General features: G+C 44.2%; 1 protein-coding gene across 24 annotated transcripts; it reads right to left on the bottom strand.

Annotated features, from left to right (window-relative positions):
* Positions 1-19,366: 19,366 nt before the first annotated feature.
* LOC123044762 (uncharacterized) lies at positions 19,367-42,449 on the bottom strand. Of its 24 annotated transcripts, none has more exons than XR_006420318.1 (8): positions 41,833-42,449; positions 41,574-41,714; positions 41,405-41,490; positions 39,217-41,265; positions 26,939-27,076; positions 26,286-26,367; positions 23,908-25,457; positions 19,614-20,784 (listed from the first exon to the last, which is right to left on the bottom strand). XR_006420318.1 is itself a non-coding variant. In XM_044467652.1 (4 exons), exons 1-4 carry the CDS (start codon positions 42,058-42,060, stop codon positions 37,924-37,926), a joined length of 453 nt encoding a protein of 150 aa, XP_044323587.1. In that variant the 5' UTR covers positions 42,061-42,444; the 3' UTR covers positions 37,894-37,923. The 24 variants fall into 24 exon arrangements, 3 of the variants coding, with proteins under 3 accessions (XP_044323587.1, XP_044323586.1, XP_044323585.1); XR_006420320.1 differs by having other exon boundaries at positions 39,217-39,289; XR_006420321.1 differs by having other exon boundaries at positions 39,217-39,289; positions 41,405-41,485; positions 41,578-41,714.
* Between the last annotated feature and the right edge of the window lie 29,640 nt (positions 42,450-72,089).

Below are 72,089 nucleotides of genomic sequence, written 5' to 3'. Positions count from 1 at the left end.
CATTTCCACGATTCCAAAAAGTTTATGTGATGGGTTAGGTTTCCGTGAATTTGATGATTGTTCTTTATATTTGCATCTTGCAGATTCCACTATTAAGAAACCTATGGGAAGGATTAATGATTTTCTTATTGTTGCAAATAGGAATTATGTGCCCATAGATTTCATTTTTCTTGATATACATTGCAATCCTACATGTCCTATTATTCTTGGTAGACCATTCCTTAGAACGATTGGTGCAATTATTGATATGAAAGAAGGAAAATTAGATTCGAATTTCCTTTAAGGAAGGGCATGAAACACTTTCCTAGAAAGAAAATTAAATTTATATACGAATCTATTATGAGAGCCACTTATGGATTGCATACAAAAAATGACAATACCTAGATCTATTCATGTTTTATGCCTAGCTAAGGGCATTAAACAATAGCGCTTGTTAGGAGGCAACCCAATTTTATTTTTATTCTTTGCTTTTTGTCCTATTTAGTAATAAATAATTCATCTAGCCTCTAGTTATATGTTTTAATTAGTGTTTAGACCAAGTTAAACCTTTAGGATAGCTTACGTTGATAGTTGCTTTGATCCTGCTGAAAAACAAAAACTTTTGCGCCCAGTAAATAGTTTCCAGGATTTTATTGAAACGTGCTTTTGATCTGATTATTTTTGCTCTGGATTGGTGCTCAAATTGCTCAGGTTGTCCTAATTTTTCAGAATTTCTGGAGGTCCAGAAGTATTCGAGAGTTACAGATTGTTACAGACTGTGCTGTTTTTGACAAATTCTTGTTTTCTATGTGTTGTTTGCTTTTTTTGATGAATTTATGTGTAGTATCGGAGGTATGAACCATGGAAAAGTTGGAATACATTATATATTACACCAACATAAATAAAGAATGAGTTTTCAACAGTACCTTAAAGTGGTGATTTATTTTCTTATACTAACTGAGTTTATAAGATTTTCTGTTGAGTTTTGTGTTGTGAAGTTTTCAAGTTTTTGGTAAGGATTTGATGGACTATGGAATAAGGAGTGGTGATAGGTCTCTGACTATCTATAATTTTTTTTGAGACCTGGCTATCTATAATTTTTGATTGTTCCATGCTATTATATTATCTGTTTTGGATGTTTTATATGCATTAATATGCCATTTTATATTATTTTTGGGACTAGACTATTTAACAAGGAGCCAGTGCCAGTTTCTGTTTTTACCTGTTTTAGAGTTTCACAGAAAAGGAATACTAAACATAGTCCAAAGGAATAAAACATTCACGATGATCTTTCTCGGACCAGTAGCAAATCAGGAGACTTGGAGATGAAGTCGTAGACGCAACGAGGCGGCCACGAGGGTGGAGGGCATGCCCCCCTACCTCGTGGGCCCCTCGTAGGTCTCCTGACCTAATTCTTTCGCCCATATATACTCTTGTACCCCAAAACCACAGGGGATCCACGAAAACACTTTTCCACCACTGCAACCTTCTATACCCGTGAGATCCCATCTAGGGACCTTTTCCAGCGTCCTACCGAAGGGGGATTTGATCATGGAGGGCTTCTACATCAACACCATTGCCCTTCCGATGAAGCGTGAGTAGTTTACCATGGACCCACGGGTCCATAGATAGTAGCTAGATGGTTTTTCCTCTATCTTTGATTCTCAATACCATGTTCTACTCGATGTTCTTGGAGATCTATTCGATCTAATACTCTTTTACGGTGTGTTTGCCTAGATGCGATGAATTGTGGATTTAGGATCAGATTATCTATGAATATTATTTGAATCTTCTCTGAATTCTTATATGCATGATTTGATATCTTTGCAAGTCTCTTAGAATTACCGGTTTTGTTTAGCCTATTGATTGGTTTTTATTGCAATTGGATATGTGCTTAGCTTTGGGTTCAATCTTGCGGTGTCCTTTCCCAGTCACAGTAGGGGCAGCAAGGCACGTAATGTATTGTTGCCGTCGACGATAAAAAGATGGGGTTTTATCTTATTGCTTGAGTTAATTCCTCTACATCATGCCATCTTACTTGATGCGTTACTCCGTTCTTTATGAACTTAATACTCTAGATACATGCTGGATAGCGGTCGGTGTGTGGAGTAATAGTAGTAGATACATAATTGTTTTGTTCTACTTGACACAGACATGATGCCTATGTTCATGATCACTGCCTTAGATATCGTCATAATTATGTGCTCTTCTATCAATTGCTCGGCAGTAATTTGTTCACCCACTGTATTATTTGCTATCTTGAGAGAAGGCACTAGTGAAACCTATGGCCCCCAGGTCACTTTTCCATCGTAATAATTCTCTTTTCCATCATGTTAGTTTCTGATCTACTATTTTGCAATCTTTTACTTTCCGATCTATAAACAAAAAATACCAAAAATATTTACTTTACCGTTTATCTATCTCTATCAGATCTCACTTTTGCATGTAACTATGAAGGGATTGACAACCCCTTTATCGCGTTGGGTGCAAGTTTGTTTGATTGTTTGTGCAGGTATTCGGTTACTTGTGCGTTGTCTCCTACTAGATTGATACATTGGTTCTCAAACTGAGGGAAATACTTACTTTGCTGCATCACCCTTTCCTCTTCAAGGGAAAAACCAACACAAGCTCAACAGGTAGCAGGAAGAATTTCTGGCACCGTTGCGGGGGAGATCTACGCCAAGTCAAGCCATACCAAGTACCCATCATAGGCTCTCATCTCTTGCATTAGATTATTAGGCATTCGCCTCTTGTTTTCCTCTCCCCCACCTCTAAAATGATTTTTGAAAAGTTTTGCCTTTTCTTCGCCCCTCTTCCGTTTGTCTTTTTCATTTGCCTTCAGTTTGCTAGATTGTTAGTTTAGTTTGCTGTCCTCATGTTTGAATCTGAGGAGGTTATTGCTGAAAAAAGATAGTAGTAACAATGAGGGAAACTTTGATGCTTTTGCTAATACTAATCCTCATAAAGAATCTACTATTTTGCACACTAAAAAGCTTCACATTGGTAGCGACAATATTATTGGAAAAGGGGTTATTCAATACTTGTTTACTTGTGTCGGTGTGTTACCCACGATGGGTGGACCTATTCTCCATAAAACTAGTAGTCTTGCGGATGCTATATCTTTACTCGTAGTTGTCCTTGAAAGACAATTTGTTCACATGCATCCATCCATATAAAGGATTTTTCTAGAGTTTTCTAATATTGAGCATTGTTCTGTTAAGCGCACAACTACCATCTTTCTAGCACATGAGTTTATATTTATAATAAAAGAAGCTAGTGAAATTTTTGCGCATTATAGGGTAGACGGTGGTCGTCCTCCCATAGAGGCAATTCTCTTTTACCAAGAGGACATAATGTGTTTACAATCCCTAGATCATGTTGCTTATAATGAAAATTTAAGAAAGAGGGTCCCTACCAATGTTCTAGTTGATAGGATTTCTGAGCTTAATGATGATTTGGCTATTCAGAACAACGGGTTGGGTTTCTCACTTGAACAAAAGCTCATGATTTTTTTCCAAAAGAACGTTTACAACGATGAGTTGGTTATACAATATGAATGGCCAAAGGAGGAATCAATTCCTCCCGAGCTTGATCTTGGGGATTTTGATCCCATTAAATTTAGCCCTTCTGATTGCTTTTGCTTTCCACAAAGAAAACTTGCTGCTGAATGTAGAGAGTATGAGATGAGATTTCGACATTTCCCTTATCATTATTATGACCATACCTAGATCTATTCGTGTTTTATGCTTAGCTAAGGGCGTTAAACGATAGCGCTTGTTGGGAGGCAACCCAATTTTATTTTTGTTCTTTACTTTTTGTTCCTGTTTAGTAATAAATAATTCATCTAGCCTCTTGTTAGATATGGTTTTGTGCTTTAATTAGTGTTTGTGCCAAGTTAAACCTTTAGGATAGCTTACGGTGATAGTTGTGTTGATCCTGCTAAAAAACAGAAACTTCTGCACCCAGTAAATACTTTCCAGAATTTTATTGAAACATGCTTTTGATCTGATTCTTTTTGATCTCGATGGGTGCACAAATTTTTCAGGTTGTCCTAATGTTTCAGAATTTTTGAAGTTATAGAAGTATTCGAGAGTTACAGATTGCTACAGACTGTTCTGTTTTTGACAAATTCTGTTTTCTTTGTGTTGTTTGCTTATTTTGATGAATCTATGGGTAGTATCGGGGGGTATGAACCATGGAAAAGTTTGAATACAATATATATTATACCAATATAAATAAATAATGAGTTTTCAACAGTACCTTAAAGTGGTGTTTTGTTTTTTATACTAACGGAGCTTATAAGATTTTTTGTTGAGTTTTGTGTTGTGAAGTTTTCAAGTTTTGGGTAAGGATTTGATAGACTATGGAATAAGGAGTGTCAAGAGCCTAAGCTTGGGGGTGTCCAAGGCACCCCAAGGGAATATTCAAGGACAACCAAAGGCCTAAGCTTGGGGATGCCCCAAAAGGCATCCCCTCTTTCATCTTCGTCTATCGGTAACTTTACTTGAGGCTATATTTTTACTGACCACATGATATGTGTTTTCTTGGAGTGTCTTTTATGATTTGAGTCTTTGCTTTTTAGTTTACCACAATCATCCTTCCTGTACACACCTTTTGGGAGAGACACGCATGAATCGTGATTTATTAGAATACTCTATGTGCTTCACTTATATCTTTTGAGCTAGGCAATATTGCTCTAGTACTTCACTTATATCTTTTTAGAGCACGGCGGTGGCTTTATTTTATAGAAATTATTGAACTCTCATGCTTCAATTATTTTATTTTGAGAGTCTTTTAGAATAGCATGGTAATTTACTTTGGTTATAAATTTAGTCCTAATATGATAGGCATCCAAGCGGGATATAATAAAAACTTTCATATAAAGTGCATTGAATACTATGAGAAGTTTGATTCTTTATGATTGTTTTAAGATATGAAGATGATGATATTAGAGTTATGCTAGTGGAGTAATTGTGAATTTGAGAAATACTTGTGTTGAGGTTTGTGAGTCCCGTAGCATGGACGTATGGTGAATCGTTATGTAACGAAGTTGGAGCATGAGGTATTTTTTGATTGTCATCTTTGTGTGGAGGTCGGGATCATGTGATGGTTAACTCCTACCAACCCTTACCCTACGAGCATGCGCGTAGTGCTTTGTTTTGATGACTACTAGATTTTTGCAATAAGTATGTGAGTTCTTTATGACTAATGTTGAGTCCATGTATTATACGCACTCTCACCCTTCCACCATTGCTAGCCTCTCTTGTACCACGCAACTTTCGCCGATAGCATAAACCCACCATATACCTTCCTCAAAACAGCCACCATACCTACCTATTATGTCATTTCCATAGCAACTCCGAGATATATTGCGATGCAACTTTCTACCATTCCGTTTATTATGACTTGTTTCATCATTGTCATATTGCTTTGCATGATCATGTAGTTGACATTGCATTTGTGGCAAAGCCACCTTTCATAATTCTTTCATACATGTCACTCTTGATTCATTGCATATCCTGGTACACCGCCAGAGGAATTAACATAGAGTCATATTTTAGTTCTAAGCATCGAGTTGTAATTTTTTTGCGAGTTGTAAGTAAATAAGTGTGATGATCATCATTATTAGAGCATTGTCCCATGTGAGGAAATGAAAAAAGAGAAAAAAAGAGGCCAAAGAACCAAAATAAAAAAGAGGCCAAAGAAGCCAGGAAGAAAAAAAGGGGGAGAAAAGGAAAAAAAGATAAAAAAGAGAGAGAAAGAGAGAAGGGTCAATGTTACTATCCTTTTTCCAAAGTTGTGCTTCAAAGTAGCACCATGATCTTCATGATAGAGAGTCTCTTATTTTGTCACTTTCATATAATAGTGGGAATTTTTCATTATAAAACATGGCTTGTATATTCCAACGATGGGCTTCCTCAAATCACCCTAGGTCTTCATGAGCAAGCAAGTTGGAGCCACACCCACTTAGTTTCTTTTTGAGCTTTCATACACTTATAGCTCTAGTGCGTCCGTTGCATGGCAATCCCTACTCACTCACATTGATACCTATTGATGGGCATATCCATAGCCTGTAGATATGCCTAGTTGATGTGAGACTATCTCCCTCTTTGTCTTCTCCAGAACCTCCATATTCTCTTCCACCATAGTGCTATATCCATGGAAGTTGAAAAACTTTGAGAATACTAAAGTATGCAACAATTGCTTGACTGAAACCAGGGTTGTGCATGATTTGAGTATCTTGTGTGATGAAGATGGAGCATAGCCATACTATATGATTTTCTAGGGATAAGCTTTCTTTGGCCATGTTATTTTGAGAAGACACAATTGCCTTGTTAGTATGCTTGAAGTATTATTGTTTTTATGTCAATATTAAACTTTTGTTTTGAATCTTTCAGATCTGAACATTCATGCCATAATAAAGAGAATTACATGGATAAATATGTTAGGTAGCATTCCATATAATGTTTTTTGTTTTTATCATTTACCTACTCGAGGACGAGCATGAATTAAGCTTGGGGATGCTTGATACGTCTCCGACGCATCTATAATTTTTTATTGTTCCATGCTATTATGTTATCTGTTTTGGATGTTCTATATGCACTAGATGACCCGTTGCGCCAATGGCGCAAAGGGCGAGGGCAAACCATGCATGTTAGAATATTTAGATACCAATTCGATCATATGTGTGAGAACCCGGAATTAACTTCCAGACCCTCCTGTGTATATTCGTCAACCCCAGGATCATTGTTGACAACACAGCGAAATGATATCATTGCACAATACGTAGAAGTATTACAAGTAGTATATTTGTCACAGTACATACCTAGTGAAATGTCTCGTAACATTTATTACAATCAGAAAACAGCGGAAAGTACAATGCGTAGCGACTCCATCTCAGCCACAGGCAGTCGATGTAGTCCACATGACCTCACCCCTACAGATCGCCATAGTTGTCATAGTCATCACCTTCGTCTTCATGGAACTCTATTGTTCAACAAAAGTATTGCCATGAGTACATTACGTACTCAACATGCCCCCCACGGGGAAGGTCTTCAATTCTTCAATCTCGTCGAATCACCGTCTACTACCCCCCTTAAAAGAGGTTTTCCATAAGGTTCACTTTGATTATAAATCTCCAAGCGGTTGTTGTGGCTTCCTTGCTCTCAAAGTGTCTTCCAAGGTTTATAGAGAAGAGAGAAAAGCATAAAGATGAGTAAAAGAATCCTACAAAAGGCAGAGATACCACATAAGCTAAACAAAAGATAACTGAGATAGCCATGAAGATATCCAAATAGAACTCAAAGGCAACTCATTTTGGCAAATAGGGTTTTAGTATGACTGCATAGGAAAAGGCCAGAAGAAATATATGCAGACAATACTCGCACAAAAATATTTTTGCGTCTACTAGCTAGGAGTTCTATCACTACAAAGGTGTTAACCAACCTAATCCTATATGACTGGTCACAATAAATCTTGGGGCAAATCTTCGACGTTGACGATTGGAGCATGATCGATGGTTATTGCCTTCTTGAGGTCTCAAAGTGTCTTCTCTTGGAAAAATGTTGCTACTCAAAGCTTCAGGGGTCGAAGTTATCTTGAAATTCTTGGCACACCGTGTGAAGCTTTTGACTTGTCAACACCAAGGGCGGGGAAAAGGGTTTCACATACTACAAAGAAGATGGTAGGGAAGTAGAGTTTAAATTCAATTGAATAAGATGAGATTACAATAGCAATAGTGAAGGAGAAGAGTACGAGAATGATCCTTTTCAAAATAGTTTTTCTTATAACAATAGTCCCTAAGGCTTTCTATTTCTAACTAAGGCCACGCGACTAGGTCGACGTCGGCTCTGATACCACTTCTGTGAGAACCCGGAATTAACTTCCACACTACTAGGAAAAGGGCTATAGATAGGACTGATTCTAATGGCGCACCACGTAAGTAGTGTGCCACTACTATATACTAATGGCGCACCGGTTGCTCGTGCGCCATTAGTGTGGAAGACACTAATGGCGCACCGTGCTCACGGTGCGCCACTACTATTTATTTTTTTTCCATTTTTCCATACAAACTAATGACGCATGGACGGCAAAGTGCACATTACTAGTTAGAACTAGTAATGGCGCACGACCAAGACAGTGCGCCATTAGTATATATATATTTTTTACTTTTTTGCAAACCTACTAATGGCGCACTGTACCAAAGTGCGCCATTACTAGTTTAAACTAGTAATGGCGCACTTTTCCACAGTGCGCCATTGGTATACATATGTTTTTTTACTTTTCTGCAAAAAGTACTAATGGCGCACCACCTGCTGGTGCGCCATTAGTAACCAGGGTTACTAATGGCGCATTCTGTGGTGGTGCGCCATTAGTAACCTGGGACGAACAAGATATTTTGGACAGCCCACCTACCACTCACTTTCCCCACTTCATTCTCTCCACCTCCTCCTCCAAGCTTGTCTCGGCTGCCTCCTCCTCCTCACCTCATTTCCACCATAGATTCATCAAAATTAAGTGGTGAAATCACCTTTTTTTGATAGGTAAGTAAGGGGAAAGCTATCTTCATGATGTAGATCTACTTTTTTTCTCCCTAGCTCGCTCCAACAACGTGCACATGCACTTTTTGTGGTCTAGCTAGATCTATGTATGTTTGTGGTGTTGCTTGTGTTTGTGGTGTTGAATATATGTTTGTGTTTACCAATATTTTGCTGAAATGTTGATTCATTTCCGTTTCGGCGAGAATTTTGGCACTATGCATTCTTTTTTGTCCTATTTTTAGGGAAGGTCATGCCAAATTTTTTCTTGGTTCTAAAATATCGTTTTGCTCTACCCCGCAGGCGACCATGGTCCGCACGATGACCAAAGGCATCATGAATAGGTTTTTGAGCTCCGCGAAGGCCGAGATGCTTCAAAAGAACGAGACGGAGATAAGATGTCCGTGTCGAAGATGCAAGCTGAAGAGCCTTATTGCGGACCCGGATTCCGAGCAGGTGTGGGACCACCTGCTCTTGCGTGGTTTCATGGATGGCTATTGGTGGCAAGGTGATGAAGATGACTATGAAGTCGTCCATGGAGGCCGGGCAAGAAATGAGGAAGGGCAACAAGACAACCACCGCGGCGAGGGCGGGCGAGAAGACGAAGAATCTCCAGGACATGATCACGACGGTGATGATGTACACAATCATCATGTAGAAGATGTCGTACATGATGATGAGGAAGATCAAGACGAAGGGCATGATCATGAAGATGAAGATGCCGGAGCAGACGACGATGGAGGCTCGGTGCAGGACCCTCATATTCAAGAGCTGCTTCGCAAGCAGACGGATAACGCAAGAGCTGCCACCCGAGAGAAAGCCAAACTGGATCAACTGGAGATAGACGCGGTTACTCCATTGTATGAAGGATGCAGGCCCGAGGATACCCGCCTGAAAGTAACGCTCATGGCTCTGGAGATGAAGGTAAAACACAAAATGACCGATGCATGCTTCGACGAGAACATGTCATTCTGGCACGAACGTCTTCCCAAGGGGAACAAGTGCCCGACCAGTTTCGAGGAGGCGAAGAAAATCGTGTGTCCTTTGGATTTACCACACGTGAGATACCATGTGTGCATGAACAATTGCATCATTTATCGGGACGAGCACGCGGAGTCTACCATATGTCCGGTGTGCGGTGTCACTCGATACAAGAAGAGGGAGAAAGCTCCTCAAAAATCGGTGTGGTACTTTCCGATCACTCCTCGTCTGCAGCGGTATTTCGCGGACCCTAAGGTAGCAAAGCTCCTACGTTGGCACGCGGATAGGGAGGAGAAGAAGCGGGAAGATGATGGAAATGATCCGGAGATAAATAAAAAAGACAAGATGCTGAGTCACCCTAAGGATGCGAGCCAGTGGCAAGCGTTGAACTTTGAATACCCAGAATTTGGGAAGGATCCAAGGAACATCGTGCTGGGCGCGAGCACCGATGGAGTCAATCCGTTTGGCAGGCAGAGAAGCACAAATAGCACCTGGCCTGTGTTTGTGTGGATGTACAACCTTCCCCCCTGGTTGTGCATGAAGAGGAAGTACATTCACATGAGTATGCTAATTGAAGGGCCGAAACAACCAGGGAACGACATCAATCTGTATCTGGGGCTGCTGAAGGAGGAGCTAGACACGCTGTGGAAAACGCCGGCCAATACGTGGGACGCCGCAGAGAAAGAATATTTCCCTATGAGAGCCGCACTTCTCACGATGGTGCACGACTATATTGGTTACGGATATCTCGCGGGGCAGGTAGTCCACGGATTTTCTGGATGCGTAAGGTGCATGGATGACACAACGTATCGCCAGCTAGATAGAGATCCCGGGTCTTTGAAAACCGTGTTCATGGGACATCGAAGGTGGCTTCGCGACGATGACCCGTGGAGGAAACGCAAGGATCTGTTCGATGGTGAAACCAAACCCCGAAAACGCCCGTGTACGAGGAGCGGCGAGGAAATAGACGAGCTGTTGAAAAATTGGAAAGACTGCCCACTGCCGAGAAAGAAGCAAAAGGCGCCAGAGCCAGGAAAGAAGCAAAAGGCGCCAGAGCCGCTGCTGAAGGTATGGAAAACAAGGTCTGTTTTCTGGGACTTGCCGTACTGGAAGATCCACCGTGTGCCTCACAGCCTTGATGTCATGCATATCACGAAGAACGTGTGCGAGAGTCTGCTTGGTACCCTGCTCAACAAGCCAAAGAGGACCAAAGATGGGCCGAAAGCAAGGGCAGACTTGAAATCAATGGGCATCAGGCAGGAGCTTCACGCTAATGATGATGATGATGATGAGGCGAAGCAGGACACAGAAAGTCGTCGCAAAGGCAAAAAGGCCAAGAAGACCGGAAATGACTACCCTCCCGCGTGCTTCACTCTAAGTCAGGAGGAGATCGAGCAGTTTTTCACCTGCCTCCTAGGAGTAAAACTTCCTTACGGTTACGCAGGGAAGATAAGCAGATACCTAGACCCAGCGAAGCAGAAGTTCAGCGGGATGAAGTCTCACGACTGTCACGTGCTGATGATGCAGATACTTCCAGTTGCAATCCGTGGGATCATGGACGCGCACGTCCATGAAACGCTATTTGGCCTATGCAACTTTTTCGACGTCATCTCTCGGAAGTCGATTGGCGTGAGGCAACTCAGAAGGCTACAGGAAGAGATCGTGGTGATACTATGCGAGCTTGAGATGTACTTCCCGCCCGCATTCTTCGATGTTATGGTGCATCTGCTGGTCCATATCGTGGAGGATATCATCCAACTCGGGGCGACGTTCCTGCACAGCATGATGCCGTTCGAAAGGATGAATGGTGTCATCAATGGATACGTTCGGAACATGTCACGTCCAGAGGGAAGTATAGCCATGGGCTTTCTGACCGAAGAGTGCATCTCCTACTGCACGAATTATCTAGGCATCGAGAACCCCGTTGGTCTGCCCGTCAACAGGCACCTCGGCAGGCTCACTGGATGGGGTCACCGTGAGGGTCGCTGCGAAATGCATGTCGACTTCGAGGGTCGACTCGCCGACTTTGAAAGAGCAAACCTAGTCGTGCTACAACACATAGACGTGGTCGATCCTTGGGTGGTAGAGCACAAAACCTTTATTGAGAATACGTACAATGACCGAGGCCAACAGAGGACGGACGGAGATATACTGAAAGAGCACAACTCATGTTTCACGCGTTGGTTCAAGCAGAAGCTTCTGTCGTACCCTTTACATGAGGATTCTTCCGCGGAAGAACAACTCATATTCGCCTTGTCACAGGGCGCCGAGCACAACCTGATGACCTATGAGGCGTACGATATCAATGGCTACACATTCTACACCGAGGACAAGGACATGAAGAGCGATGGTTATCAGAACTCCGGGGTAACAATGGAATCCTACACCAGTAAGGACAAGGACAGATACTACGGAAGGATCGACCACCCTACCTAAAGGACGTCCGTTCCACAGAAGAACTCCATTTGCAAAAAAGAAGGGCAAGAAGATTGTGAACAGATAGCTAGCTAAGATCGATTGTATTAAATCGTAGTCTTCATTTCTCGATTGTATTTCATGGGCACTTTTTGATATCATGAATATTTTTAAATTTCATGGGCACTTTTTGAAATCATGAGGACACTTGATCTCGATCCCCCTCCATCTCGATCTCGATTCCAGGAGGACATATTTAAACACAAATAAATATAAAAAGCAGCATTTAAAATGCATAAAAAAATATTGGGGAGCCTGGGAATCGAACCCAGGACCTCCTGGTGTGTGTGCTGCGTGCTGACCAGTCGGGCTAGTGGGTGGGTTCTGTTGTAGATAGGGCTAGGTTGTAGATAGGGCTAGTGGGCTAGATTAAAACAAAATTATAATGGCGCACCGAGGGGTGGTGTGCCATTAGAATAGCCGTACTTATGGCGCACGAGGGGGTGGTGCGCCATTAGAAAGCTTCCCCCCACACTAAATCCCCAATCTCTCTAATCTCTCCCCTACCTCATCGATCTTACCCGCTGCCCCCCGTGTTCGCCGTCCCCCTCGCCGCCCCCCTCGCCTTCTTCGCTGTCCCCGAGCCCAGCGCCGCCTCCCTCGCCGTCCCCAAGCCGAGCGCCGCCTCCCTTGACGTCCTCCGGCCCAAGCGCCCCCTCCCCCCGTGGCCCCACCTGCGCCCTCGACATGCTCGACGTCCAACACCGCGCGACCTGCCCAGGAGGACCACCGTCGTCTTCCTCTTCGACTACGAGGACCCGGACGAGCTCGGACGCCCAAGAGGACTGCCACCGCTCGACTCCCTCGACCGTGCGGCCTGCCCAGGAGGAGCGCCACTGCTCGAGGCCGAATTCGCGCCGCCTCGACTAGCTCCGGCTGCCCCGAGTCGCCCTCGACCTCCCAAGTGAGCACCCGAGCCGCTTCCCCCTCTTCCCCCTCTTTATTTTCTTCTGATGTGTTCTAGGGTTGGGGGTTGGAGAAGTTTGGACAAGGAAAGGTGGTTGGAGAATTAAGTAGCTAGGGTTTTCCAAATGTTTAAATCTCTGAGCTTGCATTTAGATGCATTTTAGAGGATACTTGGTCCATATTCATTTGGTCCACATTCATTTGCAGTGAACATACATTTTCACTGTTCTTATAATATTTGCTTGATGTCAGATTATGCTATGAGGATATTAGTCTAAGCACAGTCTTGGATGCATTATTTTATCCTGCGGTGGTTAAACCGGTTCTGAAAATTATCTAGTTTGACCTGTACTTGTCCAGCTATCATAATCTATTCTTTGACCATGGCAGTAGCTGGCATTTTGTTATGATAATTTCAGTATATATCTTACTATCCTTTGCTGATCTCGTTGTATTTTCAATGCACAGGCAACTCTCCGACGAAGTCTCCTCCAGGTAATATATGTCTCATGCTTTCTAAAGAGTACTAGTATACTGACTAAACTATCCACTTGCTATGCTTAGCTGCTCTGTTGTCTGAATCATGACACTTTGCCAGCTGAAACTTGCCTATCACATTGTCGTTGTATTGCTCAACTAAAAACACAAATATTTGTAGTTTTTGTCTGTCACAATGCAACTAAGCATACTAGTCTCAACTAAGCATACTAGTTTTTTGTAGTGAGACAATAAGATAGTGAGACAGTAAGAAGGAAACTTCCCAGATTATGTAGAAAGAAAATACTTGGTTTGACAGCAAGTACCATGACATGAATCAAAAAACATATACGGTGGGAAAAATAAAATGGCAGAAACCTGGGAGGTTCTGGTTTGCTGTATCTCCACCAGTTTGGGTTGGCGAATGTGGATGATTTTTTTATCCTGTGAACTCATTGTACTGCTACAAGAATTTGGTATCATCATGGTGTAATTTTGTTAACATTCTGGTTTTGTTAGATAGTGGCTACACTAATCTAGAGTGATACAATTTTCCTTCCCATTGGGTATCATCATGTTCAGTGTATACAGTTATAACATCATGTGGGTTTTTTAAGTCTGTTTACAGCTCATGTGGGTTTTAACATCATGTGGGTTGGTGAATGTGGATGATTTTTTTATCCTGTGAACTTGAATGTTGCAATGCTGTTTTCTTCAGAGGCTACTGTCAAAAACTTGAGCTACTATCTTGCAAAGATGATGATCATCTTGCTAGTTTGCTGGGTTTTGTCTCCGACCATTGTGTCGTGATGAATTTGCAGGTACCCCGAGAGGCCCTTGAGTTTGCCGGAATGTTGATTAACTTCCGTTCCGGCAAATTCGGGTACTCCATATGTCCTATTTTTAGCAAAGGTCATGCTGAAATTTTAGCATGACTTTGCTAAAAATAGGACATATGGGGTACTTGCGACTAATGCATGGACCGGGGTATCTTAGTACTTAGTTAAGTAGGATCAAATGCCCCGCCATTCTTGCTGCATTAAACCATAGGTGGCAATAGAGCCAAGTGATTAGTGCCAAGTGATTAGGCCCAACCTAGGGTGCCTCGGCTTAGGCTTTTAGGGTGCCTCGGCGTCGACAAACCCTAAATGATAAAAGCTTAGCTTTTAGGATGCCTCGGTGTCGACAAACCCTAAATGATGAGACCATGATCTTGTTCCTTGACAATAACCAACTTTTTGACCAAACTGTTTTCCTATTTAAAGCGAAACATGGCCAACAACGATGAGGCCGGCGGTTCGGGCGGCAAGCAATTCTGGGAGCTGTCCCAGGAGATGGAGGAACAACCTCACCGCTATGAGGACGCCGCGGAAGACACCGATCCTGATTACACAACCCCTAGTGGCGTCGGGGATGACACCACTGATGGTGCCGCCGAGGATGCCACCACTGATGATGGCGGCGCACACACAGATGGCAGCCAACCGAAGAAGCAAAGGAAGGACCGGCGCCCGAATGCGCTCCGCACCCTCAAGGAGGAATTCACTCAAGTGGACTCCGACGGGAATCCAACGGAGCCCAAACATATAGTCAAGGGGTACTCGGTTCAGCTCGGGTGCATTCTCCGGAGCACCGTCTCGATCAACACCGAGAACCTTAGGCATAAGGACCGAGGGAATTTGCGCAGCCTCCTCTTCACGAAGCTGCACGAACGATACAAGTTCCCCGCCGAATTTGAAAACACACGCCTCTCAGGGAATAAAGTGAACAGTGCCGCCCTCACGAAGATGAGCACGGCCCTGTCTACTTGGAGAAGCGCGGTGAAGAGAATGATTGATAAAGGTGATAGTTATGAGAAGATCAAGGCGAAACATCCTTTGATGAGCGAAGATGACTACAAGGAGTTCAAGATAAAGTGCGAGAGCAGTGGAACCACCGAATCAAGTCAGTGGGGGAAAGGAATGCGGGAGTTGAACTTAGGGGAACACAAACTTGGTCCCGGCGGTTACAGAGTGGCGGAGCCTATATGGGACAAGGAGGACGCGGAGCGTGCCGAGCAAGGCCTACCGCCCCGCTTCGAGAAATACAGCGGTAACAAGCAGACCAGGAACTATGTCAGGGCCCGGTACAAGGAGGACCCGATAACAAAGGAGCTTACCACGGATCCGAAGACCAGGGCGCTTGAGCTTGTTCTGGTAAGGAATACAACCCCGTGTAATTAGCTCCATATGGTTGCACTCTAACTAATCCCCAATATTTCTAAATGGTTCACGTTCCTTTCGCAGAAAACTGAAAGCAGTAGCGCGGGGTCGTCTTAGAGCTCCCCTTTCGACAGCCCTTTAAATAGGGCGTTGAACATAATGAAAAGCAAGGATAAGCTCACTAAGCTGACGTCAGCTGGTCGTGTGGCCGGCAAAGGCTTGTCCACAAAATGAGGGTCATACTATACCGCTGGTGTGCGGAAGGAGAAAAAGGCCAGCTCTGAAAGCCAGACGCGCGAGGTTGAAGCACTCAAGGCACAAGTGGCGCGGATTCCGGAGCTTGTCCAAGAGCAAGTGGAACAACAACTGGGAACGAAGCTCAACGCCATGGTGCCTACGTTGATTCATGGGCTGATGACGTGGATTGCGGGCGGCCAACAGGGGCCTCCCCCGGTTCCCAGCTTCACGGCCAGCAACTCACACAACGCGCAGGTGGCGCCATTGGTGTCTCCGGCGGCGCCATTGGTGTCTTCGGCGGCGGCGCCATTGGTGTCTCCGGTAGAGGCGGTATTCGTGTCTCCGGTGCCGGCACGGGCATTGGAGCTTAATGCACCCGGGTGTACGCCGGCCGGCACCTCGCCAGCAAGCTCCCCCTCCGTCAGTTGCATGCCCGCTGTCAGCGATCCCTCGACATTAGCCGAGCTCGACGGCATCACGGTAACTAAGCCTCTCGGCCGATGACTTCATCTCCTTGCCTTTAACTAGGCATCCCTGACGCCCTGTACATGTTTTCGCAGGGCACCGCCGACGTTCCTTGCACTCTTCTGCACTTCGTGGGCGCCGAGTTGGTCGATGTCGCCAAGGGCAGAATCGTTCAACCGGGCAACCGCATGTTCCACGATAATCCGATGCCACCCACAGTGTATAGGGTTGAAGTGGTTCGGGTGCTGCCAGGCTGCGACGAGCTGTTACCTCTGGTTCGACCTGCTGGGGCCGACGAAGAAGATGAGATGACCCTCAGCGCCTGCGTAAACTGGCCGCTGCTTTGGCCGAAGAGCCAGATTCGTTTGGGGGCGGGGGACACCACGCCACAGACAAGACTGCCAGTCGTGCCGGCGCCAAGCCATGGCAAGAACGCCGCAACGCTACCGGACCTGCCGGACATCCCTATGTCGGACATCCCTATGGCACAGGATCCGGACAGCCCTATGGCACAGGATCCGGACGACGACGACAACGACGACGGTACATTTACCAAAGTCGATAAGTACTTTGCCGAACATGGGTACGCTGACGAGTTCTGCGGGCCTCTTTCTCAAGAACCCAACCAAGACGACCGCAATCTAGCTGGTACGGCGGAGAAATCCAATTGCAATAGGCGTCGTCTGCCGTTCAGTTCTCAGGAGACGCCTCCAGCTCCCGCCTTCACCGAGCCTCAGATAGCTGAGGTGCGAAATATTATCAGCCCCAACACGCTCAAGAAAGCGGTCTGTGAGCAGAACTCGGTCCCATTACAGGAGATCAAGAAGAAGGGACGGAAACGAAAGACTAACAAGGGCGCCGGTGCGAGCCAGCCGGCACCGAGTTCGATCCGTGCTCAGGACGGGCCACCTTCACCTAAGGATATCTCGAGGAGGGTGCATGTGGCGGGTAGGGCGATGCTACCGCCAAATATGCTGAATGCTGCAACCGGTGCTATGCGGAGTCTGCACGACAGTGTTCTTTCTTTGGAGAAGCGGCGTCTGAGAGAGAATGATGTGGCATACCCGGTTTTCGTGGCCAAGGTGCCAGAGGGCAAGGGCTTTGCGGATGGCGACATCGGGGGTACGATCGTCCTGCGGTTTGATGACATCTTTGCTATGTTTAACCTTCATCCGCTGCACTACACCTTCGTTCGGCTGTTTTCGCTGAGTATGGAGATGCGGATCATTAGAGACAAGACCCCGGACATCGTGATAGTCGACCCCTTCTACATGCGTGCCAAGCACTTGAACAGCGCTGGGGACCGCCAAGTTGCGAGTTCACACCTCGAAGGCGTCATTCTGGCAAACCCAGATAAGGATAACTTCCTTGTGGCTTACTTTCCCGAGTAAGTCATCCCTTAACCGCCCCGTAACATATGATTTCTTAGATTTTGATCGTTCTTTTTTTTCTAACATTCCGTGTTCTGTGCAGTGACACACATTGCACACTCATCCTCTTAAGCCCGAAATATTCCATGGCCACGTATTTCGACCCGAACCGTAACTCCAAGATAGACTACACAAATGTCAAGAAAGTTCTTGATGATGTTCTCCCCGGCTACGCCAAATCTGGAGGCACCTTCACCAGGGCAGTTCGTAAGTACGGCAAGCACATGTTCTCACACAATACGAAGTTCTGCTGTGTCAAGCAGCCGCCTGGCGGTCAGAAGGATGCCTACTACGCCCTCCATCACATGCGGGCGATCGTAAGGGACCATCATCAACTTCTGCTACCAGATAATCTCAAAGATTGGGCCGCGAGGTTGTCGGCAGTCCAGGACGCGGACCTCAGACAAGAATTCTTTCGCATCCAGTCGGAGTTTGCGGACATCATCCATCAAGATGTCCTTCATACCTCGGGGCAGTTCTTCGTCAGATATCAACCGTCCAACAGTGAGATAGATGAAACGCTACAAATGCAGGGTGACAACGACCGCGATTTCATGACCATCACGACAGACGGCGGCTTCATCCACGCTCCTGTCCGATGAGTCGAGTCGAAAGTAGTGATGTGTAGTTCTGAAACATTGATTAGCTCATGTTGTAATTAAACTTTAATGAATTCGTATGTCTCTTTGGTTTGGACAGTCGTTCAACTTAGATGTAATCGATGCTATTTATTAGTAGGACCATGAATCGTGCTATTAATGTCTTGCTTTTCTCTTTCGATCCTTTTGTTGCATACTTACATATTGCTTATGTATTGTCTGTTGTTTGGCTTGTGCATAGAGATGCCGTCGTATGTCGTGTACAAGGGTAAGGTTCCCGGAGTCTACGACGACTGGGAGGAGTGTCGGAGACAGGTTCACCGTTTCAGCGGTAACAGTTACAAAGGGTACACCACTAGGGCGGAGGCCGAATCTAGATATGCCCGCTATCTAGCGGGAGAGAGGAGGGAGTGTTGGAGGAACCGGATGAGGACCAGTTTGATCGCGATGATGCTCATCGTGATGACCACAACTCTCTTTTATGTGATGGTAGTTTAGATGATCGATATCGACTTGTAATGTGAAGACAAACTCGATACTCGCAGTCTTGAGACTTGTAATGTTTTATCTTTGTTCGGTCTTTTGAATTCAGAGACTAATATGACGAATTGTATTCAGAGACTAATCTTCTATTGTATTCGATGAATCTGATGTTGCTGTGTGCTGCTGTCTATATTCTGTCCAATAACATATTTTGTAACCTGTGCAAAAATCAGAAAAGCAAAAAAAAACAAATATTCATACTAATGGCGCATCAAGGCCGAGTGCGCTATTAGTATGCCAAAGGATACTAATGGCGCATCGTGGCAGAGTGCGCCATTAGTGTGACAAAGCACATGGTTACATATGGCCCCCCGGGAGGCATACTAATGGCGCATGGTGTTACATACTAATGGCGCACTGGCAGGTGCGCCATTAGTATACGCACCAGTGGTGCGCCATTAGTAAAAAATTCTAATGGCGTGCTACTAATGGCGCACCGGTAGTGCGCCATTAGTAGAAAAAACCGGTGCGCCATTAGTAGGCCGTTTCCTAGTAGTGCCAGGCCCTCCTGTGTATATTCGTCAACCCCGGGATCATTGTTGACAACACAGCGAAATGATATCATTGCACAATACATAGAAGTATTACAAGTAGTATATTTGTCACAATACATACCTAGTGAAATGTCTCGTAACATTTATTACAATCAGAAAACAGCGGAAAGTACAATGCGTAGCGACTCCATCTCAGCCACAGGCAGTCGATGTAGTCCACATGACCTCACTCCGACAGATCACTATAGTTGTCATAGTCATCACCTTCGTCTTCATGGAACTCTGTTGTTCAACAAAAGTATTGCCATGAGTACATTTCGTACTCAACATGCCCCCCACGGGGAAGGACCTAATAGCTACATGTGGCTTCAAAGGAAGGCTATATGGCTCATTTGCGTAAAGCTAATTTTGTTTGACAAATAAATGAGTTGGATAAAAGAAGTTTTAGAAGAAAAACATGTTTTATCTCCAGAATAACTTTCATCAAGTGAGGATCCTCGATCAACTCATGTCCTTCATAGGTTTCAAGAATAGGGGCAAAGAGGGAATAAGTAAGACAGGTCCCGTACGTCAAGAAAGATTCATGTGTTGCCCATGACCGTAGACACGGCTATTCGAATAGTTTTACACTCTGCAGAGGTTGTACACTTTACCCACACGACACAATCCCGACTTGTTGCCATTAGCCGTCACTAGCATAGTACACCATTTGGTATACCGGCAGAGAGATTGTGACGAGATCTTTCATTAGACCAAACTTACTGTGCCAAGCCCACTAGGTTTCAACATGGAAGTAACCGCAGTTCACAGTCCGGGCCCCCCTTTTGTGCCGAGGATACTCCTCGCAAGGCAGCTATCCCATCTGCGGTACGGTGATGACGACAATAAGAGTGAACTAACTAATTAACCAAGCCAGTGCCCATATAGCATGTGGTTGTACTATTATCACAATCTTCAAATCCAAGACTTATTAGGCCTCATGCGGCACGAACGTCTGATTGCCCCCTTCAAATCGTGAAGGGTAGCCAATCGCTCCTTCAATCCTTGATTCAGCTGTCGCCCGCACCAATATTTAAATGGTAAGTTTCACCCAGAGTAGAAGAGAGTAGAGGAGATCAACAAGGGCCAACTGGCCTAGCTCAGCAATACGTTTCAACTGTCAATGACTTAGAGGTCATTCAACAAAGAACCTATAGGATAAGCATGGCTAAGCATTTCTACTCTACCGGAATACTATAATTCTACTCAGGTGTCAAATGAATAGGCGACAAGCGGATCAAGGTAATGTGTCAATCGACACGCTAGCTACAAGAATTAAAAAATAGCATGCATATAGTAACCATAAAACACAATGCAATTTTGTAAACATAGGATAAATATGATCAAAGAAGGAGGCATGCCTTCATTGTTGAGTCCTTCGGTAACCTGTTTCTGTCCATGTCCAACACCGTCGTCACTCCCTACTCGTCGTAATGATAGCAAAAGACAAACAAATAAATACCAAAGCAATAACAAATCCAAATAACATTCAAAACAATTTAAGAGTGGGTGGATAGCAAGATATTGATCAAGATGGAGACTCCAAAATGAGGTAGCACGATTGGATGTAAGAGAGAGGATTCATTGAAGTGACATGGTTGAGGTTGACACAACTAAGAAATACTTGGCGATCAAGACTAACATTCCAATACGAATATGCAATTAAACACTAGTATTGCCCACTACACATCTCGACAAACTATATAGGAAACTACTATCTAACAAACAGAATGGCATCAACACACATGAAAAGGAACCATCCTATGCATTTAACCACACAATTTACAACATGACATGATGAAGGTAATAGTTAACCACAAATAGATATTTAGATAGAATCTAAATACTTATAATGGTCAATAGTAGTCAAACATATACATCAACTATATAATAATTCAAAAGGCAATAGTTCCGTAAGACAAACGAACAAACATTACAAACCATACTAGTTAAGCAATCAAAAATCACTCAACAACATGAATCGAATTGACCTAGGTCTAACCCTATAACATTATTAATATAAAATAGGATCAACTCTATTATAACAAACCAAGTCATTTGTCAAACAATTAACAAGAAACTATACAAGACATGGAACAAAAGAGTGAACTACTATCTAGGCATGATATGATTAAGATTAATAATCAACCACAAGTAAATATTTGGATGTATCCAAATATTTATAATGGTTAACAATAGGCAAAGACTAAACACCAATCATAACAACTATTAGCAAGCATTTCTATGAAAAAAGACAAACCAATGCTATCATAAAACTAATTGGAAAATTAAATAACTAGACACATCATACAAGGCATGTGAGTACAAAATCGTGAAGAGGTCTTATCTAATAACACAAGCATTAAACATATGAGTGATCATGAGAAGACACTTAAACTAGGACACTCTTTATAATAAAGGAAACAACTAATATCCAAATGACCTCTACCAAAAAGATTACCACAACATGATTAACAACAAAGCAACAATGTGCACTAAGCATATGAGAAAGATACAACTCAACTATTGAAAGGTAAACTATCCTAATCATGTGATGAGCTAATGCAACATGTGCCAAACACTCATAACACTAACATCAAACAAGTCAAGCATATATGAGCAATACAAGTACAACTATAACACATGAAATATAATAACACATGAAAGATAACTAGCATGACTTGATGTTTAGACTTAGGCATACCACAAATGCAACAGTAATCTAAACCAGATATGATGCTAAGCATAGATGATCATGACACGAGATACCAAATTATGCTACTAATAAAATGCAACGTGTAACTATGAGATAACCTAGTTGATAACAAGTGACCTAAAAATCAAGCACGATGTTAGCATACAACACTACCATGCTAGTTATGATAAATGAGAACATGGAAGCATACTAAGCACGTACAAAAGTATACAACTAGATCATCTCATCAACCAAATCAACATGTGTTATAAAAGCATGAATAACAAGATGACATGCATTTCCCATCTAGTACGCCATACACTTGCAAGTACATAGATAGCTAGACAACTTAGGCATGATCTAGTACCTGAATTGCTATGCACATGCTATACAACCTAATTATGCAATCACAATAATATGGCATCGTATTGATAAAGCACAATTTACTCAATACAAGAATGTATGAGACCAACAAACTACTATCATGTATATCTAACAATTAAAGGCTAACCAATGCATGAACATAGTATACAAACTAGCAATGATATACCACATGTAGCCATATAACCAAAATATGCATTATACTTTGAGTAAGTAGTAACATGGCATGTCTAGCAACTAAGCATGTGCAACTACCATCCTAGGTAAACAAAACATCTAGGATAACAAGAAGTATAAATTAAATTCTATGATACAAGCAATAACAATACAATTCTGAATCATGACATGAAGCAACCAACCTCATAAAATAATGGATAACAAACATCTACAAAACAAGAGGATCATCTAGGCAATAGTATATTATGCGACAAGAACCACAATGGGTTTGTTCTCAAATAAGAAAGCATATCATTTGACTTCTAGCATAAAAGAACTATGCAACATGTATGAAAAAAATGTGAACATCGATCATAGACAAGACAATGATTTCGAACCAATAGAACAAACATGCGACATGGATGGAAATGAATATTTAAACCATATCTAAGATATCACCATGCTAATCAAAATTAAATAATCAATACATCAAGTATTTCATAATTAAAGAAATCAAGTAAAACAATAATTCTACAAGGCTCTACGCATGGAGAATATCACTAGAAATCTATACACATTTTTAATATAGAACAACAAATAGTACCAAATATTTTTAAAATAATAAATAAAAGATTTCATCAATAATGATCTAAATCTAATTAAAATAATAACACCCGCCAAACACGTACGAACAATGATAATCAAATACACCAATCAACTTCTACACATGGTAAACATTCACAAACACTTGTACACTCGCATAACACAGGACTACAAAATTATATGATATTTAGTAACTCAAAATCAATCTATATTAAAAACACAAAATGCTACACATGACTATAATTCATAAATACGCATGCATAAAAGGGAAATACGTGCTACCAAAAATTATCGAGCCGAATGATGCACAACTATTTTAGCAATTTAAACAAGAGTAAACTAAATCTAGTAAACCATATGACACAAATTATGAGATAGCTAGCACACACTCCTACCCATATCAAGAACACAAGAAAATACATATTAATAAATAGTCCGATCAACAACCAAAAATCTATAATAAAACTCGATTAACCAAACAAGTAATCTAACTCCACTACGGGATTGCTACAACCATATAAAACATTTCTTCTATTGTGGTCAAGATCAAACGATGAACAAAAGCGATGGAAATATGACCATGGCCTATGGTTTATGCGACGGATAGCATCAACGCGACCAACGATAAACATAGGAGGAACCATGATGTCTAGGAGATAACTTGAGTGATATTTTGAAAGTGCACAAAAGGAATTGGATAGAAGCTCACCGAGCGCGACGAATCGATCCGACGAACTCGATGAACAGTGTAGACGAACATGCTAAATTCTTCGGGTGTGATCGACGGGACATGTTCCTTCTTTCCTGAATGGAACCATAATGTGCAGGGGAACCTTCTGGCGCAAGGGCATGGATGGAGATGGTATGAGTCACCGGGATCGAAACCTTGCGTCCATGGAGCTTCAAAAGTGTGGTGAGGGTTCTTTGGCAGAGGAGGAAGAGAGAGGGCATGAGGACTGTTGGGAATGACAAAGGAGATCGTGGTGGACGTCTAGGTATCTTCAAAACTGAAAATGATTGAGATTTATGGGAGTTGAGGGGAGGGCATGAGAGTGGCTGAACGTTTCTTCTTCTCTGTACTGTGTGCGCTTACGCGAGGGTGGAGGAAGGAGAAGCGCTTGGGGTTGACGTTGAAAGATGGGCAAGTATCTTCATATTTGTAAAGGTAGCAATTAAACAGAAAGAGGAGTCTCCATCATGCCTGTACGCTTCCTATTCTGTGTGCGTTTTCTCTTCTGGTATGTGTGTGTTGGTTGTTCCCCTTCTGGAATTGTGAACGTAAGGAGAGGCATTCATTGGATGGGCCAAGTGGATGGAAGCCCATGTGGAGAGGAGGGGAGGAAAAAAAATAGATGGGCTAAGCCCATGTGACTTGAGAAAGAAAACAAAAACAATTGGATGAATCCAGGGAAGAGAAGAGAGATGTACAGATGCATGTATTGGTGGATTTGTCTCAGAAACAATGTATGCATGGATGGAAAGTATGAGTAAGATAGGTGGACAATTCAAATGGTAGAATGTATCTAATGGTCCAATGGAATTTGGCCCGAGATTGAGAAAAGGAAAAGAAATTGATTTCCGTTTTAGGAAATCTAGAGAAGGAAAATAAGCTCGAGCAATCAAACGAATTTCAGTAACCCAAAGAAAATTCAAGGCACATATTTAAATATGCCAAAGAAGAGAAAATAAAGCCCGACTAAAAGAAAAGAACTAAACTCAAATTTTAATTTAGGTTCACGTTAGTTCAAATTAAATCCTTCAAATTATAGAAGTCCAATTTAAGCTTTGTTAACAAATTAAACAAGTGAAATTTTCTCACCCTGATTTTTGGAAAACTTTTACTTAAACATTCCGAGAATCGGGATGTTACAATATGGAAATAGATATTTATGTATGAAGTTGATACACAGCGTTATAAGAAAGACATGCGATTAGTTTACGATAGCTTATTTACATTGCATGTATCAAGCATGCTACATACGTAGAAATGCATTATATATATTGATAGCTTCGATCATTTAGCTCGTGGTGAGTAGTGAAGAATATCAGGTAGAGTCTCACTGCGCCATCGGTATAAAAAACGACTTTATTGTCAAAGAAGCTCTTCATGGTGGGTGTGTCTAGTGGGCTACCAAAAGCATAAATGACCCCATATAATACCTGCTTGTTTCCTGTAGAATGTGCTCTAATTGTCAAGTTGCATCGTTAAGGTGATCTGCAACATATCTTATCTGCGACAGATTATGACCCGTTGCGCCCCTGAAGCAACAAGCGAGAACAAATCAGGCACTCAAACCATTCTAGTAAGAGTAGTTTAGAGATTGATAATAAAACATGAATACATATGAGCAAGGACTCACGAATATCACTTAACTAAAACATCTTTGGTTCTAATGAAGGTACTATCAAAAAGGTAACAAGCAAGCTTCAGAGTCTGACTACAAAGCTAAAATTAAAACTTGGGAAATCAGGCCTGATAAATTAATACTCATGGAACTGAAATAGTACAAAGCCGTCCTGCCAAATAACTCATGGATCCAAGATCAAATCTTTCTTAGCTATGTGCATTTAAACACTGAGGTTACTTTGCTCCTACAGACATACTATGTGAAACAATTCATTTGAAGTAAATTATAAACATAAAACTACAACATTACCAACAATCCCTCTATGACAGAATACCAGCGAGCTGCACTACTTTCAAGTCCTACCGTAACACATCCCGCAAAAAAAGTCCTATCCTAACACTCAAAACTTGTAATAATTGGAAAACTGAATGATCACTACGCTTCCCTAACTTTGCAGTTTGCAATTAGACCAAACTACATAAGTAAACGAAACTTCACTTATCAACTTCACAATATTAGAACAATAAGATGTGATGCCAATCTTATCAAGGACAACATGGAAATGATGATTCAGTTGTATGCTTTTGGATTAACTTTCATTTGATGATAACATATTACTTTAATGTAAGAAATCAGACTGATGCATAAGAGCTACTCACAGGACAAATTGGAAGACCTAGGGGCTTCAGCATATAGTTGGACCTAGGTGTAGTCAGGTATAGATGATGATCGTATTTACCTGTGGATCCAAATTTGCAGGTCCCTGTCTTCATGTAGTTGTGACAATTTGTTCAGATGCCTCGATGTGTTTGCTGACAAAACTGAAGAGAGAAATAAAAGATGATTATAAAACTAAAGTAGTTTATAAGGAGTACAACAGGTCCCTGTTTTGCTGCCAGATCAAGGATGGAGTAAACTAGAACAATTCGCTATTACAATTACCCATCCATGTTCCACGGATCGACTGACAAGTTCTATTATCACTTTCTTCTCTATGTATACATACTCTTCTCTTTGTAATGGGACTCGACATGGCACATGGTTTTTCTTTGAGGTCTGCTAGCAACAATATGTTTGATATCTCAGGATTGGCAACACATTAGTTAGTTCTTCTCTAATTTACGAAAGCCATTTACAACAGGGTAGAAAGTAGATGTATGATGCTACAATGAACAATGTTGGCTAGTTCTGTATGATGTAGTCCGCATAATTACATGGACAAATAAACAAAACTATCACTAGTTGTGCGCAGAAAATTGTACAAAAGTAGATGGGGATGGATTATCTATGGCACATCTGAAAGTAATGTTGGTTCAGGCGCAAGTTTCAGGTAAGAACGATGCTAAAACAGAGTAAATAAGACAATATGACGTGCATATACATATCATTTACCTGTTTCCCAATTCTTTGTGAATTGTCTTCCTTCTCTTTAAGTACCTTCCTAACTTTTTGCGCAGCAGCTCTAGCAATTTTAATGACAGTGCAAGCATTAGTTCCCTTGTCAACTGTTATACTGGCATCTTCCGAAGCCTGCGAACAATACACAAATAATGATGCATGAGCTCGGCCGAGGGCTGCAGCCAAGAGTGGCTGGAACAACAATTGTGACATCAAAATAATACCAAATGAAAATCAAGCTTACTTTAAAATATCTAAACCAATAAAGCGGACAAAAAGGATGTGTAGAACAAATGAGTTTTTCTTTTGCATGATAGGCGATGTCAATTAAAAAGAGTGTTGAGATTCAGGAACTGCACTCACAAGCATCATCCAAAACCAAATAACAAACTACTATGTCCTGAAAGCATAGTCTAATAACCAGAGGAAGCAAGCATTTTTAATTTGATTAAATCGATAACTCTATAAGTCTTTTTCCTAATAACCACATGAACTCTCAATAGCATGCAAATACTATATCCTGTTAAGAACAGTGCGCAGTTCTTATTCTGGCCATGTTTCTTTCTACTTTTTAGGATTAGGTATCCCTACTGTACATGGATGTGTACCTTCTCCCCATGCTGGCTAGTTTTTTCTAAGAAATAGATAGGTGGGTTTCCACCAACGATATGAATCGCCAATTTAGGACACCCTTACCATAGGAGCATGTTGCAGATTATCTAATAAGAGTTATAATGTCCTAGTGGGAAGAAATTACAAACACAACAGAACAGTCAAGATAGGCACGCATCTCAATCACATAGGAAGTCAAGAGAAACAATTAATCAAAGTCAATGTAGAAACAAAAAACATGCTCCAAAAAAATTTGAGTAACACTGTCCCAAGAAGTGAAGAAAATATGATTTTCCAAGAGAAGATATCTCGATTCAATCAAGATTTAGAAAAAGAATAGAAAGAACCATTTATTGGAAAAAGAACAAAAATTGGCTCTACACGAAATAGTTTGAACAGTGCAGAGCACGACGGTGTGGAGCGGTGAAGAGCAGTGCAGCTTGGGGAGAGGGTTGTTTTCCATGAGAACGCGGTTATAAAATTCTGTGACAAGAGATTGTAAGCATCTCTAAAATCAAGCCACACTATCTAATTAGAAGGCATAGAAGGACTACACTCTAATCTTTGTAATATAAGCATGCTCATCTCCCCAACCAGGACGACGACGACTCCAACCAAGCATGTCCATCTCTCTAATCAGGAGCCATGGGTGACAAATTGTGACGCCCCCGATCCAATCGTACACTAATCATGCACGCAAACGTGTACGATCAAGATCAGGGACTCATGGGAAGATATCACAACACAACTCTAAAACATAAATAAGTCATACAAGCATCATAATACAAGCCAGGGGCCTCGAGGGCTCGAATACAAGTGCTCGATCATAGACGAGTCAGCGGAAGCAACAATATCTAAGTACAGACATAAGTTAAACAAGTTTGCCTTAAGAAGGCTAGCACAAACTGGGATACAGATCGAAAGAGGCGCAGGCCTCCTGCCTGGGATCCTCCTAACTACTCCTGGTCGTCGTCAGCGGGCTGCACGTAGTAGGGGCACCTCCGGTGTAGTAGGGGTCGTCGTCGACGGTGGCGTCTGGCTCCTGGACTCCAGCATCTGGTTGCGACAACCAGAAAGAAAGGAAAAGGGGAAAAGGGGGGGAAGAAAGCAACCGTGAGTACTCATCCAAAGTACTCGCAAGCAAGGAACTACACTACATATGCATGGGTATATGTGTAAGGAGGCCATATCAGTGGACTGGAACTGCAGAATGCCAGAATAAGAGGGGGATAGCTAATCCTGTCGAAGACTACGCTTCTGGCAGCCTCCGTCTTGCATCAAGTTGAAGAGAGTAGATTGAAGTCCTCCAAGTAGCATCTCCAAGTAGCATCTCCAAATAGCATCACATAGCATAATCCTACCCGGCGATCCCCTCCTCATATCCCTGAGGGAGAGCGACCACCGGTTGTATCTGGCACTTGGAAGGGTGTGTTTTATTAAGTATCCGATTCTAGTTGTCATAAGGTCAAGGTACAACTCCAAGTCGTCCTGTTACCGAAGATCACGGCTATTCGAATAGATTAACTTCCCTGCAGGGGTGCACCACATAACCCAACACGCTTGATCCCATTTGGCCAGACACACTTTCCTGGGTCATGCCCGGCCGCGGAAGATCAACACGTCGCAGCCCCACCTAGGTAAAACAGAGAGGCCAGCACGCCGGTCTAAACCTAAGCGCACAGGGGTCTGGGCCCATCGCCCATAGCACACCTGCACGTTGCGTGGGCGGCCGGAAGCAGAACTAGCCCCCTTAATACAAGAGCAGGCTTACATTCCAATCCGGCGCGCGCCGCTCCGTCGCTGACGTCTGAAGTGCTTCGGCTGATACCACGACGTCGGGATACCCATAACTACTCCCGCATAGATGGTTAGTGCGTATAGGCTCGTAGCCAACTCAGATCAAATACCAAGATCTCGTTAAGCGTGTTAAGTATCCGCGAACGCCGAACAGGGCCAGGCCCACCTGTCTCCTAGGTGGTCTCAACCTGCCCTGTCGCTCTGCCACAAAGTAACCGTCGGGGACCGTCGGGAACCCAGGCCCACCTCTACCGGGATGGAGCCACCTGTCCTTTCAGCCCCCAACTCCAAACAGTATCACAGGTAATGTAACAGTGTAAAGTATATAGTATATGCCCGTGATCACCTCCCGAAGTGATCACAGTCCAGTAGTATAGCATGGCAGACGGACAAGAGTGTAGGGCCACTGATGGAACACTAGCATCCTATACTAAGCATTTAGGATTGCGGGTAAGGTATCAATGACTGTAGCAGCAATGACAGGCTATGCATCAGAATAGGATTAACGGAAAGCAGTAACATGCTACACTACTCTAATGCAAGCAGTATAGAGAAGAGTAGGCGATATCTGGTGATCAAAGGGGGGGGGGCTTGCCTGGTTGCTCTGGCAAGAGAGAGGGGTCGTCGGTGATGTAGTCGACCACAGGGGCATCAGCATCGTCACGGGGTCTACCGGAGAGAAGAGGGGGGAGAAACAGTAAATACATAGCAAGCAAGTGCATAACATGACAACAAGCAGAGCTAGACGTGTTCTAACGCGGTAGTAGGTGATACCGACGAAGGGGGGAAGCATCCGGAAAAGTATTCCCGGTGTTTCGCGTTTTCGGACAGATGAACCGGAGGGGGAAAGTTGCGTGTTTGATATGTTAGGGGTGTGTGGTGGACGAACGGGCTGCATATCCGGAATCGTCTCGTCGTTCTGAGCAACTTTCATGTTGAAAATAATTTAATCCGAGTTACGGATTAAAAGATATGATTTTCTAAAGATTTTATTAATTTCTGGAATTTAATTAATTATTTAATTAATTCAAAAAATGGATTTATGACGTCAGCATGATGTCATGCTGACGTCAGCAGTCAACAGAGTTGACTAAGTCAAACTTACGCGTGGGTCCAGTGGGACCCACCTGTCATACTCTGTTAGGTTAATTAGGGTTTAGTTAAACTAATCACTGTTTAATTAAGCTAACATGTTAATTAGATTAATTAATTAAGGTTAATTAACTTAATTAATTAATTAATTAATTAATTAAATTTGTTTTTATTTTAATTATTGTTTTATTTATTTTTATATACTTTTTTTAAAACGTTCTGGGGCGGGCCCCCTTTGTCATAGGGCCCTGGGGGCTAGCGGGCACGGGCGCTATGGGGCGGGTCGGGCATTGCGGCGCCCGACTGGGCGTTCGCCCAGATCGCCGGGGCGAGGAGGCCCAGGGCAGCTTGCAGGCGCGGGTGCCGGCGAGGCCATGGCGGGGCGAGGCGCTGGGCGCAGCCAGCGCGCGGACTGCACACGGCCAGGGGCGGGACGGAGCGGGAGCAGATGGGCGAGGCGCGCGGTCCAGGCACGACGCGGGGAAGGGGGGCGCGGCACGGGGAGTCGGGCAGTGCGTGGCGGAGGGAGGCCGCGACGGAGCGAGAGTGGCGCGAGGGGCCGTGGGTGCGGCGACAGCAGGCGCCGAAGCGCGGTGGCCGTAGTGACGGCGGGGGGGGGGCTCGCGCGAACGGTGGCGAGGGCGCGGGCGCGCGAGAAGCTTCGGACGTGCGCGGGACGATGGGCGCGGTGAGCGCGGGGAAAGAGGATGGGAGGGCCTCACAGGGGGGTGTAGGGACCGTGGCAGCGGGGGTCGAGGGGGGGGACGAGGACGTCGTCGGCGTCGAGGAGGCAGGCCGGTGGGGGAGGGCGCCGGCGAGGTCCAGGCGGCGTGGTCTCCAGGCGGCGACGGGCGACGGCGTCGGGCGCCGAGCGAGGGAGAAGGGGATCGGGCTCCTCCCGATCCGGATCCAGAGCGAGGGGGTGGGGGAGAGCGAGTGGGGAGTGGGGTAGGTTAGGGTTTGGTCACCCAGGGAGTTATGGGGGGAGCGGGGGGGGCGGCCTGGGCCGGCCTGGCTTGCCCAGTGGCCAGCTGGGCCGAGGCCCAGCGAGGGGGGGGGATTTTAATTTCTTGCCTTTTTTTCTGTTGTGTCCTTTTTCTTTTACTGTTTTATTTTATTCTAGTTTTATAAAACATAAAAGTTGTACCTTAAATAGTAACACTAATTATACCTCTGCCACAAAAGGTTTAACCCCCGAATAATATAGTTTAGTATTTTATAAAATACCAAGGCATTTATGTATTTGTCTTACCTACTGTTTTAATTAAATAAATGCAGTTAGACCTTTTATAAAAATGTGGTTTCTCCACCAACATTACTTATGAATTATTTGTCACATTTATAACATTTTAGTTTTGACTTTTGAAAACGTTTATTGTTTGCTTGATTTTGAATATGAATTTGAATCGGTTCCGAACTAACACGAGATTAGCGAAAGTAATCGAAGTGACGTGGCATCATTAGCAGGGAATTACTGTAGCTAAATACCCGGGCGTCACAATTCTCCTCCACTACAAGAAATCTCGTCCCGAGATTTAAGAGGGGAGTAAGGGGGGGGGGGTTCTGGTTATTCTAATGGATCTTCTTGAAGAAGTTAATCCCTTTCGTTGCTGCCTTCAATTCTTTATCCCAAAGCATCATGATGAAGTTGTCGTTCTTTCTTCGGGGAGCTCCAGCGTACTTACAAATAGGTAGGGGGCAGCTCTACAATGATAGGATGTTATAAGGGAAATTCATCTGGGGTATCCCAGGAATAAACATATGAGTAGCTCTCGAGTTGAACAAATGTCACACATCGAAAGCAAAGTAAGACGGTGTAATAAGAGGTTTCAAGCGGATAGGCAATCGTTCATTGCCTGAAGCAGAGTGCGAAAGGGGTTCAGAGCAACGAGAATAAGTATTGTGTCCGATACCAGAATAGATCAACAGGCAAGTGGCCCATGAATTACATACAAAGTCAAGCACGAGGAATAACGCTGACAACAGGGTGTACAGGAGAGTCAGGTTTCGATCCTGTGGAACGGTGGGTTATGGGCCCACCATGTGGGTTAAAAGCAGGAAGGCGCTAATATTTGCACGGTCAAGATAACAAGGTATGTCAGAGGATAGCCTGTCGGTTTTGTTGTCAACAATGTCGGTACCAAGGGCGAGGGACGAAGAGAACCATTTCCCTGCTCGTTGAACGAGGCGGACCATTAGGCAAAGTTCTCGTCCATCGGTGGCTACCGAAATGTCATCAACAATAGTAACAGGTTCTTGCTGACAGAATTGTACACCGAGGAGTTTACATAAGCAGTAGAATATTGCTGCTTAGATCATATAGATCACAAGAAATGTTCAAACAACCAATGGAAAGTAAAATATGATTATCATATTAAACAGAACAATGGGAAGGAAAACGTGTTTAAACACATAATTCAGGGATATATCCTTCCCAAGGACAAGCAGAGCATGATATCCGTGGCAGGATATAATGTAGAAAACTCTTTAGGTACAGGAGAGAATTTTCATGACATTACCCATACAACGGTGTTAGGATAAATGATAAATAAAATTTAGCATCGTGCTTCAAATGTTCCTGTTGAAAATCGGAGTACCATTGACATGCTTCGAGATAGCATTGACATGGTCTTCAGGTGAAGATCAGACTTTGGAAACACGAAGGATCCATCAGGAATAACTTGTAGATTAAGTCTTACAATTTCCTCATGGATGAACGGATAACCTTGCTGAAAAGGAATCTATAATGATAGGTCCTCCAGCCGGGGGGGGGGGGGTGCTAGGCATGACATCAGGTTACCGGGTCACCAAAGGATCAACATCATAACTCTCGGAAAGTTGTCCCAACCATCATATCTGACCGAGATTCATATCCAATTGGTGTCATGATACCTCAAACTCAGGATGCCTGAGAAGAAAAGGTGCAACACAATTGACGAGTTGACATTGTAAGATTTTCAGGAAATGAACTATGGAAGCGAGTTCCGAAACAAGAGTTCATCATTAAATCAAGGAGAGGTGAGGAGGTGACTGATTGACTCAGCGACAACCCATTGACATTTCCAAAAAGGATGGATTTCCACAACTATGTGAACAAGGAGACAACATTAGCCAGATCAAATGATATAAGGAAGTATGCTCGAGGAAAACATACACCATTAAACATTGGTTGAAAGGTGCGCCCGAAATATGGGTTGGGTTGCACGACCAATGTCAGAATGGTGATGCAATAATCAATAGCCTAAGAATGAACTTTCGACCATTAACTTCAAAGAGATAGGGTTGCTAGAAGGAAAGAATCCAAACAACACCGTTCACTTGTTGGAATTAACACAGTGACCAAGAAAGAATGGTGATGGTGAGAAGTATTTCTATGTCAAGAGTTCTCAAGAGGTGGAACAAATCTCAGAACATTCTTGACATAAAGGACGGTAATACTCCAAGGTAAAGAAGAACAATTGCTGGATAGCAAGGAAACCAAGGTACAACACAAATTGTGAACAAGTTTGTGTTGGGGGGGGGGGGGGAAGGCAAGAATGTTGCCGCTGATAACTCAAATCATCGAGGGAAAAGGATGGTATTTCTCATCATGAATTCAATTGATATCCTGGAAGAACTCATAAGGTTGATGAGGAATTTGTCGACAGATTTCATGAAGAAGTAATCAATCAGCGACGACATCAAGTCAAAGGAATGATGAAGCCAAAAGTCATTGGAACCATGGGTACGACACAAACTCGAACTCAAGCTTGTTGTTTAAGGTGAAAGGGTATGACGAGGAAAATCGACGTAAGGTTAGTTCATCGTCGAAAATTGGTGCTCCGAGAATAAGGACCAGGTAGCACCGTTAGAATCGTCACGACAATGATATAGCCAAACAGGCTAGGAATGGCGTGATCGGGTACAAACTCGTACTTATAGAAGCTTACTGAAGAGTTGTTGAACCGTAGAGCGGACTTGGTTCAGTTATCGGTGTCTTTGAGTGTTCAATAACTCAGAGCCCGCGAAAAATTGGAATCAGTGGGAAGGTAGCACTTGATGAAGAACTCATAAAAAGTTATGCAGTTCCATGATAATCTCGAGATACCAGGGGGGTAATACTCGACACAAGGTCAAAGTAAAGGTTGGACTGGTGTATTGATCCATAGAAGACAATTGTTTCAACTTGTCCGAGAAATGAGATCAAAGAAGAACAATCATGGTCGGAACCACGGTTGCAAAAGGCCAGATCCTAGATATAAGGTGAACTTATACCAAAGGAATAATTTATTTAAGAGAAGCTTTAATGATAAGATCTACATCGTGTCCATGGGCATGAACACAAGTTCAAGGCCGACTCCCACTTCTCCAATGCATAACCTTTCATTCACTTCTCACGTTCGATGAAGTTTCAATGTTGAAATTTTATCTGGTGAAGCACCAGAAGAGTATGACTCGTGAAAACTTTCGGGTTCACACGGTTTAGAGAAGGCATATGTTCAACCCATAGGGGCCTCTTAGAAACATATACCACAAGTTTCAAGAGTAAATAACACAAGCCCGAAAGAAGAGCATGGTTGGCCAAGCAGAGGATACAACTTAACAAAGGCATTATGTATCAGGGGAAGAACTCGCAAGGTGATCAAATGTGAAGGACACTGTCGGATAACAATCCAACAAAGGACTTGGTGGTCCACAAAGGATCTGATACGAGTATCGGTACTCAACTAGAGGAAGAAGAATGCAAGGAGATCAGATTATAGAAACAACTAACTAACTCAATTGTCAAATGCAAAGGAATTATGATTTCCAAATCAAGGGATCAAAAGCAATGCTCTGATTAGGGATGGATAAGTTGAATAGCCTTAGGGTACAATCAATGACAATTGGATTGGTCGAGAACCAATTCCAGTTAAAAGAATGGCAGCTTAGCCGGAGAAGTAATTTATAAGGATCAATGATGATTGCGTGTATTCGCAAACATATTGAGTCAACAGACTCAAAATGATAATGACAAGGAATGTCATTAAGACTACGAGACTTATGGGATTAACCATAATGCGAGCAAGCAAGAATTTCAAGAGCCAAAGGCTCCAGAGGATTTTCGGAAGATCGAATAGTATTTTGAAGACTTTTGTGAAACTCATGAACAACTGGGGATGAGCGGATACTTGACAAGTGCGGGGATTTATTTGAAGGGGTATTCATGTGGCAAAGAACTGCTAGGCAGTAGGCACGAAGTATTCTCGGAACAATAGAGAAAACTTCGGGTATCTTGTAATAACAAGAACAATGGGGAATGATCGTAAGAATGGCAAGTGTAAGTAGTTATCCATAAGGATTTATCGGTGGTCGGGAATAGCAAAAGTGATGGGCACAAAGTCTCGAGAGAATATCAAAGAGTATCTCCGAAATCTTCTGATGCAGTCGGTGACCATCTGGACTGAAGGGGCTCTCCGGGAGAAAGTATTTTCGAGAACCTAAAGTTAGTTTTTTAGTAAAAATCGTTTAACCCGAATAGAAGAGGGTTCAGAATCCCAGAGTAAAGATCGAGGAATAAAAGATCCTAATACCACCCGATGGCGACGTGGGCCCATGGGCCACACAGCCATGTTAGTAAAAGTTTTGTAACGACTAGACTCGACTTCGGCCAAGGAGTTGGAAAGGGGGATTCCTACAGGCAGTCGGCTCTGATACCAACTTGTGACGCCCCCGATTCAATCGTACACTAATCATGCACGCAAACGTGTACGATCAAGATCAGGGACTCACGGGAAGATATCACAACACAACTCTAAAACATAAATAAGTCATACAAGCATCATAATACAAGCCAGGGGCCTCGAGGGCTCGAATACAAGTGCTCGATCATAGACGAGTCAGCGGAAGCAACAATATCTGAGTACAGACATAAGTTAAACAAGTTTGCCTTAAGAAGGCTAGCACAAACTGGGATACAGATCGAAAGAGGCGCAGGCCTCCTGCCTGGGATCCTCCTAAACTACTCCTGGTCGTCGTCAGCGGGCTGCACGTAGTAGGGCACCTCCGGTGTAGTAGGGGTCGTTGTCGACGGTGGCGTCTGGCTCCTGGACTCCAGCATCTGGTTGCGACAACCAGAAAGGAAGGAAAAGGGGAAAAAGGGGGGAAGAAAGCAACCGTGAGTACTCATCCAAAGTACTCGCAAGCAAGGAACTACACTACATATGCATGGGTATATGTGTAAGGAGGCCATATCAGTGGACTGGACTGCAGAATGCCAGAATAAGAGGGGGATAGCTAATCCTGTCGAAGACTACGCTTCTGGCAGCCTCCGTCTTGCATCAAGTAGAAGAGAGTAGATTGAAGTCCTCCAAGTAGCATCTCCAAGTAGCATCTCCAAATAGCATCACATAGCATAATCCTACCCGGCGATCCCCTCCTCATATCCCTGAGGGAGAGCGACCACCGGTTGTATCTGGCACTTGGAAGGGTGTGTTTTATTAAGTATCCGATTCTAGTTGTCATAAGGTCAAGGTACAACTCCAAGTCATCCTGTTACCGAAGATCACGGCTATTCGAATAGATTAACTTCCCTGCAGGGGTGCACCACATAACCCAACACGCTTGATCCCATTTGGCCGGACACACTTTCCTGGGTCATGCCCGGCCGCGGAAGATCAACACGTCGCAGCCCCACCTAGGCAAAACAGAGAGGCCAGCACACCGGTCTAAACCTAAGCGCACAGGGGTCTGGGCCCATCGCCCATAGCACACCTGCACGTTGCGTGGGCGGCCGGAAGCAGAACTAGCCCCCTTAATACAAGAGCAGGCTTACGTTCCAATCCGGCGCGCGCCGCTCCGTCGCTGACGTCTGAAGTGCTTCGGCTGATACCACGACGTCGGGATACCCATAACTACTCCCGCGTAGATGGTTAGTGCGTATAGGCTCGTAGCCAACTCAGATCAAATACCAAGATCTCGTTAAGCGTGTTAAGTATCCGCGAACGCCGAACAGGGCCAGGCCCACCTCTCTCCTAGGTGGTCTCAACCTGCCCTGTCGCTCCGCCACAAAGTAACCGTCGGGGACCGTCGGGAACCCAGGCCCACCTCTACCGGGATGGAGCCACCTGTCCTTTCAGCCCCCAACTCCAAACAGTATCACAGGTAATGTAACAGTGTAAAGTATATAGTATATGCCCGTGATCACCTCCCGAAGTGATCACAGTCCAGTAGTATAGCATGGCAGACGGACAAGAGTGTAGGGCCACTGATGGAACACTAGCATCCTATACTAAGCATTTAGGATTGCGGGTAAGGTATCAATGACTGTAGCAGCAATGACAGGCTATGCATCAGAATAGGATTAACGGAAAGCAGTAACATGCTAGACTACTCTAATGCAAGCAGTATAGAGAAGAGTAGGCGATATCTGGTGATCAAAGGGGGGGGGCTTGCCTGGTTGCTCTGGCAAGAGAGAGGGGTCGTCGGTGATGTAGTCGACCACAGGGGCATCAGCATCGTCACGGGGTCTACCGGAGAGAAGAGGGGGAGAAACAGTAAATACATAGCAAGCAAGTGCATAACATGACAACAAGCAGAGCTAGACGTGTTCTAACGCGGTAGTAGGTGATACCGACGAAGGGGGAAAGCATCCGGGAAAGTATTCCCGGTGTTTTGCGTTTTCGGACAGATGAACCGAAGGGGGAAAGTTGCGTGTTTGATATGTTAAGGGTGTGTGGTGGACAAACGGGCTGCATATCCGGAATCGTCTCGTCGTTCTGAGCAACTTTCATGTTGAAAATAATTTAATCCGAGTTACGGATTAAAAGATATGATTTTCTAAAGATTTTATTAATTTCTGGAATTTAATTAATTATTTAATTAATTCAAAAAATGGATTTATGACGTCAGCATGATGTCATGCTGACGTCAGCAGTCAACAGAGTTGACTAAGTCAAACTTACGCGTGGGTCCAGTGGGACCCACCTGTCATACTCTGTTAGGTTAATTAGGGTTTAGTTAAACTAATCACTGTTTAATTAAGCTAACATGTTAATTAGATTAATTAATTAAGGTTAATTAACTTAATTAATTTAATTAATTAATTAATTAATTAAATTTGTTTTTATTTTAGTTATTGTTTTATTTATTTTTATATACTTTTTTTAACGTTCTGGGGCGGGCCCCCTTTGTCATAGGGCCCTGGGGGCTAGCGGGCACGGGCGCTACGGGGCGGGTCGGGCATTGCGGCGCCCGACTGGGCGTTCGCCCAGATCGCCGGGGCGAGGAGGCCCAGGGCAGCTTGCAGGCGCGGGTGCCGGCGAGGCCATGGCGGGGCGAGGCGCTGGGCGCAGCCAGCGCGCTGACTGCACACGGCCAGGGGCGGGACGGAGCGGGAGCAGATGGGCGAGGCGCGCGGTCCAGGCACGATGCGGGGAAGGGGGGCGCGGCACGGGGAGTCGGGCATTTATGTATTTGTCTTACCTACTGTTTTAATTAATTAAATGCAGTTAGACCTTTTATAAAAATGTGGTTTCTCCACCAACATTACTTATGAATTATTTGTCACATTTATAACATTTTAGTTTTGACTTTTGAAAACGTTTATTGTTTGCTTGATTTTGAATATGAATTTGAATCGGTTCCGAACTAACACGAGATTAGCGAAAGTAATCGAAGTGACGTGGCATCATTAGCGGGGAATTACTGTAGCTAAATACCCGGGCGTCACACAAATATATCATCGTACACTAACTCAAATGATTAGCAATAAATAAAATGTCAGAACTAAGGTGGAAATATGAAGAGACAACCTGAGAAAAAAATTCAGGAGCAGCACACACTCCTGAAACCAGATAGAACATGTCGTGCAACCCCCACCACCACCTTCAGAAAATCCATAATAATCCAAATGTATGACCAAAAAGAGAACAAAAAATGGGAAGATTAATGAATGTATGGTATTGATGATTGCATTAGAAAGAAATAATAAAAAGATGTACTTCAATGTGGCACAATAAATGGTGTAGAGCAAATAAATTGTACATTTAGCTTTCCTATTCGACCACACAGAAAAATAGGGCAGCCCAACCCAAGTACTAAATTAGTCTCTATGTGTGAAGGCTGGAAGGTATATTCTGTTTAGTGATAGATTACCCATCAAAGCAAAACTAATTCAAGATTTTTAATGGTATTCCAAAAATGCAGATTAATAAGGCTTGATATTAAGTATACAAGACTTTGTCCTTTATGCACATACCAATAAGAAAAGCTAGAGAAATTTAAGAAAATCATCTCATACTACATTTCCTGCCGGTGAGCATGTCAATCAAGCTGAGGTGAAAAAATATTCAGAGGTCCACTAGGCAGTAACCCATAATGTTTTTTTATAGCTAGCAAAGTGATTCATATTGTAGATGGGAAACAATATAATAAAGGCCAAATAAAGAAATAATCCATTCATTATGTCGTAGCCAAAAAGCTCAAATAGAATAGGATGTAAAACCGCAATTAAAAACAGAGAAAAGAACTCTAAATAGCACATGGGAGGAGATAGAACAAGCAAAACTAAAGCATTAAGAAAATGATAGAATACCAGCGATATTAAAAGTGAGAGTAGAGCAAATGTACACAGAAAAATGAAAAACAGAAGGGGAGTTGAAATACCCACAGATGGGTTGGAGATGACAAGGTCACCGAGAAGTATGCCTAGCTCTCGCGAAATGTGAAAAATTCTAAAGAATAAGCATCAAATCAGGTATTTCTACTTGCTCCCAAACTGAAAACCAGAACATCCAGAAAACTATAAATTAATTGAGCAGGACAACTTCATCTCAAATTATATGTTAGACATATATCTTGTTTTTTACATGGCTACCTGCTAAAAGATCCTCATGTTCGCCTAGTACCAATTCAGTTTATGGCAATATAACAGATCAAGTGACTAAAATAATTAGCTTTGATCATCTTAGGCAATATTCCAACAAATAAGGTTATGACCATTCCTATGACCCATAGCACAAACCCTCTGACTTTCAACTCGGCTACACGATCACCCCATGAACCTGTCTGATCTCATGTGATCATCATATTTAGAGAGAGTTTATTAATTAACTACATAAAACATGGGTATGGATAGCACATGGAAAGTAAACCAGAGACAAGCTTTAATACTTTCACCAATGCATGGCAAGATATACGTTTGTTTAGCTACCACTACTTGATTATATACGAGGAGACTACAAATCAAACATGTCAGTAAATAAGGAGTAAGAAAAAATATCTTAGTAATTATTAATCAAATTGGAGATGGGAAATAAACCAAGCCGAGATACTTGTACAGTCATTCAAGTAAATCCACGGAAGGTAAATACCATACTCTTTTCTGTTCTATAAGTGGGTAAATCAAGTTTAGATCATTTGGCAACAGAACTGACATCTGTAGTATATTATTGATAAACACAACCCACACTCCGTTTTCAAGAATCATACAAAATCAATGAAAATAGAAGGTTGGGTAACTAAACCAACTTTGATAAAGCAATCACACTACAATCAGGAAAACTTTTTTTAAACCCACCGATAACATGCATGGCATGAATCAATATTTGCTCGACAAAAAATGTACAATACATTTCCATCACATTAAGGATTGCATTCATAGATTAAAAAGGCAAAATCGAGAATCACTGAACATTCACTTGTTAAATACACATGATAGGGAATATAGAGGTCAAAAATACATGACGAAGCATTGAATTCCACCAAAAATGTCCGCAATAGGTTGAATAGCTGTCTAGATTCAGGGGAAATGCACATGCATAAAAAACCCTCCGCATATCCATTGTTAAACAATGGTTTGCCTAAAAATAGTATGCCATGCACATTTATCAGTACGTGAGAACTAAATCACTCACATTAGTAGAAAATAAATGAAAGAATTAATCTCACTTGGAGCATGGGCCATAGATATTCAAACAATGCTTCAGCTAGAAAACATACCTCTGAACTGGACATCAGCAGTTCCTTATAAATAGTGTGGGCCGATATTAAAGCCGGGCATAAACAACCCACAGACAAACTCTAGCCTAGCAATAATATGGTAACACACGAATCAGAAATAAAAAATGTGATTGAGGATACAGGAAAAAGATGGTTGAGACACAAGCACCTACACCTGCAGGTTGACGTCTCGAGAGCTGAAGGAAGAGAAGGGAGCAGTGGCAGAGAAGAGAGGCCGCCAGATCATTGCTCTTGCTGCTCCGGCCGGTGCACGACCTCTAACTCCTCGCAACACCCCTGCAGCCGGCAACTTCATCCATGAGACAAAGGGAGGAAACGTGAGTGAGGCCAGGGGAATAGATAGAGGGACATGTAGTTGCAGTTTCATTAATCAAAAGGGGGGAATAGCAGAAAGGAGGAGGACAAACCTGCATGCGTGTGGGTTGTACAAAGGTAGCTCTGCTATAGTGCGGTGTGAAAGACGACGAGCCGGCAGCACTTGCAGTGATCCTCTCCCGTTGGCCGTCGACCCCCTCTCCTCTTTCCTCTCTCTTTCTCCCTCCTCTCATGTTCTTCCTTCTCTTCCTCCCTCTCATCTTCTCTCTCCCGCAGATCAAATCGAGCGGCGCCGCTGCCGCCCTTTGTCTGCAGGTCATCGCGCTCCTTCCGGTGACCTTCTCTCATCCGCCATCACACCTCCCTCTCTGCTTAGCTCTCTCTTTCTCCCTCCTCTCCTTCCTTGTCTCTCTCCCTCTCATCTTTCTCTTCAGCAGATCCGATTGAGCGCCGCTGTCATCTCCCTTTGTCGGCAGATCTTTGCCGCCGCTGGAGAGGATAGTGAAGAGGAGGAAGAGGCGGCGCAGTGGAGAGTAGGGCAAAAGGGGAGGAGCCGGCAGCGCCGTGGAGAGGGAGGGAAGCGGGGCTGGATTGGCTCCTCGAAGACGCACGGGATTGCTGGCGCTAGGTTTTCGCCTCGCAGCTCGATTCACCCCCACTTCTCTCCCTTCTCTCAACCAGTACGCACACAGGATGCACAAGAACGATGGGCCCGAGGACATTTGAGGCCCATCCGTCATGCACAAAAAGGAAAAATAAAGGAGTAAAGAAGAACCAATGGCCAGGACTTTGACAGCATCGTAAAAATTCCTGTCACTGTGAAATCGTTCGAACCAAAACGACCACGCGACGCAGTTGCTCGAGAGAGGCGAGTAGCACATCGGAGTTTATATGTTCAATTAATATGCTATTTTATACTATAATTCGGACTAACCTATTAACCTAGAGCCAAGTGCCAGTTTTTGTTTTTACCTGTTTTAGAGTTTCACAGAAATGGAATACCAAATGAAGTCCAAATAGATTAAAACGTTCACGATGATCTTTCTTGGCCCAGAAGCAAATCAGGAGCCTTGGAGATGAAGTCAGTGAAGCAACAAGGCGTCCACGAGGGTGGAGGGCGCGCCCAGGGGGTAGGGCATGCCTCCTACATTGTGGGCCCCTGATAGGTCTCCTGACCTAATTCTTTCGCCCATATATACTCTTATACACCAAAACTATCAGGGGGAGCCACGAAAATACTTTTCCACCACCGCAACCTTATGTACCCATGAGATCCCATCTAGGGACCTTTTTCGGCGTCCTGCCGGAGGGGGATTCGATCATGGAGGGCTTATACATCAACACCATTACCCTTCCAATGAAGCGTGAGTAGTTTACCACAGAGCTACAGTTCCATAGCTAGTAGCTAGATGGCTTATTCTCTCTCTTTGATTCTTAATACCATGTTCTCCTTGATTTTCTTGGAGATCTATTCAATGTAATACACTTGTGCAGTGTGTTTGCCGAGATCCGATGAATTGTGGATTTATGATCAGATTATCTATGAATATTATTTAATCTGCTCCGAATTCTTATATGCATGATTTGATATCCTTGCAAGTCTCTTCGAATTATCGGTTTTGTTTGGCCCACTAGATTGGTTTTTCTTGCAATGGGAGAAGTGCTTAGCTTTGTGTTCAATCTTGTTGTGTCCTTTCCAAGTGGCAGTAGGGGCAGCAAGGCATTTTGTTGCCATCGAGGATAAAAAGATGGGTTTTTCATCATATTGATTGAGTTAATTCCTCTACATCATGTCATCTTACTTAATGCATTACTCCGTTCTTTTGTGAACTTAATACACTAGATACATGCTGGATAGCGGTCGATGTGTGGAGTAATAGTAGTAGATGCAGAATCATATTGGTCTACTTGACATGGACGTGATGCCTATGTTTATGATCATTGCCTTAGATATCGTCATGATTATTCGCTCATCTATCAATTTCTCGGCAGTAATTTGTTCACCCACCGAATTATTTGCTATCTTGAGAAAAGGCACTACTGAAACCTATGGCCCCCGGGTCTCCTTTCCATCATACAAGTTCTTTTTTTCCTTCATATTAGTTTCCGAGCTACTATTTTGCAATCTTTTACTTTCTGATTTATAAACCAAAAATACCAAAAATATTTACTTTACCATTTATCTATCTCTATCAGATCTCACTTTTGCAAGTAACCGTGAAGGGATTAACAACCCCTTTATCGCGTTGGGTGCATGTTTGTTTGATTGTGTGTGCAGGTATTTGGTGACTTGTACGTTGTCTCCTATTGGATTGATATCGTGGTTCTAAAACTGAGGGAAATACTTACTCTACTTTGCTACATCACCCTTTCCTCTTCAAGGGAAAAACCAACGCAAACTCAAGAGGTAGCAAGTGGCAAGAGTGTAAGCTTGGGTATGCCCAAGGCACCCCAAGGTAATATTCAAGGACAACAAAGAGCCTTAGCTTGGGGATGCCCCGGAAGGCATCCCCTCTTTCATCTTCGTCGGTCTGTAACTTTACTTGATGCTATATTTTTATTCACCACATGATATGTGTTTTGCTTGGAGCGTCTTGTATGATTTGAGTCTTTGTTTTTTAGTTTACCACAATCATCCTTTCTGTACACACTTTTTTGGAGAGACGGGCATGAATCGTGATTTATTAGAATACTTTATGTGCTTCACTTATATCTTTTGAGCTAGACAATATTGCTCTAGTACTTCACTTATATCTTTTTAGAGCACGGCAGTGGCTTTATTTTATAAAAACGGATGAACTCTCATGTTTCACTTATATTATTTCGAGAGTCTTTTATAAAAATATGGTAATTTGCTTTGGTTATAAATTTAGTCCTAATATGATAGGCATCCAAGAGGGATATAATAAAAACTTTCATATAAAGTGCATTGAATACTATGAGAAGTTTGATTCTTTATAATTGTTTTGAGATATGAATATGGTGATATTGGAGTCATGCTAGTGGGGTAATTGTGAATTTGAGAAATACTTGTGTTTAGTTTTGTGATTCCCGTAGCATGCACGTATGGTGAACCGTTATGTATCGAAGTTGCAGCCTGATTTTCTATTGATTGTCTTCCTTATGAGTGGCAGCCGGGGATGAGTGATAGTCTTTTCCTACCAATCTATCCCCCTCGGATCATGCGCGTACTACTTCGTTTCGATGACTAATAGATTTTCGCAATAAGTATGTGAGTTCTTTATGACTAATGTTGAGTCCATGGATTATATGTGAGTTCTTGTACCGCGCAACTTTCGCCGGTATGATACACCCACCATATACCTTCCTCAAAATAGCCACCATACCTACCTATTATGGCATTTCCATAGCCATTCTGAGATATATTGCCTTGCAACTTTCTACTGTTCCATTTATTATGACACATTTCGGCATTGTCATTTTGCTTTGCATAATCATGTAGTTGACATTGTATTTGTGGCGAAGCCACCTTTCATAATTCTTCTATACATGTCACTCTTGATTCATTGCACATCCCGGTACACCGCCATAGGCATTCACATAGAGTCATGTTTTTGTTCCAAATATTGAGTTGTAGATTTTTGAGTTGTAAGTAAATAGAAGTGTGATGATCATCATTATAGAGCATTGTCCCATGTGAGGAAATAGAAAAGGAGGCCAAAGAAGCCAAAATAAAAAAAGATAGGACAAAGACTCCAAGAGAAGAAAAAGAAAAAAAGAGAGAAAAAGAGAGAAGGGAAAATGTTGCTATCATTTTCCACACTTGTGCTTCAACGTAGCACCATGATCTTCATGATAGAGAGTCTCTTATTTTGTCACTTTCGTATACTAGTGGGATTTTTTTATTATAAAAGATGCTTGTATATTCCAACGATGGGCTTCCTCAAATAACCTAGGTCTTCATGAGCAAGCAAGTTGAATGCATACCCACTTAGTTTTTTTTGAGCTTTCATAAACTTATAGCTCTAGTGCATATGTTGCATGGAAATCCCTACTCACTCACATTAACATCTATTAATGGGCATCTCCATAGCCCGTTGATACGCCAAGTTGATAGGAGACTATCTCCGTCGTTTTGTCTTCTCCCCAACCACCATATTCTCTTCCACCATAGTGCTATATCCAAGGCTCACGCTCATGTAGTGCGTGAAAGTTGAAAATGTTTGTGAACATCAAAAGTATGAAATAATTGCTTGGCTTGTCATCGGGGTTGTGAATGATTTGAATATTTTGTGTGATGAATATGGAGCATAGCCAGACTATATGATTTTGTAGGGATGAGCTTTCTTTGGCCATGTTATTTTGAGAAGACATAATTGCCTTGTTAGTATGCTTGAAGTATTATTGTTTTTGTGTCAAAACTAAACTTTTGTTTTGAATCTTACGGATCTGAACATTCATGCCACAATAAACAAGATTACGTTTATAAATATCTTATGTAGCATTCCAGATCAACAATTCTGTTTTCATCATTTACCTACTCGATGACGAGCAAGAATTAAGCTTGGGGACGCTTGATACGTCTCCAATGTATCTATAATTTTTTATTGTTCCATGCTATTATATTATCTATTTTGGATGTTTTATATGTATTAATATGCTATTTTATATTATTTTGGGGACTAACCTATTAACCTAGAGCCTAGTGCTAATTTTTGTTTTTTGCTTGTTTTTGAGTTTCGAAGAAAAGGAATACCAAACGGAGTCCAAACGGAATAAAACTTTCACGATGGCTCAGTAGAGGGCGCCAGTCTTTTGTCAGCCTAGGTAGTTGCGGAGGCAACATGGGGAAGTGGAGACACACACATTCCATCAAGCACCACGCGTCGGCCTGGCCCACAAGCGATTGGGACCCGCTGCGCTTCACCCTTGCCCTTTGGCTTCGCCTCAAAGCCAAGTTCGATCGCGCCTCGTGCCTGGGGGCTACTATCGGTGTTCTGGGAACCAGGGTACCCAGACTTGCCTGTCTGTGGCCCATGGCATATCACCTTTGATGGCCTGGTATGAAACATTTACAAGACCATCAAGACAAGACCCTCGTGAGGGGCCAAGCCTCGCAAGCCGGACGATGTCAAGACCTCCCGAAGGAGCGGCCTCCCCAAGCGGCCTCTCGAGGAGCGGAGATTTCTATGCAGGTACCCAGCCTCATGAGGCTACCATGACGCAAGCCATAACGACCAAGGCCAGGCGGGCGCCAGCAAGCGCAAAAGGCACAGTTTCCCCTTTGGTGCTAAGAAAGCAAGGACAGGCGCAGGTTCCCAAGGAATCTGCTAAAGGTTTCCATTCCGGTGCAAGAAGACCAAGTCCACGGGCGCTACAGGACGGATGTCATCACTGAACCCACCGCCGCGTCACAACCAGAAGCTTGGCAGGCGAAGACCAACTTTCGTCGGGATAAGATATACTACTGGTCCCACTTCCAATTGGCCACTTGGAATCCCTTCCCGCCTAATTTTGGGCAAGAGGACCGAGGCCACTATAAATATAGGTTAGCCACCATTGTAGAGGGGGGACAGATTCTCACCGTCGATCGGCTCATTGCCACCCTAGTCGAATCACTCTCACCCTCAGGAGGCTATTTATCCACTATACTAGTTCATCCTTAGCCCCTCGTTAGGCCAATCCACCACAAAGCAGGAGTAGGGTATTACATCGCAAGGTGCCCCAAACCTGGGTAAACTGCCGTGTTCATCGTCTTTCTTCCTCACGTGAATCCGACTAGGCTAGGCTGTAGGCCCATGAGTTGGTGAGCTCAAGAGGTTGAGTTCTTCGCACGCGCCCTAGAGTACGAACCTTCTTGGCTCTATAGAGCCCTGAATCCGACAATGACTATGTTGCTGCCATGTATGCTTGAACCTGAGTACTTTATCCACTACTTGGATTTTGTCACTTAGCAAATTCCTCAAGTAGAAATTACCCAGTAACGAATTTTTAAAAATCACCTGCTCACCCCCCCTCTAGTCGATATAACACACTTTCACTTTGTCTACATCATGTCATCTTGGTTAAAGCGTTAGTTTGTTTGTGATGATCTTAATACCATAGATGCAAGCTGATAGCGGTCAATTGGTGGAGTAATAGTAGTAGATGCAGGCAGGAGTCAGAATACTTGTCACGGACGTGATGCCTATATACATGATAATTGCCATGAATATGTCATAACTATGCACTATTCTATCAATTGCCCAATAGTAAATTGTTCACCCACCGTATGCTATGTGTTCGAGAGAGAAGCCCCTAGTCAAAATTATGACACCCGGGTCTACTTTTATCATATTATTAAAACCAAAACTACTTTGCTGCAATTTATTTACTTTTGTTTTGCTTTTTATCTATCTGTCACTATTAGAAATTAATATTGCAAGTAACGAGTCAACGGGATTGACAACCCTCTTGCACGCGTTGGGTGCAAGTATTTGCTTTTGTGTGTGTAGGTACTAAAGACACGAATTTGCATCGTTCTCTTATTGGTTCGATAACCATGTTTCTCACTAAGGGAAATACTTATCTCTACTGTTCTACTTCACCATCCTCTTCGGGGAAATCCCAACATAGTTTACAAGTAGTAGGGAGTAGCGTGACTGAGCTTCTAGAAGCTGTAGTCGTTCGTCGCGAAGAGCTTGTAGAAGGGTTCCCAAACATCACTCTTGATTATGTCCTAGCACAAGCAAAGGAACTCAGCGGTGAAGCCGTCGGTCGCAGGAGCAATGTCCGTGGGCAATTTTTGGATGGCGTCCCAAATTTCCACCTCTGTGAATGGTAGCTTTAGCTTAGAGAGGTCAAAGTGTCCTTGATCGATTCCATAGAGGTTCAGACTGAAATTGCATGGCTCAGCAGAGCCGATGATGCAGGAGAAGTGGGCGTGAGCAGCCCTAGCCATTCCCTCCTCATCAACGACGGTCTCCTCGCCAACTCGCAAGCTATCGATGGTGTTCTTCTTGTTTCCGATGCATTGCGTGAATCTTGAAGAATGTTGTGTTAGTATCACCCTCCTTGAAGGAACAAAAGCGAGGACGCTCGCGCATGGCCGAGCGCTCGAGGGAGGCAAGTCCAAGATACTTGCATTTGAGATCACGCCTCAATCAAGCCTTGGCCGGTGCCCTGTGCCTCGTATCTTATGAGGAATCTAGGCGAGGTCATTTTGTGGGTGAGCATGAGCTAGGTGGAGATATTGCTCAAGGAACGCGCACTCCAGCCCTAAAGTTTTTGAGTTGTGGCCTTGAGTGAGCCAATGTTCAACTTCACATGATTACTAATAATTAGACTTCTCCCATGTCCTCGAGAACAAGTAGAACTACTCACAACTCATAATATTGAACGTGTTCTGTAGGTATAAATATGCAATCAACAATCTGAACCTAATGATCTTCCACCAAGTAAACCAATGAGCATCAACTACCAGATGTAATGAACACTACTAGCACCTCGAGGTGCCAATCTGAGGTTTGGTACCAAGACTAAGCACAAGAGATGAACTAGGGTTTTGAGATGGGATGGTGCTGGTGAAGATGTTGATCACGATGAAGTCTCGCACGATGAGAGGAGCATTGGTGATGATGATAGCTTTGATTTCCGCCTATCGGAGGAAGTTTCCCCAGAAGAATAGCTCGATCGAAGAGCAAAGGTGCTCCTGCCCTAGTTCCACCTTGAGACGGTGATGGTTGGTCCCAAAAGTATTCTCTTGATTTTTTTTCTAGGGTAAATGAATTCATATAGTAGAATGACATCAGCAGTGAACCTTGGTGGGCCCCACAAGCCTGGGTTGCATGCCCTGGGGTAGGGTACGCCCCTGGCTTGTGGTCCCACCAAAGCTCCTCTTCGGTACTTCTTTATTCTTGTATTTTTTTATATATTCCAACATAAATCTCCGTAAAATGTCAAGCCATTTTTAGCTTCGTAGAATTGCTATCTCTATTGTAACTTTTTCCGGTCAGAATTCCATCTATCAATAGTCTCCCTCCTTGATGTGTCTTTCATTTTAAGAGAGAAAAGGCAGTATATTGTATCTTAATATGAAGTCTAACTTCAAAACGAGATAAATAACAGTAGGAAATCATGATGCAAAATGAATGAATCAGGAATCCCAATGACTCATGCGAAAGTAGCAAATATATTTCTGGTGCCTTTGTCGAGGAGCTTTTTCACAAACAAACAGGTGCCTTCACACCAACACATTACCTACTTGTTATCTTTCTTGCCTAGTTACTTTTGCCTTTTGTCTTCCATGCCTATTTGCTTGGGCCAAAAAAATCTTCAAAAAAATTTCATTTGCCACTTTTATCTCTTGTTATCATGGTTGGTCCTCCTTCTCCTTGTATGTCACCTAAGTTAGAAGTGCTTCATTTTAAGCAGAGGCATGGGGAGAGTCTAAAAGATGATTGGTTGAGGATAATTAATTCTCAAAATTGTTCCATCATGAAAAGTGACCTCAAAATTCTTTCTAGAAGCTTCTGTGTGGGCTTAACTATACCAAATAGGAATATGTTCTATTATGTTGCCAACGGCAATTATATTGAAAATGATCTTACGAATTCCTATGAGATGATAGACGAGATAGTTGGCATACCTCCTACTATGAAGGGATACCCATTTATTCATGAAGGAATTCAAATTCTTGAAAATTTAGATGAAATGCAAAATAATCTTCTATGTATTATATTATTAAAATGATAGAAAACAAACGATCGAAATTTATCAATTTCAAACCAAGGTACTTCAATGGTCAAGATTATCTAGGAAGCTTAACATATATCTCACGTATGTGGACATTAACATATATCTCATGTATGCTATTTGTAAAAAAAATCTCATGGATGCTTCCGTGCTGGAGACAGTACCTTAGGAATTGTACCAGGAGAAGGACTCTTAACATCAAGAATACTTATGTTAATTTCGTCGATTTTATATTGGCATCAACTATACTATAAACTCACGTCAGGAGAGTCCTCTAGATCATCCCTAAGATCAAACACTATGGGCAAGAGATGTAATCAGAACAGATTAGATTGACATAGAAAATAATAATTTGAAAGGACTAAGCCGTACATAAAACGCCTTGATCTAGTGTGTGTTCATAGGCAACTCAAAACATATTATAGATTGTTTGCATTAACCGTGCATGCATGCTAGACTTGCAGATTTTGAAGTGCCGCCTGTCTACCTTGTGCTTCGCGCGATCTCTCCAGCGCCACCAGCGCTAAGGCTGCTGCTACGCAGACGGGTAATTTGCGATTCTAAATAGCTTAAAAGCAACCGACGATGTATGTGGTTGTGACATAAAAGCTTGATCTATTTAGCTACTAAAATTGGATAGTTATCATCATACATGGCCGAGTGTGCAGAGCCATAGAGGCTCATCTCGCGGAGGAACGCAGGGGCATGGCCGCGGATTCGTGCGGTTGTCGCTACGTGATCAGGTCGAGTCAACTAGTGAAAACGACTGAGAGAGTCCCGGATTAAGGGGTCCTCGGACAGCCGGACTATATACATGGGCCGGACTGTTGGGCTATGAAGATACAAGACAGAAGACTTCTTCCCGTGTCGGGATGGGACTCTCCTTTGCGTGGAAGGCAAGCTTGGCAATTCTGATATTCCCCTCCGGTGTCTATATAAACCAGAGCGTTTAGTCCATAGGAGACAATCATAATCCCATAGGCTAGGCTTCTAGGGTTTAGCCATTACGATCTCATGGTAGATCAACTCTTGTAATACTCATATTCATCAAGATCAATCAAGAAGGAAGTAGGGTATTACCTCCATAGAGAGGGCCCGAACCTGGGTAAAACATCGTGTCCCCCGTCTCATGTTACCATCGACCTTACACGCACAGTTTGGGACCCCCTACCCGAGATCCGCCTGTTTTGACACCAACATTGGTGCTTTCATTGAGAGTTCCGCTGCGTTGTCACCAAAAGGTTTGATGGCTCCATCAATTAACTAAGACAATGCAGTCCAGGGGGAGATTATCCTCCCTCGACAGATCTTCGTATTCGGCGGCTTCGCACTGCGGGCCAACTCGCTTGGTCATCTGGAGTATATTGACAGCTACGCCCCTGGCCATCAGGTCAGATTTGGAAGCTTGAATTACATGGCCGATATCCGCGGAGACTTCATGTTCGACGGATTCGAGCCCATGACTGCCGCTCCTGTCACAATGATGAACATGACCTAAATCTATCATTGGATCATGCTCAGGAGATAACACCTACAACCGCCCTGGCCCTAGATCTGGAGCAGATCGCACCTTCCAAGAACGGGATGCTCAACCCTGCCACGAAAGCCGCAGACTCAGTGGTGATAGAGCCGCACACAGATCCATCCTCCAGTGGGGCCTGTATTCTTAGAGCCTCGGATTCGTCTCCAACCATAGGTTCTGAACCGCGTGCATTCGTGCCCATCAAATCTGATCAGACGCCGATCGTTGAGTTCAGCTCCGCAGACATCTTCCGGCACTCGCCTTTTGGTGATGTGCTGAACTCATTAAGAGTCCTCTCCTTATCAGGAGAATCTCAGCCCAACTATGTCCGGCTTGAATTGGAAGCTGATGACGGAGAATTTCTCTTCCCACCCACCACCCACTACATAGCCACTGTCGAAGACTTAACCGACATGCTTGACTATGACTCCGATGACATCGACGGTATGGACGACGATGCCGAAGAGGAGCATGCACAAAAACCGCCGCTTACAGGGCGTTGGACAGCCACCTCCTCGTATGACATATACATGGTGGATACACCAAAAGAGAACAACGGCGACGATGAGAGGATCCAATTGAGGAGAAACCTCCTGAGATACATCCAAAGCGCTGATGATAGCAGTGTCGCTCTAAACCCCGTCGTGCAATAAACAATAGTAACATCATAGGAGAAAATAACACTCCGAACGATGTCGAAGACAATGAAGATCCCGTGGAGCCAACATCCGAACAAGACGAACATGAAGATGGGCGAGCTAGCCCTGATGAACAGGCCATGAATGAAGACGTCAAGGATAGTAATTACCTTCCGCTCTCCGAGGATGAGGTGAGCCTCAGCGATGAAGACTTTATCGTGCCTGAGGAACCCGTCGAGCAGGAGTGCTTTAAGCGCCGGCTAATAGCCACTGCAAGGAGCCTGAAAAAGAAGCAGAAGCAGCTTCAGACTGATCAAGATCTGCTCAACGACAGATGGACTGATGTCCTGGCAGCCGAGGAATACGGCCTTGAGCGCCCTACAAAAAGTTACCCGAAGCGCAAACTGTTACCACAGTTCGATGACGTGGCGCTGGAGCCCGTCCTACTAGCGCATAATGCGGCTGACCAGCCACCACGCGGCCGGCACAAAGCGGCACCTCGATCCGAACACCAGACGCACTACCTCGCCGTAAAAATAGAAATACAACAGCTCAGGGAGGCACATATGACCTGCGGCATGGCCTGGAAAACAGAGCAGGTCAGACTAGATCAATCTATGGATCGTGAGGGCGTGCCCCGATGTGCCCAATGATGGCCATCCGGCTGGACGTGACAAACATAACCACGTCCAGGCTGAAAATCGTAGACGAACTCCATCCAAGCTACGTCACGACTTGGCCCGAGATAGAGGTGCCGCACACCCACTTTGCTTCACTGATGAAGTAATTGTCGTGGAAATATCACGTCAGATGTCCTAGCAGAAGGACTTAGTCGTGGAGCCATCGCAACGAGATTAGCCTAAAGGGGTTAAACCGGACAAGGGACACGGGAGTTATACTAGTTCAGCCCCTTCGATGAAGGTAAAAGCCTACGTCTAGTTGTGATGGGATTATTGGGGTTTCGATGACCAGGGAGCAAATACACTTTCCTGGGTCTCGAGTTGTTGTCTGTTGTTCCTGAACCGCCACTGGGTCGTCCCTTTATATACACAGGTTGACGCTTAGCCGGTTTATAGAGTCCCGAGGCCGACTCATACAAGTGTTCGGCTTGGTCTCTCCCTTTCCCTAACTTATAGTACAAGTATACAACTACGGCGGTTTACCACTATGGGACCTGATCCGCCTCTAGGTTCTGGGCCTCTAAACTTCATCAGTAAAGAGACATCTTCTTATATTCATGGGCTTCAGTATAGCTGAGCGTGAAGCGGCCCCTCTTGGGCAGTTTACACTCAGTGGTAATATCCTCAACATTAGGCCCCAGATTGATTTGAACCTGTTCATGTCAATCTTCAAATATGTGACACTCCAAAAATTTTGTGGTTTTTGTTTCAGCAAGAGCCTTGCTTGGTTTGAAGAAGGTCATTTAAACCCTTCTTAAAAACCTCTCTTCTGAGTATTCCCTCTAAAAATCTTTTCTTGGATTTAGTTTCTTCTAAAAAGAAAACCTTTTTGGTTTTGGGCTTCTATTTGGTTTTGATCCATTCTTGATTTTTACCATGCCTCCCATGGTAAAATTCCCCCAAAACCCCTCCTTCCACTTTGGGACAACCCAAACATTCTGTCCCAACTAATAAAATCCATTTTTGGATTTTATCTCATTTATTTCTTTTCCCAAAACATTTCTGTCCTTTATTTTGAACCTAGGTAAATTGCAAAGCAAGTACCTTAATGCATTTGAATTTTGACCTCAACTCAACTCCTCTGGATAGTCCTTAGCACCCACAACCTAGAACCATCAAGATCCACTCTTCTCCTTTTCAAAATTTTCAAATTTCACCCTCTGCAAGTTTGGACCAGATTTGTCAAATTTGACGAAATTCATATCTACACTTCTCCAAAAATTCCACCAAAATTCAGGCAACCCCCAGTTGCAATGAGAGACCACTCCACCAAAAACCAGCTCAAGGAAAAATCCCTACATGCCAAAATCATTCTGTCGAATACCTGGCCTGCACTGTTACTGTACATCTTCAGTAAAAATTCAGAGTTCAGTGTCGTTTCTTCGTTAGGGATTCAGTCACATGTCGATTGTGCACTTGGCGCGTTGCTCACAGCTCCTCCTCCCTGTCCGGAGCACCACACGCGCGCTTGGCTCGTTCCTGGCGTCGGTGGCGCCCTGGCCCGCCTGCACCGGCGTGTTTTGCGGCGGCAGAACCCCCGTAACAGCCGACAAGGGGGCACCCTGCGGCATAACGCCGTTCGGCACCGCCCAAACCTCCTGAGAGCTCCGCGTGGCCATCTCCTTGCCAGCGCACGCAAGCAGCACCGTCGCCGTGGCCTGGCACGCGCAGAGCGCGCTCTCTGCCGGGGACAGGCCATAACCACCCCTGCCATGCTAAGTTAGACACTGGAATGGCACCAGTGCTTCGTCTAGATGATGCTCAAGCCTCTAATCCAACCGTCCAGCCACAGCGCCGCTGTAATCGCTCGCCGGACTTATCCGTTCACGGCAACCGCCTCGGGCCGGCTATAAATAGCGCCTCCGAATTCGCTCTCACCACCGCACAACTCCACCACCTCACCAGACCCCGCCTAGCCACTGGAAGAGCCTCGAGGGGCCCTTCTTCCTCCACTCCGGCCACCTCCGTCCGCCTTGGGCTCCAGCAACGTTCTCTTCGATGAGAACTCCTCCACCACCCTGCACTTGCCCGTAGTCTCATGGCACCACTAGGAAACTAACCCCCACTCCAATTTGACCCCAGCAGCTCTCTCCGACGAGTTCCACGACCACCATAACCGCCATCCGCTGGAGCAAGGGCCGTCGTCGACACAGTGCTCGCCGGCGAGCACCACCACCACCCAGAGACGCGGAAGGACGTACTGAACACGGAGGTACCACCCGATCCCCTTGCCTCGCCGTGGATCGCAGTCGGCGACCACCGCAGCTCTCGGGCACCGACGAGCCCTATTTCCCTCGTTTGAATATTCAAACCTGACGGGTGGAGCCCGCCTGTCAGTCTCTCATTTCTTTTCTTTTAAACGGACTGTTTTCTGGACTTTTCCGCAGAACCCCCTGGGAGTTTTCTGTTTCATTATAGAAAGGTCCCTGGATCAAAACCCTTATATCTTTTAAACAGAAAAGTATTTTTGTTTGATTCTTTTTCTATTCTCTTTATAATTTTGTCTAGTTTTTTATCAGATTTATTTGAAAATTATTTGGTTTACTTTCTGTGCACCTCGCGGTATTTACATTACGTGCGTATTTTCTTATACCATATATACCGGAGGAGCTGACGGAGCCCCGAACTTCACCCAGTTAGACTCCGACTACTCCGAACCAGGCAAGCATGTTTGAAATCTTGATTTGATGAGTGTTTGTTGCATGTTTGCATTTTAGGAGTTTCATGGCTGTTTATGAACATTTCTTTGAATGTTATATTTCATGCACAAAAGTGGAAAGTAAGTTTCGGAAAACCATATGTTGTTGGATACATATTTGCATGGCCATGTGATGGCATGAGGATGGGCAAGATGGCAGTGTTGTGGCATGCCAGTCTTATGCCAGTCTATTTGACTTCAGTGTCATCGTGAACCAAATCACATTCTCATTTATTTCCTTCCTGTACTGCCACTTGTTTTCCGCAACGAATATGGCTTAGTAAGTTGCAAACCGTTTTCCTGGTACACACCAAGTAGAGAGGCCGGGATGAGGGTTCCATGGCCCTGGATTAAAGCCCGTCATCCGGTCAGGGGGCATGGGTGTTTCCGGTTGGGACCGAGAGGGGGGCACCCCTTAGAGCGCGCGTATAGAAATTTGATCCCATGCTATTCGAGGTTGTGACCTCCCCGTCTCAAAGTTTTTCTTGGATGTTGTCCAGGGTGATTCCTGGCATCGTGAGGTGGAATGGGTGTGTACAGGTTAAATGTGTTTCTACCGAAATACCATAAAGGGAACTAGTCCTTCGTGACTACAGAAATCCGTTGGCGGTGGTCAGTTAGCACAAACTCTGCAGAGTCACAAATCCTTTAAATCATCTTGTACATGTGCAAGTGCTGTGTTCATCTTATCTTGTCAGATATCAGCCTCAGTGACAAAGACCCGGTGGACTACATGAGTTTTAAATCCTGTTAAAAGTTTATTCCTGTGGATGGACTAACCCGTTAATTACTTTTGATATAAGCCCTTTCTGTGATGTCGCTCAGACGTCCGACTGTGGCATACTTGTTATTTAATTTTGATATAAGCCCTTTCTATGATGTCTCTCAGACGTCCGAGTGTGGCATACTTGTTATTTACATTTGTTATAAGCCCTTTCTGCGATGTCGCTCAGACGTCCGACTGTGGCATTTCTTTTTCAAGCCCTTTCTGCGATGTCGCTCAGACGTCCGACTGTGGCATTTCTTTTCAAGCCCTTTCTGTGATGTCGCTCAGACGTAGGACTGTGGCATTTCTTTTACAAGCCCTTTCTGTGATGTCGCTCAGACGTCCGACTATGGCATTTCTTTACAAGCCCTTTCTGTGATGTCGCTCAGACGTCCGACTGTGGCATTTCTTTTCAAGCCCTTTCTGCGATGTCGCTCAGACGTCCGACGGTGGCATTTCTTTTATAATCCCTTTATGTGGTGTCGCTTAGAAGCCTGACTGTGGCATGAGCTTTATTTGTTTACCTTCGAGGCGTCGCTCCAGACACCCGATCGGTTTTCAGTTAATTGTTTTACTTATCAAGTCGTGCAAAAATATTATTATTGGAATGAGCATCATTATTTTTGCTCATGACGCATTCATGCATACATTTGTTATATCTTTTGTCCGAACTATCTTGCGAGTACTTTCAAAGTACTCACCTGGCTTGTTGATTTGGCCAGATGTTGATGAAGGCGATCTCATGGATGAAGAGTTCGATAGCGAGTCCGACGCCTAGAGGAGTCCCAGTCAGTCCCGTGCGATCCTGCATTTGGTCACTGTATTATATCCGCTTCCGCCACCCCAGAAATAAATTCATCGAGCCTCACCTCGACGCTCGATGAGCTGCCAGTTAGGAGTCAAGTTATCCACCACCACTTTTATCTCGAGCTAGTAGCATGTCACCACACCCCTGTGTCATAACCGCCCTTATGTAAGATATTGGCGAGTTTGTAATAATTTGTTGAGCAGCCTCAGCTCAACCCTGTAATATATTAATGCTACTGGTCCTCTGTTTATCAAGTATTTGTCTACCAGTGAGGATGACTTTTCCTATACTGGGATCTAAAGATCGATTTTCCCAATAATTATTTTATTGAAAAACCGGTCGTGACAGACTTGGTACCAGAGCCAGGCTAACTGTAGGAAGCCACTAGGTGCGATCGCTAATCGGTTATTAGCATGATTGAGTTTATTCATGTTTTTACAAATGTAGTCATTTTTCTGACAGACAGCATAAAATTTATGATCTGATCGTTTAGAATTTTTGCCTACTTTTGTAGATGGCTGGCGAAGAATGTGAGTCGCAGATGTTCGCCAACGTGCCTGAGGGGTTCGTCAAACTCCTCTCCTTCATCATTCAGGTCGCGATGGGGCCATCCGTGTGCCTAGTCTTCACACTTTATCCACACAAGATCAACGACAGTCTGACCATGCACCAGGCCGCGGTGCAATTCAGGAGAGGGCGTGCTGAGATACGCCGCTTCTGATTCTTGGGGAGAGCCATGCCTACTGAGAGGCATGCTATGCAGATGGCTGCCCGCGAGGCAATAGCTCGTCTTCGGGATGTCCTTCCTGCTATGAAGACCCGTCGCTACCGCTACCTTCCATGCCACGTGCCATACACCTGTCACTACTCATTCTCTTGCCCCAGAGGAGAGCGAGACGAGGCTTTTGAGATGCTTGTCGAGTACCTCCGAGCCCTGGAGGCAGCCTTCAACAGCATGGTGGACGACCTCGTAGCTGCACGCATGGACTCAGTCCATGGCTGTGCCGCCAACAGGAGGGAACTCCTGCACACCGCTCCACCGCTGACTTTTATCTCGTCCTCAGCTTCTCATTCGCCTACCATTCTCGCCACTTCTCGTTGTCTGCCTACCACTGAGGAATTCAACCAGGCTATTGCACCCACTCCCGTTCGCGCTGCACCACTCATTGCACCCACTCCCGTTCGCGCTGTACCACTCATTGCACCCACTCCCATGCGTGCTACTCCACCTATTCCGCCCACTCAATTCAGGTTACTCCGCCTATGGCACCTGCTCCATCAGCTCAGCACAGCGTTCCTTGTCTGGAACCTATTAGCAAGGAGGAGGTTGATTCCCCAGCGTCACTGTGTCTCACCCTCGGCAGGCCAAGCGAGATCCTCACCATCTCCGACTGAGTATGTGTAGACGCCATGCGATGTACCGACTTGTGTGATATGTTTATATGTACATAAGTTGTGAGAAGTAGCCTGTTTGTGCATCATGTAGGATCTGGAGAAGTGCACTAGTCTCAATAACATGTCAGGATTATGTACGCATATCCTGAGTGATGTAATGTATAATTATTCCTGCGTGTAAGATATGTAATAGTCATTCTCCGCGCGCAATCGTGTATTTTCAAAAAAAAATCATGGAGCTTTATGTGTGATTTTAATGGCTTTTGCGACTCTCTCTTGTCTTACGAGTTTCACAAAATATATCCCCAGAGTGAAAGATGTCTCGTCCGTGAACACGCTCTATGCCAAATCAGCCCGAAGAGAATTATGGCACACCACCAAACCACAATTTCACTCAGGGACAGACAAGTCAACAGGACAGTGAAACAACATTTACCCAACAGAGTTAGCAACAACACCAGGAAATGATGAACCAATTCATCAATATGGGAAATAAGCGTGGTCGGTATCAGCAGCAATCCAAGTTATCTGAGTTACAGAAAACGCGTCCCCAAACATTTTCTCATACTGAAAAGCCTCTTGAGGCCGAAGACTGGCTTCGAGACATGGAGAGAAAATTAATTATTGCACAGTGTTCAGACCGTGAAAAGTATTGTATGCACCACATTATATCACCGGAGCAGCTTCATCGTGGTGGGAAAACTTCCTGCACATGCACCCCAACAAAAATGGAATAACCTGGGAGGATTTCAAAGAAGGATTTCGTGGGGCACACATTCCTAAGAGTGTTATGAAAATCAAGAAGAGAGAATTTGATGACCTCAAGCAAAGGACCATGACAGTGTCAGAATACAACAGACAATTCACTCTGCTGTCTCGCTACGCCAATGAAGAGCGCATGACCGAGAGCAAGAAGATGGAAAAATTCTTGGAAGGCTTGGCACCCGCACTTAAATGCCATCTGGTTGTGCATACCTTCCCAGATTTTAAAACACTGGTGGATAAGGCCATCACTCTGGAAAATGAGCGACGCAGCTTGGAAGATTTCCACAAACGCAAGAGGGACCAGTCTACTTTTGCTCGCAACCACAGAAGCAAGACGGAAATTCAGAAGGGTGGTACACACAAAACCCCGACGAATAATTCTCGCCCAATCAAGAATTTCCATGCAAGAGAAAAGGAGTTCACATACCGCCCAGGCGTTACTTGTTACGCTTGTGGAGAAGAAGGGCACTATGCCAAGCAGTGCCCCAAGCCAAGGAACTCAACCCCGAAGCCTAACAATGGTGAAAATAATTCAGCGCCAAAGCGAAACAATTTCAATCCCAATAACAACCACCGGAAGGGTCACCTGAACCACGTGACCAAAGAGGAAGCACAGAACGCACCAGATATCGTACTCGGTATGTACCCTGTCAACACAATACCTGCCATGGTTTTGTTTGATTCTGGAGCTTCTCACTCATTCATTTCGAAGAGTTTTGCTTTGCAAAATAATTTTTCGATGCTTCCCTTGGAAAAATCAATGATCATCAAGTCCCCTGGGATTAAGCAAGTGACCCAGAGTTACTGTCAAGGTGTGGTTATTGAATTTGAAGGATTGAAGTTTTACGCCAACCTTATTGTATTGGAAAGCAAAGGATTGGATGTCATCCTATGGATGGATTGGTTAACCACCAACAATGGTTTTATTGACTGCTTCAACCGGACCGTGATTCTCACACACCATCACGGGAAGACAATAAAAGTTTCAACCAAAGAGAGACAAATACCTCGGCAACCGAGATTAAACAAGGTGGACGTTTCTGAGCTGAACAAGGTTCCAGTAGTGTGTGAATTTCCAGACGTATTTCCAGAAGAACTACCAGGCATGCCACCGGACCGAGAGATAGAATTCAGCATTGAGCTAGCACCCGGAACCGCTCCCATTTACAAGAAACCATACAGAATGGCACCATCTGAATTGGTAGAATTGCAGAAGCAAATAAAAGAATTATTGGAGAAAGGGTACATACGAGCCAGTTCCTCACCTTGGGGTTCTCCAATTTTATTTGCCAAGAAAAAGGTTGGAACACTGAGATTGTGTATTGACTATTGAGCTCTTAACATGGTCACAATCTATAACAAATACCCAATGCCCCGAATAAATGATTTATTTGATCAGCTCGCACAGGCCAAAGTCTTCTCAAAAATTGACTTGAGATCAGGATACCACCAATTAAAAGTGCGAACAGAAGATATTCCCAAGACAGCCTTCACTTCCAGATATGGACTGTATGAGTTCACAGTAATGCCATTCGGGCTAACCAACGCCCCCGCATATTTTGTTCACCTCATGAACAAAGTATTTATGAAGTATATGGACAAGTTTGTTGTGGTATTCATCGATGATATTCTGATATACTCCAAAACACCAGAAGAGCACGCCGAGCATCTCAGGATTGTACTCGGAGAACTCAGGAAACATCAACTGTACGCCAAATTTAGCAAATGTGAATTTTGGCTAAGACAGGTGGGTTTTGTGGGCCACGTACTCACCCAAGAAGGTATTGCAGTAGACCCGGAAAAGGTCAAGGCCGTACTTGGCTGGAAACCACCAGCTAACGTAACGGACGTGCGGAGTTTCTTGGGAATGGCAGGCTATTATCGGAGATTTATTGAAGGATTCTCCACCATAGAAAAGCCAATGACGCAGTTGCTCAAGAAAGGCAAGAAGTTTGAATGGACAGAAGCATGTGAGAAAAGCTTCCAAGAGCTAAAAAGCAAATTAACAACGGCACCAGTATTAATTGTGCCAGACATACACAAGAATTTTGAGGTATATTGTGACGCATCCCGGAAAGGCCTCGGATGCATGTTGATGCAAGAAGGCAAGGTAGTGGCGTATGTCTCCAGACAACTTCGCAAGCATGAGGAGAATTATCCCACTCATGACTTAGAATTGGCAGCGGTCATCCATGCACTCAAGGAATGGAGACACTTTCTACTTGGAAATCGTTGTGAAATATACGCAAACCATAAGAGTCTTAAGTATATTTTCACACAGCCGGAACTTAATTTATGGCAACGACGCTGGTTGGAGTTGGTGAAGGATTATGATGTTGGAATTCACTACCATCCCGGAAAAGCAAATGTTGTGGCAGATGCCCTTAGTCGGAATCCCAGCACGGACAACGACAACATGCCAAATTTGAGGCCAGAACTTCAACAGGAATTTGCCAAACTCAGTTTAATAATGGTCACCGAAGGCAGCGTGTCAAATTTGGAAATATAGCCTACCCTGATGGAAAAGATTAAGGAGGCTCAGCATGGACACCCCAGCATTGATGGCATAAAAAGGAAAGTGAGTTTGGGCAAGGCCTTAGAATTCAACGTAGATGAGCAAGGAGTATTGTGGTACGGAGAGAGACTTTGCATACCAAATATCAAGGATCTCAAATAGCAGATTCTGGCTGAAAGCCACAACGCTCCTTCAATCCATCCTGGAGGAACAAAAATGTACAAAGACCTTCAGGAAATTTTTTGGTGGCATGGTATGAAGAGAGATATAGCCACGTTCATTGCATGCTGTGACTCTTGTCAACGTATCAAGGCCGAGCACCAGAAACCAGCCGGGCTATTACAGCCAAACAAGATACCCGAGTGGAAGTGGGACGAGATTGGAATGGATTTCATTGTTGGACTACCACGATCTCGACACGGAAATAATGCAATATGGGTCATCACCGACAGATTAACTAAGGTAGCACATTTTATCCCAGTGAAGACAACTCACACCACTCAGAGGCTGGCCAGACTTTATCTTGCCCGTATCGTCTGCCTGCATGGAGTCCCAAAGACTATCATATCTGACAGAGGCACACAGTTCATCTCTAGATTTTGGGATCACCTACAACAGGCACTGGGAACCCAACTAGCATTCAGTACCGCATACCATCCCCAGACTGATGGGCAGACTGAACGCGTAAACCAAATCCTAGAAGATATGCTGAGAGCCTGCGTTCTCACCTACAGAACCAGTTGGGAAGAAAGCTTGCCATATGCAGAGTTCGCATACAACAACAGTTATCAAGCAAGTTTGCAAATGGCACCCTTTGAAGCTCTATATGGGAAAAGATGTCGTACCCCGCTTAACTGGTCAGAAATCGGAGAGAGCCACATCTTCGGCCCAGATATGCTCAAAGAGGCTGAGGATAAAGTTAAGACGATTAGAGATCGACTCAAGACAGCTCAAAGTCGGCAAAAGAGTTACTACGATCGAAAGCATCGAGAAATCAGTTTTGAACCCGGAGAATTTGTATACCTAAGAGTTTCTCCTATAAGGGGTCTGCAACGATTCGGGATTAAGGGAAAGCTAGCACCAAGATTCATCGGACCATTCCGTAAAATGGCCCGAAGAGGCACGGTAGCATACCAGCTAGACCTACCCAGGGATTTATCTGATATCCACAATGTGTTCCACATCTCACAGTTGAGAAAGTACGTGAGCAACCCAGAGAAGCAAATATCACATGAAAATATTGACGTGCAACCAGACCTCACCTACCGGGAGCACCCAATAAAAATATTAGAAGAGTCTGAGAGGAGGACCCGACAGAAAACCATCAAGTTTTTCAGAGTTTAGTGGAGCAATCACACCGAGAATGAAGCAACTTGGGAGAGGGAGGATTTTCTTCGGACAGAGCACCCACACCTGTTTAAGGATCAGCTGAAATCTCGGGGACGAGATTTTTCCTAAGGGGGTAGGTGCTGTGACACTCCAAAAATTTTGTGGTTTTTGTTTCAGCAAGAGCCTTTCTTGGTTTGAAGAAGGTCATTTAAACCCTTCTTAAAAACCTCTCTTCTGAGTTTTCCCTCTAAAAATCTTTTCTTGGATTTAGTTTCTTCTAAAAATAAAACCTTTTTGGTTTTGGGCTTTTATTTGGTTTTGATCCATTCTTGATTTTTACCATGCCTCCTATGGGAAAATTCCCCCAAAACCCCTCCTTCCACTTTGGGACAACCCAAACATTCTGTCCCAATTAATAAAATCCATTTTTGGATTTTATCTCATTTATTTCTTTTCCCAAAACACTTCTGTCCTTTATTTTGAACCTAGGTAAATTGCAAAGCAAGTACCTTAATGCATTTGAATTTTGACCTCAACTCAACTCCTCTGGATAGTCCTTAGCACCCACAACCTAGAACCATCAAGATCCACTCTTCTCCTTTTCAAAATTTTCAAATTTCACCCTCTGCAAGTTTGGACCAGATTTGTCAAATTTGATGAAATTCATATCTACACTTCTCCAAAAATTCCACCAAAATTCAGGCAACCCCCAGTTGCAATGAGAGACCACTCCACCAAAAACCAACTCAAGGAAAAATCCATACATGCCAAAATCATTCTGTCGAACACCTGGCCTGCACTGTTACTGTACATCTTCAGTAAAAATTCAGAGTTCAGTGTCGTTTCTTCGTCAGGGATTCAGTCACATGTCGACTGTGCACTTGGCGCATTGTTCACAGCTCCTCCTCCCTGTCCAGAGCACCACACGCGGGCTTGGCTCGTTCCTGGCGTCGGTGGTGCCCTGGCCCGCCTGCGCCGGCGTGTTTTGCGGCGGCAGAACCCCCGTAACGGCCGACAAGGGGGCACCCTGCGGCATAACGCCGTTCGGCACCGCCCAAACCTCCTAAGAGCTCCGCGTGGCCATCTCCTTGCCAGCGCATGCATGCAACACCGTCACCGTGGCCTGGCACGCATAGAGCGCGCTCTCTGCCACCGACGTGCCGTACGACCGTCCCGTCGGGGACAGGCCATAACCACCCCTGCCATGCTGAGTTAGACACTGGAATGGAACCAGTGCTTCATCTAGATGATGCTCAAGCCTCTAATCCAACCGTCCACCCACAGCGCCGCCGTAATCGCTCGCCGGACTTATCCGTTCACGGCAACCGCCTTGGGCCGGCTATAAATAGCGCCTCCGAGCTCGCTCTCGCCCCCGCACAACTCCACCACGTCACCAGACCCCGCCTAGCCACTGGAAGAGCCTCGAGGGGCCCTTCTTCCTCCACTCCGGCCACCTCCGTCCGCCTCGGGCTCCGGCAACATTCTCTTCGGTGAGAACTCCTCCACCACCCTGCACTTGCCCGTAGTCTCATGGCACCACTAGGATACTAACCCCCACTCCAATTTCACCCCAGCAGCTCTCTCGGACGAGTTCCACGACCACCCGAACCACCGTCCGCTGGAGCAAGGGCCGCCGTCGACACAGTGCTCGCCGGCGACCACCACCACCACCCACAGACGTGGAAGGACGTACTGAACACGGAGGTACAACCCGATCCCCTTGCCTCGCCGTGGATCGCCGTCGGCGACCACCGCAGCTCTCGGGCGCCGACGAGCCCTGTTTCCCTCGTTTGAATATTCAAACCTGACGGGTGGAGCCCGCCTGTTAGTCTCTCATTTCTTTTCTTTTAAACGAACCATTTTCTGGACTTTTCCACAGAACCCCCTGGGAGTTTTCTATTTCATTATAGAAAGGTCCCTGGATCAAAACCCTTATATCTTTTAAACAGAAAAGTATTTTTGTTTGATTCTTTTTCTGTTCTCTTTAAAATTTTGTCTACTTGTTTATCAGATTTATTTGAAAATTATTTGGTTTACTTTTTGTGCACCTCACGGTATTTACCTTACGTGCGTATTTTCTTATACCATAGATACCGGAGGAGCTGACGGAGCCGCGAACTTCACCCAGTTAGACTCCCACTACTCCGAACCAGGCAAGCATGTTTGAAATCTTGACTTGATGAGTGTTTGTTGCATGTTTGCATTTTAGGAGTTTCATGGCATGTTTATGAACATTTCTTTGAATGTTATATTTCATGCACAAAAGTGGAAAGTAAGTTTTGGAAAGACATATGTTGTTGGATACATATTTGCATGGCCATGTGATGGCATGAGGATGGGTAAGATGGCAGTGTTGTGGCATGCCAGTCTTATGCCAGTCCATTTGACTTCAGTGTCATCGTGATCCAGATCACATTCTCATTCATTTCCTTCCTGTACTGCCACTTGTTTTCCGCAAGGAATATGGCTTAGTAAGTTGCAAACCGTTTTCCTGGTACACACCAAGTAGAGAGGCCGGGATGAGGGTTCCATGGCCCTGGATTAAAGCCCGTCATCCGGTCAGGGGGCATGGGTGTTTCCGGTTGGGACCGAGAGGGGGGCACCCCTTAGAGTGCGCGTATAGAAATTTGATCCCATGCTATTCGAGGTTGTGACCTCCCCGTATCAAAGTTTTTCTTGGACATTCTCCAGGGTGATTCCTGGCATCGTGAGGTGGAATAGGTGTGTACTGGTTAAATGTGTTTCTACCAAAATACCATAAACGGAACTAGTTTTTCGTGACTACGGAAATCCGTTGGTAGTGGTCAGTTAGTACAAACTCTGCAGAATCACAAATCCTTTAAATCATCTTGTACATGTCCAAGTACTGTGTTCATCTTATGTTGTCAGATATCAGCCTCAGTGACAAAGACCCGGTGGACTACATGAGTTTTAAATCTGGTTAAAAGTTTATTCCTGTGGATGGACTAACCCGTTAATCACTTTTGATATAAGCCCTTTCTGTGATGTCGCTCAGACGTCCGACTGTGGCATTCTTGTTATTTACTTTTGATATAAGCCCTTTCTGTGATGTTGCTCAGACTTCCGATTGTGGCATACTTGTTATTTACATTTGTTATAAGCCCTTTCTGCGATGTCGCTCAGACGTCCGACTGTGGCATTTCTTTTTCAAGCCCTTTCTGCGATGTCGCTCAGACATCCGACTTTGGCATTTCTTTTCAAGCCCTTTCTGTGATGTCGCTCAGACGTCGGACTATGGCATTTCTTTTACAAGCCCTTTCTGTGATGTCGCTCAGACGTCCGACTGTGGCATTTCTTTACAAGCCCTTTCTGTGATGTCGCTCAGACGTCCGACTGTGGCATTTCTTTTCAAGCCCTTTCTGCGATGTCGCTCAGACGTCCGACGGTGGCATTTCTTTTATAATCCCTTTATGTGGTGTCGCTTAGACGCCTGACTGCGGCATGAGCTTTATTTGTTTACCTTTCGAGGCGTCGCTCCAGACACCCGATCGGTTTTCAGTTAATTGTTTTACTTATCAAGTCGTGCAAAAATATTATTATTGGAATGAGCATCATTATTTTTGCTCATGACGCATTCATGCATACATTTGTTATATCTTTTGTCTGAACTATCTTGCGAGTACTTTCAAAGTACTCACCTGGCTTGTTGATTTGGCCAGATGTTGATGAAGGCGATCTCATGGATGAAGAGTTTGATAGCGAGTCTGACGCCTAGAGGAGTCCCAGTCAGTCCCGTGCGATCCTGCATTTGGTCACTGTATTATATCCGCTTCCGCCACCCCAGAAATAAATTCATCGAGCCTCACCTCGATGCTCGATGAGCTGCCAGTTAGGAGTCAAGTTATCCACCACCACTTTTATCTCGAGCTAGTAGCATGTCCCCACACCCCTGTGTCATAACCGCCCTTATGTAATATATTGGCGAGTTTGTAATAATTTGTTGAGCAGCCTCAGCTCAACCCTGTAATATATTAATGCTACTGGTCCTCTGTTTATCAAGTATTTGTCTACCAGTGAGGATGACTTTTCCTATACTGGGATCTAAAGATCGATTTTCTCAATAATTATTTTATTGAAAAACCGGTCGTGACAAAATACTTAGAAAATTTCCATGAACACCTTCTAATGATTCTCCATAAACCGCCATGTTTTCCTCTCCCTGTAAGCTTTGGTGAACTGTCGTGACGTCATCTTCTGTCACTGCAGTAAATCGTCATGATGTCATCTCTGTATAAAAAGATTCCTTTCATTAATTGCTCCCAAAGATCGAGGCCAGAGCTAAGTCCTCTTTTGCCGCTTCAGGTCCCTCGATTTTCACGCCTGCCGTTTTATCCCCTTGCCTTTATAAATAGGGCCGGAGGTCTTTCCATTCCCCCCCCCTTGCCTCTCGTCTTCCTCCTCGCGCCCCGAAGAGCTCGAGCGCCACGGCCACCGCCGTCGATCCTCGAACATGCACCGACTAGGCCGCTGCATCATCCTGTTCGGACCAGAGCTCCTGCGATACTCCTCCGCTGCTGCGTGGCCCTGGTAAGCTTTCTTCCCGTAACCCTGATCTCCATTAGCGCTTTGTGTTCTTCCCTGTTCATCAACGTTCATCAATACTTATCCACTTTTCCCTTGGCCTCTGTACTGAATCTTAGTTAGACCTGACTGTTTTTCTTTTGCGGTAGATCCATAGCTTTAATCTGCCGTACCACAGCATCTTGTTGTTCCTGAACAAAACTCCATCTGGACCTTCTCTGTTTCCCTTAGCGCCATTGTAGGGCTCAGAAAAAAATTCTTTATTAAACCACGGTAGATCCAAAATTATATTGCCATATTGTGAAACCTCTTTCTGTAAACACTTAGTAGATTTCAGCTCTGCCTTTTCTACTTAAGGGCGGTTTAACCTTTAGTAGTTGATAATCCGCCATATGCCATTAGCCATCACTTAAACCGCCATCTTGACTTGAATAGTAATTGCCGGTTTAACTCACATATATGCCTTGATCAAATTCCCCGGTTTAACACTGACTAGTGCACATTAACCTGCAATCATAAACCGTCCTTCATTTTCCTTTTACAGTTTGTTTTTCAAGATGACCAAGCAATTCTCTGCTTGCAAGTGGGCTCCTTCCTGGATTACGGAAACGCAAATCAATGGATATGTTGTAACTGGCGCTTTAGCCTCAAAAAATGTCCGTCATTGGCGTGTCCCTGGCCCTGAGTGCCCTCCTGAAACTCAAGATGGGGAAATGATCGTGTTCATGCAACACCTAGACCGGGGATTCAGCCCTCCCGGATCAAAGTTTTTTCGGGATATCCTTGCTAGCTTTCAACTCCATCGACAAGATATTGGACCAAATTTTGTGTCCAACATCTGCAACTTCCAAGTATTATGTGAAGTTTATCTTCAAGAAGAACCATCTGTTGAGCTCTTCCGAGACTTTTTTCATTTAAACCGCCGAACTGAGTTCTCTGACGGTCCCAACACTGAACTTGGTGGGTTGTCAATCCAGAAGAGGAAAGAAGTTAATTTTCCTCATGCAAAACATCATAGCCACCCCAAAGACTAGAACCTAACATGGTTTTATTGTCAAAACACTACTCCTGCTGGAGAAAATCCTTTGCCGGCTTACCGTGCTCACCGGCTCAGCAATGGCCATCCACTGTCTCAACGGCTCACTGCCAAGGAGCGATAGGCTTATGCACCTCAACTCGCCAAGCTCCGGGCTCTCCTAGCCAGCGGTTTAACTGGTGTTGACCTTGTTTGCTGCTCGGTTGGATGGCATATCCTTCCTTTAAGCCGCCGCTCCGGATTGATGCATGAGTATACCGGCGATGCCAAGGATCCTCAGTGATTTAATGAGATAGAAATGACTGATGATGAAGTCACTAAATGTGTGAAGAAGATGCTTGACGAACCAATTGCCGCATGCAACCAGACTGGGCTGCGCCCTTTTTATGCCTCCAATAAACCGCCAGCGGTAAAATTTTAACCTTGTGCTTTTCATTGATCCGTCTCTGCTTTAACATTCTATAATAACCCTTTGTCTTAATTTTTTATAGGCCAAAGATACCTTCTAGAAGAGGAAAGCTCAAGATAAACCGGTGAGGACCGCTCGTGCAAAAAGCAAAGTCATAAAGAAACCGGCCAAAAAGAAAACCGGCGAGTGTGCTGACCTGCCCGAAGATATCGAGGAACCGGATCAAGAGGTAGAACTTGACTCCCTTGGCTCCTTTTTCATACACCTTATTAACAATGACTATTACCAGGATGATGCGGAAGCCAGCCGCGCTGATCATGTTGAGGTAATCTCCCTTTCCTCCGGTTCAGATCACGTGCCGGTTAAAAAAAATTGTCGTCCAGTTCGGAAAGTAAAACGCTCTCACCCACTTGCTCATTTGGATCCACAATTTTCTTTGAAGACACAACAACATGAAGGTCATCGCACAACCCGGCATAGTGGCCAACTAGTCACTTCCTCCGGTTTACTAGACACTCCACATCGGAAACATCGTCAAGAGGTCTCTTCCTCTTCTAATAAACCTTGTCCCTTGGCGGGTTGCTTCTGATACCCACCTAATCCGTCTGATTCAAATTATTAGGAAACTTCTAACTCCTCATCTGGCGATTAATCAACCACGCAATTGCCTCCCCTCAAGACCGTCGCTGGATAAGCATACTGCCCTTTAACTTTTTTCTTCATGCATCGGTTTACCATACTAATCTTCTGTTTTGATATTATAGTGCCAAGGGCCGGTTGAGCAAGAAAGCCAAGACCAGTGGCCCCACTGATGAAGTTGAACCAGAGAATACCCTAGAAGATGCTGGTAGAGACACTGAGGTTTTCACGGATGACTCTGCCCCACAAGATCTAGCCACTGATACTAATCCACCGGAAGCTGATCCAGCTATGCATATTGATCCATCAAGCCAGCATGCTACACCTCCGAGACCAGCTGCTGATCCGCCGAGCCCAGCTGCCAATCCACTGAGCCCAGCTGCTAATCCGCCGAGCCCAGCCAGGGATACCGTCAATCCGCCAAGTCCGTCAAAAGGTGGCGATGATGATGTTATTATCACTGGCACAGGTCACACCAGCCCTGGCAATCCGATTGTCCTGGCAAAGCATACCGCCAAGGAAGAATTTGCTGCTATGGGCAAGGGGAAAGAAAAGACAGATTTATCCAGCTATGTTAACTTTTCTGTCGAAGAGCTTCATTCCAGTTTCTTACATCGCCTCTACACAAGCCGAGATTACGAGGCCGGTTTGGTGAACATGGTGAAGGAGCGCTATGAGGTAACTCCACATATTTTAATCTTGCCTTGTTCTGTATATCTCCATTGTAGCCCCCAAGGGTCGGTTTGTCTCTTGAAGACAACCCGGGACTTGTAAATAAAGTGTTTCAAATGGGTATCCCCCTAGGGCCGGTTTAACCTTATCAAGGTGACCAGGGACTTCATGATCCAATATTCAATTTGCCAACTCCTTTTGTCTTTGTACTTTTTGATCAAATATGCATTAGCCCCCATGTGCCAAGATTCACACTTGTATTGAGCCTTGGGACTTTTAAATAAACAGTAGGAGAAAAGCATTCCGCATTAGCCCCCAAGTGCCAAGTGTATAACTGGTTATATGTTTGGGACTTTGAGAAAAATATCATCATCACCTGATCTATGTAGGCCAATATAAACAACAAAGACTCCAAAATTGCCGATCTTCAAGAGAATATAAAATCCTAGCAATCAAAAACTTCCAAGGCCAACGATGAGCTTAAAACCGCTTTGGCAGCCATGGAACAACTTAAAGAAGGGTTCAAGAATGATCGTGCCAGCTGGGAAACAGAAAAGACAGTATTGTTGAAGCGGGCTGAGGACGCCGAGTCAGCTCTTAAACCGGTGGCAGAAGAACTAACTGGGTTGAAGCGCAAAGTAAATGCCATGACCTCTGCAATATTTGGTAAATACTCTTGTCAAGATCTCTTGAATAACCATCTTTGAAATTGCCAGTTTAACATCAATGTCTTAAATCGTTATAGGTGGCCGTGTTGCTCATCTGGGCGCTGACAAGCGGATGAAGTTGAAGGCAACATATACGTTGATAGAGAAACTATATACTGGTGCCCAATGGGTTATCTGTGCAGTCTCATACAACAAACCGGCACCAACATTGATCAAGGACACACTAGCAAGGCTATCAATGGCGCCGCGCAGATAGAGGAAATGAAGCGATCCGCTGCCAGGGCTGGCGCTTTGTTCGCACTTACCCGAGCCAAAGCATGGATAGTTGACCTGGATCCAGTTGATATTGCCAAGGGCTATCCCGGTGAACAAGAAAACAGGGAAGAATTTTATAATGAAGCCCTCAAAGCAAGTCAATTGACGGAAGAGGCTAATTTTACTGTTCACCGGTCCTTCTATGATGCCAACAACCAACGGATTGACACTGCTGTGAAGGAAGTGCAAAATCTGATCCCGCCAATCTGTAAGCACACTTACGCCCCTGACGTTGATCCGGCCGAACTTATAAGTGAA

The sequence above is a fragment of the Triticum aestivum genome, chromosome 2B, assembly GCF_018294505.1.
Source record: "Triticum aestivum cultivar Chinese Spring chromosome 2B, IWGSC CS RefSeq v2.1, whole genome shotgun sequence".
NCBI classification, from domain to species: Eukaryota; Viridiplantae; Streptophyta; class Magnoliopsida; order Poales; family Poaceae; genus Triticum; species Triticum aestivum.
This window is presented reverse-complemented; position numbering and strand designations above follow the sequence as displayed.

Excerpts from the sequence above, each read along its gene's own strand:
- LOC123044762 (XM_044467650.1), bottom strand. The coding sequence starts at position 42,060 with ATGACCTGCAGACAAAGGGCGGCAGCGGCGCCGCTCGATTTGATCTGC. Across the intron at positions 41,715-41,832 it reads TACAACCCACACGCATGCAG|TTGCCGGCTGCAGGGGTGTT; the intron begins GTTTGTCCTCCT and ends TCATGGATGAAG. Across the intron at positions 41,266-41,404 it reads TGCTGATGTCCAGTTCAGAG|GCAAACCATTGTTTAACAAT; the intron begins GTATGTTTTCTA and ends TACTATTTTTAG.